Here is a 72,089-nt window from a genome sequence, read left to right on the forward strand (position 1 = left end):
ATTGCAAGTAAAACTATTGTTTTACAAATTTTTACTGTTTAGGCATCTGAAATTCTGTATCTCCTTGCATGTTTTTGTGAGTGAGTGCATACATTTGAATACATACAGACCTAATACTTTATAGAAGAGGTGTATGATCCACATAATTAATTGCTTGTGCCTTTCTAGAGTTAACTATTCATAAATTACCTTGAACTACTGAGCTTGATAATATAAAACATTTTATGATTTTATAATGGATTTGCAATATAAGTGAATTTTCTATGGTTTCTGGCAACAGCTTGGGAAGATTCTGCCTAAAGTAATTTCGCCCTTCCTTTCTTGTGATGAAACTGATCAAAATATATCACCTTCCCTGGGCTGCTGTTCAGAATCCATTTTGAGCTTTGAGTAATCTGATAAAAGTTAATAGTTCTTTTTAAAGTTCAGCCATGTTTATTTCCATGAGAGAGAAAAAAGAGGATAAGAAGTAAAATAACACAATAGTTGAAAATTATGTCCTCAATTAAACATAAAGAGTGAAAAGTATAATAAAATCAGTACCATTATTAAAACTACTATTTTTTTTATGTGTATGTCTCAGATTTAAAATGTTTATTTTAAATAAATAGTGTGCAATCTAATGCTTTAACATGTTGCATTGATTTTGGCTTTGATAATAACCACTAGTTATTAAAAATGTGTCTTGTGTCTCTGCCTCAAAAGCTCATTGCATTTCTAGTTTAATTCTAACTAAGAAATTGTTTTGTGTAAGTTTAGTTGAAGGATCAGCAAAAAAAAAAAAAAAGTTATTGCAGTGTGTGAAATTTTAAGTCAGAAAATATGTATATTATATTCCAGCAATAGCAATGCTTACATTTATGGGTAAAGATAAATCAAAATAGATATAATACTGGATATTCAATTAAAGTAAATAATTCATGTCTAAAATTAAAATTTTTATTCTTAGAAAACTTTTGTGTTTGACATCTTGCTTTTATCTGGTAAATTATCTGAGTGATAGGATAATAAAATTGGTGAAAACATAGATAAATGAATAAATAGAATAGGTGATACCCAAGGCTTCTTTCTGATATGCCCCATAAATTTCTCCAGTGCATCTTAGGGTCTGCTTCCCAGAGAACTCAGCCAAACGTAGTATGACAGAGGGTCTGGGATTTAGGAGCTGGGTTACCCTTCAGCTATCTGGCAAAATGGACCCTATCATTGGTGATAGGTGAAGTTCTGAAGTACCTGGCAGCATGTTATGGGCTGAACTGTGTTCCCCACAAATTCACATGTGAACATTCTGACCCCCCACCCCAGTATCTCAGAATGTTAATTTATTTGGAAATAGGGTCTTTAAAGAGATAACTAAGTTTAATTGTCATTAGGATAGGACCCTAATCCAGTATAACCGGAGTTCTTATAAAAAAGGAGATTAGAACATGGACACATACAGAAGAAGACCATGTGAAGACAGAAAAGAAGGTGGCAACCCATAAGTCAAGAAGAGAGGCCTCAGAAGAATCCAACAATGTCCACACCTTGATCTTGGGCTTTTAGCCTCCAGAATTGTGATAAAATTAATTTATATTGTTTAAGCCAACCAGTATGGGTACTTTGTTATGGCAGCTTAGAAAACTAATACACAGGGCAACTGTTAAAATATTTATCAGTGGTGAACTGGGATAGGATAATGGTGGAAGTAGAAACACTAACATTTGTAATATCTTGGAAGTAGCAATTAATAGAACTGTTATCTTCTGCTGCTAAAAAGATCAGAGCTCAGAGAAAATTAAATTCCCAGCCCTGGCAAGTCTTCTTTTCCAAGGCTGGGGCCCTGGTTGGGAAGAAACTAAATATTGAGACTTGTGATAGGGACATCTGAGTCAAGCCATTGGAAAAAAAAAAATGTGACAACCACCACTTCTGTGTTTGCAGAAATGGCCAACTTATCTTTGTAAAAACCACAGCTACTCCCTTGCTTAAAGATGACGAATTAGCCTCTAGCTTTCAATACACCACATGCCCTCAGGAACTCTCCCTATCTCCTATCTGGCCATTGGACAAATAAATCAGTTACATTAGTTAGCTAAGACATGTTGGGCCTGCTAAGGTATAAAGGGATTATACTGTAAAGGAGCTGCATGACATGCCAGACATGTACATGGGTTAATACAAATTGAACTAGATCTTTATAGTGCTGAACCAAAGACTGCCAGTCATAAAGTTGGCTGAGGGAGAGTTTATTGATAAGGGAAGTTTCCCCGTAATATAGGATCTAATAACCTGGCAAGGGCACTATGCAATGATAATATGTTGTTAAGACTTTTTTTTTTTTTTTTTTTTTAAGGAAACAATGGCCCATACAAAGTGAAACAAATTCTAGAATTGTTGTAGAAGGTGATTGTGGCAGAGGTAAAAATAAACTCAGAAATGTTCATGATAGGGTAGATATCCTCCTTAAGGTGAGAAATCTCAGCTGACTATGTTTTCCAGGGGCTACTCTGTTTTCCCAAACGAGGAGGAGCACATTAGAGAGAGGAGCACCAAATTCATTGAGAAATTCAGTGAGGACTTTCTCTACAGTTCAGGACTGATTGTAAAAGATATTGCTATAGAATTGACTACACAATGAAATGGGAATGACAGATCCCTAAATGGAGGCCAGGCAGTGGCACTTAAATATCAGAAGCTTGGTGACTACAATTATCATACTGGGTTGTAAGGTCAGAGTAGCAGCAAAAGGAGACTTACATACAGTGAAATGGCTTACAGAACATGGTATTCCTGAGGCCGAATAGTTGAGACAGTTTTTATATCTGGAATTCATTGATTTAAAAAGTACTGGGTTCCCATGAATTAGGATCCTATAATACCATGGAAAGTGAATCGGATAATTCCTGTAGTTCTTCCCTATCAGGACCCAAGAGGCATTGACACACTGTGGAGTGGGAATACATAGACATTTTGAGGACTTATAAATGAAAGGACTATGTTGAAATTGATTCCTAGGGATTAGAAATATCATTATTACATTTTTGCTAGAATGGTATGTATTGGACCCAGGTCATTAACAGAGACTTGACCCAAGTCTGACTGACACTTTTTCTGTTCACCGGGACTCATGTTCATTTCTCTGGATGACAGAACTACCATATTGGTCATTACCTTGTGACTGTAGGAGTGACTGTGGTGGGAAAGGAAAGGTGGAAGCCTCCCAAACTGCTCCCATGCACACCATGGCTAAAACAGTAAATTTTTAAAAATTGCATTTTGGGAAGCATGACTGCTACTTCTAAAGACACCAAGAATGTATGAGTGATGGTTGCCATCATATACCTATTTAATTTAACTGCCTGATCTCTATTAAAAAACATATGGATCCTATAGATGATGGTTAACTTGCAACAATTCCCCTGGTTAGGGATAAGTTTGAAGAAAGTTAGGTGCAAATGTCCAGGTGTCTTTTCTCAGTAGTGGCACTTTGGGCACACTTAATTTCCCCAGTAAAGATGTGACATTGTAAAGTATTCAATCGGGGAAGTGCTCCTCAGCCTTGGAGTCCAAAGTTTTTATTGGGGGATCGGTCACACAGGCATATGACACCTGCGTGACTTACCTCAGTTACTAAAGCTCCAGATCACCATAAATCGCATGGTTATAAACCATATAGACAACTGGTACAGCGTGCTCAAGGCCTCTGGAATGCAAAACAGTCTTATGAGACAGAACATTCCAGGAGCTCAGTTTGCAGGAGCCAGCCATGGGTCAGTCATAAAAATAGGCCTTTCTGGGAATGTGCCCTTTCCCACACAAACATTCTCAAGCTTAAAAAGGGCATAATGACCAGGGGCTCAAATAACTCAAGATGAAGATTTAGGTCAGTCCTCCTGGTAAAGCTCTTGAACCAGCAGTGGTGCTAGCAAGGATAAGGGAAATATAAGATGCACAGTAAAGGATGGAGAGAATGGCTATCTCATGTGATACAAGTCCAGCTGCAGTGGCAGGGATTGCACTTCATCCCATTCACCTTCTTATACGTTTTCCCAGGAAAAGAAACCTACCTGAGTATTCACAGAGGTTTCCCCAAACAGAATGAACTTACTGTTTACAGCATTTGATTTCAGTGATGCAAGGGGTGGACTGTGGGGACCTGGATGTATGCCTAGATTCCTCTTAGGACAACGGTGCTCACCACAGCAACCACGACGGCTTGCTCTCAGAGGGTTGCAGCTGATCTCCAAGAATTTCTATCTGTAGAAGGGAGCTTACCTTTCCACTGTTATTTGTTCCCCCAGGGGCAGCCCACATTCAATGACTAGTAGATTTAAGTTTGCAAAAGCTTGACCCCTTGCCACAGTTTGGGGCAATTCAGAAGGGCCATCTTATTTACAGAGCTCTTGATGAAATCTACTGAGGCAAGTTTATTGCAGTTCAACTTCCCTCAAATTCTGCTTCTCTCACTCACTTTCTGTTTTTCTTTCTGTGTGTTTGTTTTGTTTTGTTTTGAGAGAAGTCTCCTATAACAACTGTATACAAATTTATCTGTTTTCCAAAGAACGGAGAGCCTAAGACACCTACAGTTAGATAATTAGATACACTATGCATTTCAGATTAGGGTATTGAGACATATCAAAATAAGCAAAGTTCTCATATTTAGACTGAGAAGTGATTAGATTAGGGGAAAGAAAATGATGTTTAGAAGTTTGACCTGAAATCCATAAATTTTTATTTGTTTTTATAGGTACTACAGAAGACATAAAAGATAAAACACATTCGTGTCTCCAAACTTTTCCATAAATCTCTAAACGATTATTAATATTGATCATTACCAAAAGTGAATATCTAACTTGGCAGGCATGAAATTCACAAGCCACTATCTTTGTGTTCACAAACACTATCTTGGATAATTATTAATATTTATCTATGCTTCAAATCATAAAACCAAAAGAAAACTGAAGTGAAATCCTTTTGCCTCTAATATATTTACTGTTTTCAATGCATTTGCGAACCTAAATATCTCAGCATTTAAGAAAGAAAATGTATTTGATTACATAACTGTCATGTGTTTCCTCACAAGCTCTCTAGACTCTGCCCTGCTAGTCCTGGAGAATGTAAGGTGCTAGAGCCATGGGGAGTTCAGTCAGTTATTATGCTAATTTAGATCCTTTACCACAAAAAGGAAAAGGTTGACAGTAATTTTTAAAATATCAACTGAGAGTCCTCTGAAGGAAGAACCTACTGAGAAATGGTCTTTGCACAAGGGAGAAAAACTATCTTTTCAGTCTATAAATTAACAAGAGGAGGAAGGATTTTGTTACCACTCTTGTAGATTTGGCTACCACCATTATTAATCACCTGCCTGATGGCTCTGCAGATGGTGTGGTGGTGACCTGTGGGTGAAACCTCAAGAATCAAAGCTAGTGCTTGTTAATAAGTGACCAAATGGTGTTTTGTATTATGACTAATGTTTGAAAACTGCCCAGGAAAAGAGATGTGGGCCAGTGGAGAGAAGATAAAAACTGGGGCTGATTTTTTATAATGTTTGACTATTTACAGAATTGGAAACTGACTCACTATTCTATCAAGTAGTAATACAGACACGAAGAAGTCATTGAACTTAATTTTTCAAAGTGATAGGAAAAGAGAGCAGAAGAGAAAGACTTGTAAGTCAGGTAAGCAATGTAAGTAAAGACACATAGTGAGAGTGAAAATGCCACAAGTTGAAGAAAATGGCTAAAACTGCTCAAAAAAGATACGTATTAGAAATAGATGCAATGGAACATAATGGTGACATCACCTTTTGCTCCTGGCAATTCATCTCTGGATCCATTCTATTTGGGGGATCCAGCACTCTTTACCTCCCACTACAGAGTCAGAGTGATTTTAATGGTCAAAGAGCAGGCTAAGCTGCATAGTAACAAGAACAGAATAAAGTGTCTAAAAAGCAAATTTTATTTTATTCTTATGTAAGGACACCTATGACACCCCATGAGCTGTGACCACTTACCTCCAACAGGAAGTCCAGGGCAAGTGGATTGGTCTTTAAGGACATAACCTTGAAGATGAGCCACAGCTTTTCCCATTTCATTGGCCCTTGCTAATTTCTAGCTGTAAGGAAAGCTGAGAAATGTAGTCTGCAGTTGGGTGGACTATGTATATTGAGTATTGAAGAGAAAAGGAGAGACTAAAGGACAATTAGTAATTTTTGCTACAAGGTCTTCTAATTATACTGCTAGATATAAGCTGACCAATGGTTAGCCAATAAGATCAGTTACACTGGTTGCTTTGGATTGGAAGGTTAATCATAGCTGACAGCAGTGTCTTCACCATATTCTGTTTAGGCATAACCTGGGCCGGTGCTTTCTTGCTTTGGTTCTTGCCATATTCTAAGCCTGGTTCCTTCTGGGTGACTTTCCAGAAGTTCAATAGCTCTCAGGACAGTATGCACAAAATTTTATAGTATCAATTGAAAAACAAGATTCTTTGGGAAAGCTTATGAGTAAGCTTCTCTTCAGTAAGAGAAGGCACTCCAAACCTCAGACTTCCATTATTCCCCTAAGAGGCACACAGGGCCAGGATTTTCTGGTGAATGTGGATTTTTATTATAGGGTAATACCACTCTCTTAGGGTAGAACTAAACAGACTATTTGTTAGAAGGCAGACTGGATTTGAGATGCTCACTCTTTATTTATTTTTTAATTTTTATTTTTAATTTTTTTTTTCAGTTCCCATTTCTTTTATTTTTTCTTTTTTAATTTATTGGGGTGACAATGTTTGTAAAATTACATAGATTTCAAGTGTACAAATCTGTAATACATCATCTATATATCACATTATGTATTCACACAGAGTCAGTTCTGCTTCCATCACCATATACCAGTCAAATATATGAGGTACCCACTTTATAGGGGAATTGTCTAGGAAAACAAGCAGCCCAGCTCTTGGAGTGTGAGATTATGGCAATTTTAATTCCTTGTGCCATGGAAAGCTCAGTTTTGCTGCACCTACTCCAATGTCACCAGTTGATTCATTGACCAGACAACTCCACATAAGCTCCCAGGATCTCATTGGATGATCTTGGTTCTCAGACCAAGCTTTCAATGTTTCCTACTGATTTTATGAATTGTGCACTCTTCTCCCAATAGTTCCTCTGCTTCTACATGGAATTGTTTTCTGTTGTGTACAACCACAATAATTGACTGATAGACTATAGGTAATTCAGATAAATGCGAAATGTAAAAAAACAATTGAATTATATATTTTGGGACTGGACTGTATGTCAAATAAAGTAGGGTTTTATTATTCCCATTTTACATATTAGATGTGGAGGCCCAGAGACATTCATTGACTAATTATTGGTAATTTTTCCCATAATAATTATTAAATGGAAGTGTTTGAATGCAAATTGCCATGTCTTTTAACAGCATCTGGTACACATATTCATTTGAAGCATTAGTTATTACAGTTGACTAATCTATGTTTAATATGGCATGTTACTGGTATGGGTATTACTATATATTTAAAATCCCTGACATCTTGGAAGAAGGTCTAAGATGGTGGAATAGATAAATGCTATGCCTGCTGCTCCCATAATCACATTAAAATTACAACTAAATTTTAGAACAATCAACCTCAATAATTAGTTGAAGAGAACCCCTATGACTGAGACTATAAAGAAAAGGCAACATCAAGATGGGTAGGAGGGGTGAGTACATGAAACAAGCTGACCCCAAACCCACAGTGGTGGCTGAGAACTGGGAGGTTCACCTTGGCAATGAAGGTCCCCCCTGAAGAGTGAGGGAGCCCAGCCCCACATGGGGCTCCCCAGCCTACGAATCCTGTGCCAGGAAGAAGAGTCCCTACAATATCTGACAGTGAAAATCAACAAGGATTCTGTCCATCTCAGTGAGACAGAAGGTGGCTGGCCACCCAGATGTCCACTTAAAGGGCCCACACACAGATTCACTCACTTACAAGCACTCACCCTGGGCTTCTGAGGGGGGTAAGCAACTAGAGAGGTATCAGAGACATACAGGGAAAGACTGAGCTGTGTGGCTTCAAGACAAGGGCTAGAGGGACAGCCACAATTATCGCTGTGTGGAGCCTGTCTCGTGGACATCTTTTCTGTGTTGAACCCTCCTCACAGGGACTAACCTGAGACTACATTTGTCTGGTAAAATTCATGTGTACGTCACCTTGGTGACTCCCTGGGACCCTGCCCCACACACCTAGTGTGGCATTGCGGGGACACTCTCAGCTACTAGGCAGCCAGCCCAGCCCCACAAGCTGTGGGAGGCTTCTACAACAATGGTTGGCCTGCAGCAGCCTAGGGAACTTTTGGTGAAGAATAGTCAGTCCCAGCATGCTCTGTAGACTTTCTTGGGAAGTGCTAAGGGTTCTGCAGGCCTGAGGTGAGTGGTGGCTGGTAGCAGTATTCTCAGGGCATTTGCAAAGTGGCCGTAGGGTCAGTACTGGTGAAAGAACTGAATATATATTAACTTTGTGAAAACCACTGGACACAACCTATGATGCCCTGGGACCCTGCCCCACCTAGCTGTGTGGCATTGAAAAGGGTAATTTCTGCTCCTGAGTGATAAGACCCACCTAACTAGCCACAGACACCTTTTACAGCAGTGGACAGCCTGCAGCAACCTGGGAAAATTCCGGTGGCCAGCAATCAGCCACAGCTTATGCAGCAGGCGTTCTTGGGCAGCTCTTGGGGATCTGTGCACCTGAGGCAAGCAGTGGCTGTCTGCAGTGTTCTCTGGACACTTTGTGGAGTGGACACAGACTCAGCACTAGCTGCGTTGCTAGGGGCACTGTCAGCACCAGGTCAACCAGCTTGGCCCAGGCACCTAAGGAGAGTCCTTCAGTGGCTGAGCCTCATGGGCAGATAGCAGATGGCAACATGCCTACAGAGGCCCTGAGACTTTTGCTAAGCTGCACTAGGCCCATTCCTAGCAGCCAGATTCAGTTCATAACGAGAACAACCCTACATGCCTCCACATCCAGCACAGGCAGCATATATCTGTGTTGCTCTTACCAGGTAGCCTGGGGAGGGTCACAGGCAAGGATGAAATTGGCCTATATAGGAGCTCATCCCAAGAGACACCAGAAATAACATACCCAGAAGCCAGTCTCAGAAAACACCAGCCCCACAAAAGGCACACCCAAAGGGGGATCTCAAGAGTCACAATGAACCACTGGGGAAAATCCCTCACTGAGGGGTCAGCCTCCAGATAGCAGTTCATATATTGTGGACATAGCCAATCCTCATAGCCAGTCAGCCTGAAAGTCAATCCCACTCACTCTCATGCCAAAAGCATTCAAGGCCCACTACATCAGGAGTATACACATAACACAGACAAGGGACACTCCTGGAACACACTCACAGATGATTAGGGAGACTGTGCCACTGGACCACATAGGACACCATCAACATAAGCCCACCTGGAAAAGACTGAGAGACATAGGAAATCCACCTAATACATAGAAATAAACACAAAAAGGTAGCAAAAGTGAGGAAACAAAGAAATATGTCCCAAATAAAAGAACAAGTAAAAACTTCATAAAAATAATTAAATGAAATGGAGGCAACCAACCTACCAGAGACTGAGTTTAAAATACTGGTTATAAGAATGCTTAAGGAACTTAGAATAAAGAGGTAGTTAGTATAAAAAAGGATATAAAAACCATTTGTAAAAAAAGCCAGATATAAAGACTACAATAACTGAAATGAAGAATACACTAGAAAGAATCAACAGCAGATTAGATGTAGCAGAGGATTGAATCAGCAATTTAGAAAACAGGAAATACCCAATTGTAAGAACAAAAAGAAAAAAGAATTTTAAAGAATGAAGATAGCTTAAGCAACGTATGGGACAACACCAAGAACAAGAAAATTCACATCATAGGACTGCCAGAAGGAGAAGAGAGGGAGCAAGAGATTGAGAACCTATTTGAAAATAATGACTGCCAATTTTTCTAACCTGGCCAAAGAAATAGACACACAAGGCCAGGAAGTACAGATGGTTCCATACAAGATGAATTCAAATAGGCTCCCATCAAGACACACTATAATTAAAATGGCAAAGATTAAAGACAAAGAGAGAATCCTAATAGCAGAAGACAAAGACAGCTAGTTACTTACAAGAAAGTTCCCATAAGACTACCGGTTGATCTCTTAACAGAAACTTTGAAGGCTAAGAAGGAATGTTAGAAAATATTCAAAGTGATTAAAAACAAAGGTCTACAACAAAGACTACTCTACCCAGCAAGGCTATCATTTAAATTGAAGGAGATAAAGAGCTTCCCAGACCAGAGAAAGTTGAAGAATTCATTACAACTAAGCCAGTATTACAAGAAATATTACAGAGATTTCTTTAAGAAGAAAGGGGAAAACAAACAGACAAACAAAAGGTCAAAAATATGAATAATAAAATGGCAATAACTATGTACCTATCAATAATCACTTCAAATGTAAATCGATTAAATGCTCCAATCAAATGACATAGCATGGATGAATGGATAAAGGAAACATAACCCAAGCATAGGCTATCTATAAGAGACTCACCTCAGACTGAAAGACACACATAGATGGGAAGTAAAGAAATGGAAAAATATTGTTCACGTAAATGGAAACAAGTACAAAGCTGGGGTAGCAATCGTTATACCAGACAAAAATTGTCTTTAAAGCAAAGACTATAATGAGACAAACAAGCACGATGCATATTAATAAAGGGATCAATCCAACAAGAGACCATAACTTTAGTAAACATCTACACACCCAAACATACAAGCAACTAAATACATAAAACAAATATTGACTGATATAAGGGGAGAAATCAACAATAACACAATTATAGTAGGGAATTTTAACACCCTATTGACACCAATGGACAGATCTTCCAGACAGAAAATCAGCATGGAAACAGCAGCCTGAAATGACACATGACCAGATGGATTTAATTGATATTTTTAGAGCATTTCACCCCAAAGCAGGAGAATATACATTCTTCTCAAGAGCACAAGGAATATTTTACAAAATAGACCACGCAATAGCCCACAGAACAAGTCTCAATAAATTTAAGAAGACTGAAATCATATCAATGTCTTTTCTGACCACAGTGCTATGAAACTAGAAATCAATTACAATAAGAAAATTGTAAAACACACAAACACACAGGAATAACTGTTACTAAATAATGGATGGGTCAATAATGAGATCAAAGAGGGTATCAAAAGATACCTTGAGACAAACAAAAATGGAAATACAGCGACCATTGGGTCTATGGAATGCAGTGAAAGTAATCCTAAAAGGAAAATTCATTGCAATGCCTACCTAAATGCCTACCTAAAGAAACAAGAAAAATCTCAAATCATCAGCCTATTTTTACACCTAGAGGAACTGGAAAAAGCACAGAAAAATAAGCCCAAGGTGAGTATAAGGAAGGAAATTATAAAGATCAGAGTGGAAATAAATGAAATAGAGACCAAAAAAAAAAACAATACAAAAGATCAATAAAACTGGTTTTTTGAAAAGATAAACAAAATTGACAAACCTTTAGCCAGACTCGTCAAGAAAAAAAGAGTACCCAAATTAACAAAATCAGAAATGAAAGAGAACTAACAATAGACACCACAGAAATAAAAAAAAAAAATTAAAAAAGATTAAGAAAATACTGTGAGCTACTATACGCCAACAAATTAGACAATATGGAAGAAATAAATAAAATTCTAGAAGCATATAATCTTCCAAACCCAAATCAATAAGAAACAGAAAATCTGAACAGACTGATTACTACCAATGGAATTGAATCAGTAATCAACAAGCTCCAAACAAGCAAAAGTCCTGAACCAGATGGCTTTAAAGGTGAATTTTACCAAACATTCAAAAAAGAATTATCACCTATTCTCCTCAAACTATTCCACAAAATTCAAGAGAAGGGAAGACTCCCAAGTTCATTCTATGAGGTCACGATTAACCTAATCCCAAAACAGACAGACATTACAAAAAAGAAAACTATTGGCCGATATCCCTGATAAACATAGATGAGAAAATTCTCAACAAAATAGTAGCAAACAGAATTCAGCAATATATTAAAAAAAATCATACACCATATCAAGTGAGGTTTATTCCTGGGATTCAGGGTTGGCTCAATATCCAAAATAAAATTAACATATTCACCACATAAGCAAAATGAAAAGTGAAAATCACAAATCATACCAATAGATGAAGTAAAAAGCATTTGGCAAATCCAACATACCTTTATGATAAAACATCTCAGCTAATTGGGAACAGAGGGAACACATCTCAACATAATAATGGCCATATATGAGGTCTCAAAAATTAAGGTAATGAACTTATCCTAAAAAAGTGCTACATACCTCATTGCTGAATATCATTATGGACACCTTTGAAGTACTCCTCATGGGAAGCTATGCACTGAGGCCTAGTCCACCCTTCAAAGAAATTCTGAAACTCTTTTTCTGGAATGGCCATCAGATCTGTCATGTTATTACCCTTGATGTCATGAATATCATCAAAATGTCTTCCTTCAATATTTCCTTTATCTTTTGGTAAAGAAAGAAGTCATTGGGGGCCAGATCAAGTGGGTAGGGAGGCTGTTCCAATACAGTTATTTGTTTACTGGTTAAAAACTCCCTCACAGACAGTGCCGTCTGAGCTGATGCATTGTCATGATGGAAGAGCCATGAATTGTTGGCGACAAGTTCAGGTCGTCTAATTTTTGCATGCAGTCTTTTCAGCACTTCCAAATAGTAAATTTGGTTAACTGTTTGTCTAGTTGGTACAAATTCATACATAATCCCTCTGGTATCAAAAAAGGTTAGCAACATTATTTTGACTCTTGATTTAGACTGACAGAACTTTTTTGGTCATGAAGAATCAGCTGATTTCCATTTTACACTTTGATGCCTTGTTTCAGGGTCCTATTGATACATCCATGTTCATCACCAGTGATAATCTGGCCCAAAATGTCATCTTGCCTCTCCAAAAGGTCTTGGCAAACTTCAATTCTCCTTTGCTTCTGTTCATTGGTAAGCTTCTTCAGGGCCATTTTCACACACACCTTTCTCATGCCAAGATTTTCAGTTAAGATTTTCCTAACTGTTAATGTTTAAGATTTAATGTTTAAGATTTTCCTAACTGTTAATCTATCAATGTTTACTTGGTCTGCTATGCTTCTCACAGTCAGCTGAAAATTTTGACACACAATTTGATGAATTTTTACAATGTGCCCGTCAGTTCTGCTCATTACTGGCTGCCTTGACCTCTCTTCATCAGTGACGCATTCTCTCCCTGCAGAAAAATGTTTAATCCATTTGTACACTGCCATTTTCTTCATGGCATAATCGCCGTAAACTTGGACTAACATGTCTCTGATTTCACTTCCACTCTTGCCAAGTTTAACAAGTAATTTAATATTTGTTCATTGCTCTAATTCAATCTCATACATTCTTGCCATGGGATACAAAAATAAGCAACATCAATAGTGAACGCCACTCAGCAAGACACCACCACATATGGACACAAACACAGATGTGAGACACTAATATACTAAGGTCATGAAACTCTACTGAGCTCTTTGGATAGTGCTGCCAATGTAAGTACACAGTGGCAAGTTTGTGATCTTAACTGTCATACCTGGTATGATAAAGCTACTTCTAACATCGAACTTAATGGGGAAAAACTAAAAAAAATTCCCTTAAGATCAGGGACAAAACAATGACATACACTGTAATGCCTTTTATTCAACATTCAACATAGTACTGGAACTCCTAGACACAGCAATTGAACAATAAACAAACAAACAAACAAATTAATTAATAAGGCACCTAAATTGGAAAGAAAGCACTACAATTGTCCTTATTCGTAGATGACATCATACTATATGGAGAACCCCAAAGATTCCACCAAAAAAACTATTAGAACTGATAAATTAATTCAGTAAAGTAGCAGAATACAAAATCAATATCCAGAAATTGGTTGTATTTTATATCAGAAAGAGAAACTAAGGACAATCCTGGTTAAAATTGCATCAAAAAATAATAAAACACCTAGGAATAAATTTTTTTTAAATTTATTGGGGTGACAATTGTTAGTAAAATTACATAGATTTCAGGTGTACAATTCTGTATTACATCATCTATAAATCCCATTGTGTGTTCACCACCCAGAGTCAGTTCTCCTTCCATCACCATATATTTGATCCCCCTTACCCTCATCTCCTGGCTGCCCATCCCCCTTACTCTCTGGTAACTACTAAACTATTGTCTGTGTCTATGAGTTTTTGTTTCTCATTTGTTTGTCTTGTTCTTTTGTTGTTTTTGGTTTATATGCCACATATCAGTGATATCATATGGTACTCTGCTTTTATTGTCTGACTTATTTCGCTTAGCATTATACTCTCGAGATCCATCCATGTTATCACAAATGTTCCTATATCATTTTTTCTTACCGCTGAATAGTATTCCATTGTGTATATATACCACAACTTCTTTACCCATTCATCTATCGAAGGACATTTTGGTTGTTTCCATGTCTTGGCCAACGTAAACAAAGCTGCAATGAACATTGGAGTACACGTGCCTTTATGTATAAATGTTTTCAGATTTTTTGTGTAGATACCCAGGAGAGGGATTGCTGGGTCATATGGTAATTCTATTCGTGATTTTTTCAGGAACCTCCACACTGGCTTCCATAATGGCTGCACCAGTCTGCATTCCCACCAACAGTGTATGAGGGTTCCTTTTTCTCCACAGACTCTCCAACACTTGTTACTATTTGTCTTGTTGATAATAGCCATTCTGACTGGGATGAGATGATATCTTATTATGGTTTTTATTTGTATTTCTCTGATGATTAGTGATGTTGAGCATTTTTTCATATGTCTATTTGCCATTTCTATGTCGTCTTTGGAGAAATGTCTCCTCAGGTCCTCTGCCCATTTTTCAATTGAGTTGTTTGTTTGTTGTTGAGTTTCATGAGTTCCTTGTATATTTTGGATATTAGCCCCTAATCAGAGGCACTGTTTGCAAAAATCTTCTCCCATTCAGTCGGTTGTCTCTTTATTTTGTCGATGGTTTCTTTTGCTGTGCAGAAGCTTTTAAGTTTCATGTAATCCAGTTCGCTTATTTCAGCTTTTACTTCCCTTGCCTTTGGAGTCAAATACATAAAAAGCTCTTTGAACCTAAGGTCCATAAGTTTAGTACCTATGTTTTCTTCTATGCAGTTTATTGTGTCAGGTCTTATGCTTAAGTCTTTCATCTATTTTGAAATAATTTTGGTACACAGTGACAGACAACAGTCCAGTTTCATTATTTTGCATATGGCTATCCAATTCTCCCAACACCATTTATTGAAGAGGCTGTCTTTTCTTCATTGTATGTTTTTTGCTTCTTTGTCAAAAATTATCTGTCCATATTTATGTGGTTTTATTTCTGGGTTCTCAATTCTATTCCATTGGTCTATGTGTCTGTTTTTCTTCCAATACCATGCTGTTTTGATTATTGTAGCCCTGTAGTACAAGCTAAAGTCAGGGAGTGTGATACCTCCAGTATTCTTCTTTTTTCTTAAGATTGCTTTGGCTTTTCTTTTTTTTTTTTTTTTTTTGTCTTTTGTGGTTCCAAAGTAATCTGATGATTTTTTGTTCCATATCTTTATAAAATGCCATTGGGATTTTGATGGGAATTGCACTCAATCTGTATATTGCTTTGGGTGATATGGCCATTTTAACTATGCTGATTTTTCCAATCCATGAGCAAGGAATGTCTTTCCATTTCTTTGTGTCTTCTTCAATTTCTTTTAAAAATGTCAATTTCCGCCCTTTCACTTTGAGTCTATGCTTGTCCTTATAGCTGAGATGTGTCTCTTGGAGACAGCATATGGTTGGGTTTAGTTTTTTGATCCAATCTGCTACACTGTACCTTTTTATTAGTAAGTTCAGTCCATTTACATTTAGGGTGATTATTGATATGTGAGGATTTCTTGTCATTCTATCTTTAGTTTTCTGGTAATGCTGTGTCTCCATTGTTTCTTTGCTTTTTTGTTGTCTATTATTTCTGTGTGGTGGTATTTTATGATGTTTCCCTCTGTTTCTTCTTTTATTACAGTATATATTTCAGTTCTGGATTTTTTTTTTGAGTGGTTATCCTTAAGTTTATTTAAAAGAAAGTTTGATATTTAGAGTATTCCATTTTTTACAGCATGTTTACTTTCTCCATTTCCATATTCCAGTTCAGGCCTTTACTCTCCCCCTTTTTGTATTTTGGTTGCCACAAATTGTCCCTATTGACGGTGGTCGAATAGCTTCCTGCAATATTTCTTATAGTGCAAGTCGATTATTTGAAAATTACCTCAGCTTCTGTATGTCTGGAAAGGTCTTTATTCCTCCTTCATATCTAAAATATATCTTAGCTGGATATTTTATTCTTGGCTCATAAGTTCTCTCATTCAATAGTTTGAATACTTGGTCCCACTCCTTCCTGGCTTATAGAGTTTCTGCTGAAAAATCTGATGATAGTCTAATGGGCTTTCCTTTGTAGGTTACAGTCTTCTTTTTCCTGGCTGCCTTGAGGATTCTTCCTTTGTTGTTGATTTTAGACAGCTTCATTACAATGTGTCTTGTAGAAGGCTTGTTAGCAGTGAGGTAATTAGGTGTTCTCTTTGGTACTTGGATTTGAGGATCCAGTTCTGTCCACAAGTTTTGGAAGTTCTCTTCGACTGTTTGTTTGAATATATTCTCTGTTTCCTTCTCTTTCTTCTCCTTCTGGTATGCCCATTATTCTTATATTGTTCTTTCTGATGGAGTCAGAGAGTTCTTGTAGAGTACTTTCATTTGTTTTAAGTCACAAGTCTCTTTCTTCTTCCATCAGTGTCATTTCCAGGTTTCTATCTTCGATGTCACTGATTCTTTCCTCCATCTGGTCAACTCTGCTACCTAAGCTGGCTACTTCATTCTTAATTTCTTCTATTGAGTTCTTAATCTCCAGAAATTCTATTTGTTTCTTTTTAAAATTTTAATCTCTTTTGTAAAACGCTCATATTGTTCTTTGATTGTGTTTGTGAGTTCATTAAACTGTTTTTTCTGTGTTTTCTTGCATCTCATTGAGTTTTTTTTAGATCTGCAATCTTGAAATTTCTGTCATTTAAGTCACATATTTCCATATCTTTAAGTTCCTTTTCTGGAGACTTTTCACTTTCTTTCTGAGCTGTCTTGTTCCCTTGGTTATTCTTGGTTATTCTTGTTGCCTTGGCAATTACTGATTTATTATTTCTCTTCCTAGACATCTACAGGAGTGGGTCTGCAACAGGTTAATAGGAAGAGATCTTTCTTTTGTTTTCCAGTACTATTTGGTGGAATGTTTTATTTTCTCTCTGACTGCAGTCTTTTTCTTTTTTTCTCTCACATGGTAGTGCTATGTTTTCTCTGCACTATTCCAGCTTCTCACACAATGGGGGTATACCCTGGGATAGGGGCTTCTCCTCTGTTAATAGTTCACCTGGGTCACAGGGCGCAGTGTCTGTGTGGGTATATGGAGAACTTTTAAAGTTCCAAAGCTCTTCCTGCACCAGATTGAGAGTCCCTATGTTTCAGCAGTACTGTTTACTCCAGCAGGGATCTGCCCAGATAGGTGGGGCCAGGGGCGGGGTGAGTTTTGAGAGGTGGCCCAGAACAATGGCGGCGACCACCTCCACAGCCGGTCCTGCTTCCACAGTTCCCTCCCTTTTGCCAGAACTAGTTGGGCTCCGAATCTGTGTTTGTCGTTGACAGTTTTCAGAACAGCAAATATTCTGTTCTTTTGATCTGACACTGCTACTGTTCCGCTTATAGCACCGGACAGGTGGTGGCAGGGTGAGCTCTGGGAGGGTAAGGAGGGGGCTGCTAGTCTCAGTGCCTAAGGCTTCTGTTCTCTTCTCAGCAGTGAGGGCTTACACCACTGTTTTCTGCCTTCTTTCCTCAGTCTTTTCCCCAAGGTCTCTGCTGTGAGCGTTGGCTTCAGCCGTGTTATATGCTCTCCTTTCAACCCTATGTGCCATCAATGGATTCCTAGAAGTTCGAGTTCTTCCCTCTCCCTCAGCTGCGCTAGTCCCGGGATGCATCAATCTTGGAGCACTGAGCTAGGTCTGCGTCCTGCTCCCACGCGGCTCCGTCTCTGCACTTCTCTCTTCTCCCTTCCCTCCTCCCCTGCTCATGTTAATCTCCTTTAGGTGAATTCAGTAGTGAGCCACTTCTTTTGCCTGTCTGCCGTGCAGGGAGACCTTTGTGGAGTTATAGTTGTTTGATTAGGAATGTACATTCTGAGTACAGTACAGAATAATAAAGCAAATTCTATACTTATATAAACCCAGCACAAGTGCAGAATGGGCTTGTTAAAGAATTTAGAGTTGAATACTATGCTAATAAAAATAAGAATACTTATTCAAAGAGTAAAGTAAAATAAATAAAAGAATAAAAATGCAATATTTTGTTCTAGAAGGGTGAAGAGATTAAGGTCTATACAAGAAGTAAAATGCGGTTGTATATACACCATAAGATGATTAAAAACATGTTGAAATGCATGACTAATTCCAATAAATGTTAATGGACTAAACCCATATTTTTAGAAAGTGAATTTGCGTGTAAAATTTGGAAAACAATACAGCTAAAGGATGCATATAAGTGATTTCTAAAATAAAATAGTATAGTGAGTTGAAAATAAAGAGATGCAAAATGATATACCTTGTAATTACTTTCAAAAAAGCTGGTGCAGCAATATTTATATTACACCAACTAGAGCAAAAATAATGCATTAGTGCTGATAAATTAAGATAAAAGCAGAGACTATAGAGAAGATATTACAATCGTGGTTTGTGTGCACACAGTTTCAAAATATAGGAAACAAAAATTGATATAATTAGATGATGCAATCACACTAGAGACTGGTAGATCAAGCAATAACATTTGTAAGTATATAGATTATTTGTTTAACAAAATTAAGTGACACAATCTAATGAACATATATAAAATAATGAGTGTAAGCAGTAAATGAGAATATTTATTATTCTCAAATATACAGAAAATCAATGTGGAAGATGCGACAGCTGTCTGTCCCAGGAGCTGGACCTGGGCCAGAATGAAGGTTGCTTTCTGTAAATCTCCCTTAGAGAATGTCTGATCGTAATTGATGTTTATTTTGACATAAATCAGCCCTACTCACTTGCCTCCTGCTACGTGCTGGTTGTTGTCCTGACCTGGTCAAGCATGTAAAATAACTTGCGTACCTGCTAGTATTCACCTATCACTGTCCGTAACTATTTCCACCCCCTTTACCTTGCATAATTCTCTGGTGCCCGCCAAGCGATGTGGAGATTTATTTCAGCTTGTAGCCAAGACATACCTCCTATGTAAGTTTCCCTTAATAAAATTTATAAATTAATAGACTGGAATGACCAGCCTATTTTTTACTAAGGTAGATCTTGAGTCTTGGGGCTTTTCTGTGGGTCTGCATGTACTAACAGGCATTTCCAAAAACTATTCAAAGAATTAATAAAAATCAATCATTCACTCTTGACAATACAGTGCAGTGAACTTATAAATCATCAGTGAAAAGATAGTTTTAAAAAATTATACATTTGAAAAAAGAAAAGTATCTTTAAATAATTCAAATGTTCAAGAAATGTCATAATGGCAGTTATAAATTATTTTGAAATAAATAAGATTAAGAATAATCCTAAAGTAAGTAAAAGGAAGAAGAATAAAATCAAGACAGAAAATAATGAAATTTACCACCCAGAGTCAGTTCTCCTTCCATCACCATATATTTGATCCTGTTTACCCTCATCTACCCTCCACCCCCTTACCTTCTGGTAACCGCTAAACTATTGTCTGTGTCTATGAGGTTTTTCTTTTTCCTTTATTTAACTGACTCTGGGTGGTGAACACACAATGTGATATATAGATGATGCATTACAGAATTGTACATCTGAAACTTATGTAACCTTATTTAATCATTGTCACCTCAATAAACTTTAATTAAAAAATAAAAATAATAATAATGAAATTTAAAACCAAGAAACAAAAGAAAGAACCAAATAGTTCTTTGAAAGAACTAATTTAATAAAGTTCTTTACGTTAACAAGAAACCTCCAGCAAAACTAATCAAGAAAAAATGAGAAAAAGCAAAAGTAAATAATACTAGCAACATACAGGAGCCATAACTAGGTGGAGATTCATAATGGCATATTAAAATAAATGGTTTAAATAAATTTTAACCTAGCTGACATGAGTAATTTTATTGTAATGTTACATTATCAAAGCTGATTTAAGCTGGTAAAACTAATAGTTAACCAAATAAAGAACAAATGAGAGAACTCTCTCAATGTAACGAGGAACCACATTGGATCTATAGGTAAACCAAGTCTATGAAATGATAGAATAACTTATATGAGGAATAATACTAAAATTAGAATAGAAAATTAACTTTTATGTCAATAAATAATATAGTGTGATAAAGTCACATAATTTCCACTTATACCCATGACTTCCATGTATTGTATCATTCTCACTGGAATTTCTAATTCATTGTTCTTCAGTGTTTCATGTTCTTCATTGTTCTCTGTGACCCTGTGACTCTGTCTTGCTTCAGTGTGTTTGTGGGTATGTCCAATCCCCCCAGCTGTCCTGAAGCATGTCTGTAGTGTCTGCTATGGAGTCCAGCATGGTGCTTTTTCCCAGAATGCATGATGTATTCAATGCTGAGAGGATATGTGGCTATTACCTCCTTCCCTGTAGAAAGTAACAGTCATAAGGTGTGACCTTACAGACGACAAGTGCAAAACAACATCTGGGCCAAGTCTGTCCCTGGTGTGTGCAGCCCCACTTCGCATGCTGTCATGGTCAAGGGCAGAGAGCTTACCCGAAGTGCCTCTGGCTGGCTGTGTGCCCAATTCACCTCTGTTCACCCACAGCTCAGGTTTCAGACTTCTAAATATAAGGTGTGCTCAAGAGTCCTAGGCCACACTCACAATCACTGCACAGTGTCTCCTGGCCTGCTGGGGAAACACAGTCTGTCCTGGATCACCACAAATTGGTTGTTTCAATCTGTGCATTTTCTGAGAAAATTTTTGAATCACCTTTATTTAAAAAAAAAAAAAAACTTGGAGAAAACAATTAGGTGAGTGACTATATCATGGCTGTGTTAATATTTTTTCTCCGACCCTTAGGTTTATTTCAGATGAAATAAGTTGTGTACATTGTTGGTAGTAGTTTACATAATTTTTTTCCTTGCTTTTTTAAATCAATATACTCATTGATTGCATTTTTGTTTATTGAAGTATATTTGATTATAATTTTATGTAAACTTTCCAATTCTTTTTATCAGATATTTATTATATGGTATTAATTTATCTTGCTTTGTAAAAATTATTTATATGGGAAAAAAGGGAAACTCCATGTTGTTAATATCAACCTCTCTTTTCCAGTCACTGTTTCTCAGACTGCTCTTTACAGTCTCTCTGGTGGTCTCTCACAGGGAAAGCAATGGCATCGGTACCTTCTATTGGTTGCCTTTTGGCCAAAAATCAGTATTATCGAAGTAAGTTGTATCATCACTAAAGGATATCCCTAGAGGATTATTTGAGGTGATGTCTATAGGATATTAGTAACCTATGTATCATGACCTGGTCAGAACTTAAGGGAGAAGACCGACAACCACTTGTGATCATGAAGGAAATAGGAATAGAACTTATTTGAGACCTCTCTGAATCAATATTATCAAGGAAGTCTCGTTTCTTTGTTTAAGTATGTTATGTTATATGGATGAAACCATTAACACTTATAAATGATTTAAAATCAGCTTATATTTTATAATTATGTTTTAATTTCAATAACTTTAATTTAACAAGATACTTTAACTACTGACAATTTTGTAATACATTATCTATATGTCACATTGTGTGTTCACCACCCAGAGTCAATTCTCTTTCCATCACCATATATTAGACCCTGTTTACCCTCTTCTAGAGCCCTCCTCCCTCCTTACCCTCTGGTAACCCCTAAACTACTGTCTATGTCTACGAGTTTTTATTTCTTCATTTGTTTGTCTTGTTTTTTGTTTGTTTTTAGTGTTATGAATCATACACCTGAAATCTATGTAACTTTACTAACAATTGTCAGCCCAATAAACTTTAACTAAAAAATAAACTGACAATTTTACATAAATAAAATAATATTTATTCCTTAGAAAATCAGGAACAGCATGACTATGCTTCAGGGATTTTCTAATTTCCATTTGCTGCTATAAATAATACGTCAGCATTTATCTCTCCAGTTTTATTTTTATCTATCCATCTGTAAGTATTCATAGCTCAATAGAAAATTGTAGCTTCTTAAAGAAAATTCAGAAATTTCATTAAATAAAAGTTAAAACCAAATTATCACTTATTGAAAATATGCCAGCAACATGTAAAAAGCTCTTATTTCAAGGTTTGTTTGTAGCATAAGAAATATATATTGGAAATATGTATTGATTTATTCATTTTACAACAAAGTTAAACTATGCTTATTTACTTAGTGTTATTATATCCACAGAAGTTATTTTTATATTCTGATCTTTTAAAAGATGTACAGGTTTCCAATACAAGTATGATAAGACAAACTGTTATTTAAAAATAATTCCTTTATTTCTAAATTTGATAGCTTTTTAGGTTATGTAAATATATACACATACTATAACGTGGTACAATAATATTTATTTTTAATTTTTTATTTCGTGAGATTTTTAATTTGGCAAAATATATAACATTTTAAATTCTATACCTATATCTATGATATCTATGCAGAGACAGAGAGAGGAAGGAGGAATAGGAGGAGGTAGAGAGAGAAAAAGAGAATGTCTACCATGAAAAAGAATATACCATATTAATAAAAAACGCAATATACCTTATTCTGAAAAAAGTTTTATTTGATTATTAATTTATTCAATTCATAAATTCACGAGCCAGAAGTAAATAATTTCAAACTATGTGACTTGAGAGTTTAGAGATAAATAAATAATATGTGTATGCTTGCTTATTATTTATTTATTTTTTATTTATTTTTCCCCCTGTAGAAGCCAGTATTTCTTCAGTTAGCTCTCTAACTGGTTCTGACTCTGTTAATTTCATAGATGAGGACAAATCCCTGCAAGGTATTTGGTTTATGTCTTATATTATACCATCCTCATTATTTTCTTTTGTTTTTAATATCTCAAATGCGTTTTATAAGAGAGTAATAAAAGTTTTATTTGATAGGGTTACCCGAAGTGGCAGAATCCACCTGGTGGATTAGATCCTTTTTTCATTCTGAATCTGTGCTTTCTAATGTAAGAAAAGATCTCTCTACTAGTGGGTAAGTTGCAGCTTTTTCTGATAATGATATTTCTTACCTAGTAAATGAAACAATGCATATCATAATTATTAAGTTAACCAATAAAGACAATAGTTTTTTCTTGAAGATGATGAAGGCTGTGATATAAAGAATATTTGTGGGATGGTGAGGGAGAAAACAGTAGCTCCCTCATTCTAGTTAACCATCAGTCAGATAGTGAGCACTCTCATTCTATCACTAAAGTGTGATTGAAAAGTCATATGACAATTTTTATCATTGTTTTGGGGGTATAGATTGGGAATCAGAGGCAAGGTTCTAAATGTGTTTTTATAATACTTTCAGGAGCAAATAACCATCTACTTGCTAAACAATCTGGTTTTGTCTCACTGATGTTTTTTTACAAGGAGTTATTTCATTTTTTAGATAATGACTAATACTAATAATAATGACCACCTACTAAATGGAATAAAAATAATAAACAATGGTGGCATTTATAGACTCTAGTGTTAAAACATAAGATTTTTAATAAATTTTCCACATATAATAAATTTAAAGTAGAATCAAATAAGACTAATTTTTGAAAAGATGTACTCTTTACTTTCTTTATCAAGTATATTGATTTGAATTATCTAGGTAAATGTTTCACTTATTTTCTACTTTATGACTATAAAGGCAACCTAACTTACAGATAAGCATTTCTCAGTTAATCATCTTTGTATTGCAATACAATGAGTGTTGTTGTAATAACTGTCTATTTGTTAATTAAATTTATTGGGGTGACATTGGTTAATAAAATTATGTAGGTTTCAAGTGTACAATTGTATAATACATTATCTATATATTGCATTGTGTGTGTACATATGTACAATGGAATATTACTCAGCTATAAGAAAGATGAAATAGTGCTATTTGTGACAACATGGATGGATCTTGAGTTTAATAACTGTCTATTTTATACAGCACTAATTGTTGAGTCTAACAATCAAAATGACTGCACCTGCTGAAGTGCTAAAATGTGAACTACACCTTTCAGCACTCAAGCTATTCCAGATGACTCTTCTCCATTTAAGAAGACAAAACCTGCCCGAGATCTTATTTATTAGACAAGATCAGAGAAGCCACCCATGAAAGTTCAGACATTTTCTTCAATACTAAGCCTATAGCTATAAATGGCATCCGCTTCATAGAGAATATTAGTAAAGCATGTTTTGAGAAACATGTGCTCTTAAATTAATGAGTCTTCAAATGTAGTAACCTTTTCATTATCCATATTATTTTCTAAAAAAAATTTCAAAATTGTTTTTTTTAATTTTCAAAAAACTTGTTAGACTTGTTTTATGTCAGTTATTTATTATGCCTTAAAACTGAAGCATTGATGCCTAACATAATGGTTTAAAGGCTGTTGGATTCAAACATGTGAAAGAGTTGAAAAATTTTTATTTTATATAAAGAATATTGGAAATAGCAAATATACCCATTATCTATTAAATACATTATTGCACATCTAATGAATTGGTTATTGTGTAGATTTTAAAATTCATGATTTTAAATAATATTTAGCAACACAGAAAATTATGATGATGCAAAGTTTAGTGAAAAAAGCAGGATAATCTATATATGTTGTGGTTTTAGTTAAAAGGAATATATGCATAAGACTATTATTTAGTAAAACTACTAAAAGGGAATACAACGTAATAGTAATGGTGGTTATTTCTGGAGATGGGATTATGAGTAATTTTCATTTTCTTCTTTACATTTTTTCTGTATCTTCTCAAATTTTTTGATGCAACCAATTTTGTGTATAATTAGAGAATACTTAAATGTATTAAAAAAGAGCACTGGAAAAAAAAATTTCTGAACGTGAATATTTCCTACATTTGGTAAAATATTTCTACTTTCCTCAATATTGGGTAGAAAATACTTAATGAGTTTCAATTTTAAAGTTTTTATATACTGCTTGCAAATATTTTTCAATACAAGATGTTATGCTTAGAAATTAGAAATACTGAACTCACGCAGAGGTAGATATCACTACAGTGTTTTGTGGCTGGCATTGCATTAAATATCCTGTAGAGCACACATGATTATTTATTAGTAAAACTATCTTCTTATCCAACCACATAACCATGAAAAAAATATCAAGACTGATTATTCTCAGTGATGGACACTACTGACCATTTACTACTCTTTCCAAATGGCACATGCATTCCTTTAATTTTGTGGCCCTCTATCACTTTGCTGTCAATGAAGGGACTCAAATATCACTTTGGCTCAATAGCATATAATTGTTTACATATTCCTTATCTGGTGGTTGCTTGCATTTATAATTTTTATATTATTTGTAGAGGCCAATTAAATTTTTGGACTATAAATCTCACTTGGCTTTAGTCTAAAATTAAATTACATTGATTAAAGATTGATATTTTTCTAAACAGAGAAAAATGTGGTAAAACAAAATGGTAAATTTTAAGATATTTAATATTTACTTTAAGGTTATTAACAAATTCCTTTTCACATAAATCCTTGGTCTATGTGTAAGCAGGTTGCTTGTTTATGTTATTTGATGAATTTTCCAAAAGTGTCAAAATTCTTGCTAGTTTAGAATAGTGCTACTGTTGCTGAAAGTTATTGTTTAAAGTAGTTGGATTTTACGTAAGATTTTAAATCAAACATGTCATGAATAATACATAACTAAGCATTTTTAAGTGGTTAATATGCATGCACAACTATGTATGTGAGGATAGATAGATAGGCAGATAGATAGGCAGATAGAGAGATGGATATCCTAAAAATAATATAAGAAATCTTCCTGAAAAGTAATATTAATGTGAACTTTTATAAAATGATTTAAAAATTGAAAGTATTCCTGTGTGTTAGCTCAGAGTTTCTACAGAATTAAGACGCTAAAAATAAATAAAAAGAACAAAATGTCTTCTAGGTATATTCTAGTTAGTTGCTTCTAATGTAATTTTCCTACAGTTCAGATACTTTAGGACTGTCTTTAAAAAGTACATCACATAGGTCTTAACATAACTGTTATTTTAGTTAAAACATTTCTTGCCCAGCTCTGCCGCCTATTGCGTAGATAGTGAATAGTATAGGCTAAATATGTTAGAGAGGTATCAGAACTCTTACTTGAAATCTGCTATGATCATTCTAATCTGATATAAAATATTATTTGATTTAGCTATGATGTCTGCATTAAATGTAACAAGGTTTTGACAATTTTTGCTGAGGTTCTGTGAAATTATAAGTTGAGATTCTACTAATTTTACTGAGATATTATTTTGATAGAAGGTTCTGAGATATTGATCTTGTATCCTTTATAGATAAAACCAGCAACAGCCAATTCATTGGTTTTCACTAGAGTAAAATTCTTCTAGCTGAAATTTAAGGTTTCATACATTATTTAGAAGTTAGGGCGTAGGAAACAAAATTGCAGAATTCTATTTGGCTATTAAGGAGATGGAAACCAATTGCTGAAGTTGAATTGAGTAGAGCTAAATTTCTAATCCATAGAAATTCAAGAAAAATAAAGAATCATAATTTATCCAACCTCCCAATAACATCCTATAGCTGAATAAGTCAAAACCCGGCTCATTATCTAATACCTCACAATATCTCCTTGTAGTTTCTCTCTCTCAGAGAATGGCTGCTACACCATTCATCAGCTCAAACAGGTATCAAGCTATCCTTTATATCTTTTATAGCTAATCAAATACCAAGTCCTTTCAATTTTATTTTTTATATTTCTTAAATCTACCTACTACTTATTTCCTTTCCCACCAGCTCTACCCGAATCCCAACTTTCACCATTTCTCTCCTGAGGGATACTGCTACTACATCCATACACCCCTTTTTAGATCTCATCATTTGAATGTCCCTTTCAGATTAGTCACAATCATCTGTACAAAGCACAAATCTGTTAATACTCTCCTGTGAACACACAAATACACAAACACACAATATTCAAAAATTCTATTTTGCTCAGGATAGTTACAACTCTCAAATCCCCACATATTCTACTCAATGCAGATCTCTATAATTTGTTCTTGTATCTCATCTACCTTCCCCAGTCCTGTGTGCCAGCTACGTACATCAGCCTTCTTTCACTCCCTTCTATACATCATCTTCCCTCTTGCCACAGGGTCTTTCAACAGGCTGTTCACTCAACTTAGACTCTTCACTTAACATCTACTCATGTTTTAAATCTTGGCTCAAAAGTCTCTTTTTCAGAGAAAACTTTGATCTACTTAACTAAATTAGATTTTTTATTATAGGCTCTCATATTCCATGTTTCTCTCCTTCCTAGCATTTATCAGTTATAATTTTACATTTGTTTGTCTAGTTATTTGATTTCTCCAGGACACTATAAACTACATGAGGGCAAGTGTCATGTCTGCTTTGCTCAACATTTTACACCTAGATTCTGAGACATCAACAGGTATTTGTCAATGAATGATAGTGGTTTTTTAGCTAGAATTGACCACTCTCCCCAAAAGTGTTACATTCTAGTAAAGAAGATTAAACACTAAATTAGTCAAGAAAATATTTTTCAAACAGTGATATGTGCTGTAAAGCAAATAAAACAAAGTATTTTGTTGGAGCGATTGAGATAGGACAGGTTGAGGGAAGTCTGTTTAATTGAAGTAGTTAGGAAAGGACTCATTGAGAAGATGGCATAAAGTCTGAGTCATGAAAGGGAAAGCAGTCAATTTTGTGAAAAGTACTCTAGGCAGAAAAAATAGCCAGTGCAATTTACCATGCTTTACGTAAGCATATCCAGTCTCCTGTTATACTGTTATCAAGACAGCAGCTTTGAAAGAATTTGGCATTTTCCAGTGGAGGTCAAATTGTCTACAGTGTTTGGTTTGTTTCCAACTAAACCCAGGATGAGAAATGGTGAGGCTTGGGGTTATGCACCCTCTACTGAAAATCCCTCAGAGTGACCTATAAATTGTCCAAAATCACACTGTATAATAGCATGCATGTAAAGTCACCCATCATCTCTTAAGGTTCTCATGAATGCCTTGAGTCCTGTGGGGCACAGCTTCACAATCATCTTCAGTACCTGAAATAATTTTCTAAACTAACAAGGTAAGTAAGTTTCACCTTATCATGTTATTCCTATCTCTCATACAAAATGGATAAACAAATGTCTATTGTTTTAAAGATTCTTTTCTAATTTCTTTCCAAAAATTTGTCTTGGAACTATTTCATATCAAGGAACAAGAAAAGTAGAGTACTACACAGTTACTCTTCTTCCTCAATAGCTTATAGAAAGAATCTATTTCAGTTTTGGTGTCTGAAAAAGTTTCTCTTATTACAGTATAATTATTTGGCTTCCAAAAGGTTGAGGGGGTGAAAACATGTAATCTGTTTCTAATATGGTACCTCAAACAACTTTTATTAAAGCTTTAAATACATTTTAATTAAAATCTTTATAACCACATATGTATTTCATTTATTCAGAAAAAATGATTTGCATTTTCATTATAGTTTTATCTAAATAAATGGGATATAAAAGTTTTGCTTCATTTTTAATTAGATATATTGAAATTTATTTGCCTCCAGGTTGTAAACCCAAAATATGTTAAACATTGTACTATAGTGATTATTTTATTAACAGCCAACTGGAATGCGAGCTTCATAGATATTTTACCCTTTTTTTATCCTAGCAGAGATTTTCAAATTAGTGAATGGTTACTGGAACTATTATTTGTATGTCAGGTAACTACAAAGGTTAGGATTTTGAAATTGCTTTGCAAGGAAGAGTGACAAACACTTTACTTTCAAATAAACTACTCTTGAAAATATTTGTGCAATCTTAAAAAGTACATTAATGAGCTATCCATATTTAAATCTCAAGCTAAATTTCACTATGAAAAGTAAAGACAGATAAACTCCACAAAGTAACCTGATCATACTACTTTGTTCTTTGTCGTCATAGATGGATTTTACATATTCATTTATTTTCTGTTGCAGTTGATGCTGCTTAATATTTTCGAAGGTGAGCATATTGTTCTCTTTATTTTGCAGAAAATATCCTTCTAACTTCATCATATTTGGTTACCGCTCATCACAGTCCTTGTGGTAGAAGCACATTTGAGTCTGATGGTGAATATGAGAGCTGAATTTGGTCCTGAATTCTGGACACCACAGGAGTAAGATCTCAAATTGAAAGCAGATTTCATTCAAAGCAGCAGTGTGGTACTGGAAAAAGAATTCGGGAATCTGCAGAAGTGAATTAATTTACTTAAATATATTCTAAGAATTTAACCAATATGTAACTAGCCACTTAATTTCAATTCAATCAACAAGTATTTTCCTTTTGAAAACCACCTTTTAATACTATTCCATAGTTTCTCCTTCCAAAATTTCAGAAAACACTGAATTTCAATATGTTAAATATTTTTCCAGCTAATCATTCCATTTATAGTGTTTAGGTGAAACACTTTGCGTTTCTTCAAACGGCAGTAACAACTTCTCTAATGTTTTGTCTTTGGATACCCCTGGTCCTTCACAGAATGTGAAAGGATTCACAAGACTCAAAAGAAATAGAAGTTAGAAAGTTTATTTAAGAGAAACACCAGCAGAGCTGCTGGGGGTACACTCTGAAGCAGATTGCTGCAGACAACTGCACCTAACTTCAGGTTAACTTTTTCTTATATAGCAAAGGGTAGGTAAATTTTCTTACAGCAAGAGATATCACATCCAAACTCAGGACATTTGACGTGTAGACTGAGGTAATTTGATTGACATATGTTGATTATATAATTAGTTTCTTTCTGTGTATGTTCTTACCCAGAATATATACAGAAAAACCCACAGGGTAGCCAAGCCATAATGTCCATTCTATTTTAATTATATTATTATATAAAGAGGCTGGAGTTCAAATAATGGGCAGGCTTCAGCAGTTTGCACAGGCATTAAAACTAGATCACTCCAGTTAGGGTCTTATCTCCTCTTTCTAACGATGTTTGGACACCTAATTTATCTATAGGGGATTCCCTGGGGAGGGGATGCAGGCCTGGGCAGTCCCCCTTTGGGCTCACTTTTATTAACTCTTTTTCTGTCTCATTACTAAATAATTAAAATGACACATACTGGAGAGAAAGGATAAGTGTATTACAACAGTATAACGACTCAGAAAGAGCCTTGTTTATTACCTAAAAAGATAGCAATTTATTTTAGCAAAGCTACAGGTCTGTGATTCTCAAAATTTGGTGTGCCTAAGAATCATGTGGGAGTTTGATAAAATGGAAATAGCAAGGCTCCATCTCCAGAAATCCTAAATCAATGGTCCTGAGCTAAGGCCTAAGAATCTCATTCTCTATTAAGTGCCCCTGGTGAATTGTATCTGATATGGAGAGTAATGCTTTATTTGATTGGCAACCTGCAACCATTCTCTCTGCAATTACCAATCTCAGGAAACAAGCTACTATGTTTAGCTGTGGTTGTTTTTAATTTTTCAAAAATAGCAGCACATAAATTAAATTATTGTAGTTTAGTGAGTTAGTGAGAGTGGAGATGTGTGCTGACTTTGCTAGGCATATCCCAATGGCAATATTTGTTTTATTCATTCAGTGATTTATAGGTTATCTGCCATGTGCCAGGTATTTAGCTGGACTCCAGTATCACATATTCTCACGTCATATAAGGGGAGAGTTTTCTTCCTGTGACTCTAGGGCAGGCTGATAACCACACTTGTTCTGCAAAGAAAGACGTGAGAGAATTGAAGTGTACTAAATGCCTGCTCTACAATTTGCAGATTGTGGAATGGTAGAAGGGAAGAATAACTAATATACTAAAGTTAAAAATAACCACTGAGGCTTTAAACTTTAAGAGAGAGTAACAATAGAAATATTTAAACTAGCTTTAAGGAAGGAAAAAGGAAATATTAATATTTATTTGTGAGTTTTACCATTGTGAGTAGTTTCATACAACGTATTTGGTTGGTGCAAAAGTAACTGCAGTTTAAAAGGTTAAAAATAATTGCAAAAACCCCAATTACTTTTGCACCAACTGAATATTTTACATTTTAAGAATAATCTCTTAAAAATAATTCAATCTGTTTTATTAAGATTCTTTTGGAAGAATCTTGCATTCTTCCAAAAACTGTAATATCTAAAACACACCAAACTCACCCAAGGATTTCTAAAAATGCAATAAAATTTAGCAGCAGTTACAGGAAATTGATATATAAAGGCCTTACTTTTTATGTTGGAAAGTGATTATACAAAGTTTTCACATTTATAATAATTGCCCTTATTTTCTTTGTTATTTCATTTGCTCTAATTGTTTCCATGTACTGTATTAAAATATTTGCTGTGCTCATAGGGTGTGTTAAATCTTAATTTAAATAACATTTTTTAAATTATAGGAAACAGTTTAAAAACATTGTGGAATTTGAAAACACTTCATCAATACTAAAAATTACTCGTACATAGGTGATAGGTTCTATTAGTAGAATCAATTAAAAGTCTGTGCTCACCTGGAGGCTTAGGACTGTTTGTATGAGGTCAGGAAGAGAAGAATGTGTGTGTATGTGGAGAAGTAAAGTGACCCAATATATGATATTAGATTGCAGTTTCCTCTTAACTAGCATGCATGATGAAGGATGAGTCATTCTTAAGCAAGTGTACTTCTATAATCTTATATTAAGTGTATAACACTCTTCTAGCTACCTGAGGTACAACAAGAGATGAAATAAAATTCTTGCCTGTCAGGAGTTTCTAACAATCAGAAACTTGGTCATGCATTTTGTGGAAGAATAATTTATTTAGAATAAGTACTATGTGCATATAGTATACATTTCAAATAAAACAGAGAATAATTTGAAAGGTATATCTCTCCCTTCCCTTTACCCCCAAATCCAGTTTCCATTTTGTGAAGAAATGATTGTTAACCATATTCACAATATTTTAGAGATTTTACAAAAATTGCAAAGATATACAGATACAGATATAAACGCAAATATGGGCATTTTTCAATGTAGCATGCCCACCAATCTGTGTTTTGTATTTTTTATTGAAAATAGTTAAGAACTTTCTACATCAGTCTTAGTAGAGATACCTCATTCTTATAATGGCTCCTTATTTTAAAAAATAATTTCCTATAAATGCATGTTTAATTTTCTCCCCTAATTTTTTACTATTACCGAAACGTTATCTCATACATTTCATTTCATACATGTACAATAATGAGACTGTAGGATACATACTTAGAAGTAAAATTCCTTAGTCAAAAGGTTAATTTTAGATTTTCATAAGCAGTCCCTAAATTCACTCTATAAATGTTGTACCAATATATACTCCCTGCAGTAATACATGGAAGGGCTTGTCACAATATCATTGACTATATTCTCTATGCTGTACATACCCCTGACTAGTCTAGTACCCACCTAGCAATACACATAGTTATTACCATATTATTGACTATATTCCTTATGCTTTACTTTACACTTCCATGACTATTTTTAATTACCAATTTGTATTTCTTAATCCTTTCACCTTTTTCTCTCTGTCCCCCAACACTGCTACAAACAACCACACCGATAAATCTAGTACCCACCTGACACCATAAATAGTTATAATATTACTGACTATATTCCCTATGCTATATCCCGCATTCTCATAACTACTTTGTAACAACCATTTTTTTTTTCTTTTGTGTGTGTGTGTGTGTGTGTGTGTGTGTGTGTGTGGTTCCATCCAATTTGTACTTCTTAATCCCTTCACATTTTTCATCTACCCTCAAACCCCTCTGATCTGGCAACCATAAAATATTCTCTGTATCTATTAGTTTATTTCTGTTTTATTTGTTTACTTTGTTGTTTAGATTCCACAAACAAGTGAATTCACATTGTATCTGTCTTTCTCTGTCTGACATACTTTACTCAGCACAATACCGTCAGGTCTACCCGTACCACCACAGATAGCAAGAACCCCATTCCCTTCCATGGCTGAGCAATATTCCTCTTCCATATCCATTTATCTATTGGTTGGATATCTAATGGTTCTTTATCCATTTATCTATTTATCCAGGTTGCTGCCACATCTTGGTCATTGTAAACAATAAGGCAATGAACACATGGATGCAGACATCCCCTGGAAGTAGTGTTTTGGGTTTCTTTGGATAAACACCCAGAAGTGGGATTACTGGGTCTTTTTTTTTTTTTTTCTCCTGTTAGAGCCTTTGTTTTAAAGTGTATTTTGCCTGGTGTAAGTATTGTTACCCACTTATTTTTTTTTTCAATTTTCATGAAATATCCTTTTCTATCCATTTACTTTCAGTCTTTGTGTGTCTTTCGATCTGAAGTGAGTCTTTCGCAGGCAGCATATGCAAGGGTCTTGTTTTCTTCTCACTTCAGCCACCCTATGTCTTTTGATTGGAGCACGTAATATAATCCATTTACATTTAAACTAATTGTTCATACATAAGTATTTTTTGCCATTTATTATTTATATTTTGATCTTTCTTTTTCTTCAAGTAGTCCCTCTAATATTTCTTGTAATACTGGTGTGATGGTGATAAACTCCTTTAGCTTTTTCTTGTCTGGGAAGATCTTTATCTGTCCTTCAATTCTAAACAATAGCTTTGCTGAGTAGAGTAATCTTGGTGGAAGTTCCTTGCTTTTCATAACTTTAAATATTTGGTGCCAATCCCTTCTGACCTTCAATGTTTCTCTTGAGAAATCAGTTTACAGTCTTTGGGAACTCCCTTGAAAGTAACCAACTGCCTTTTTCTTGTTGCTTTTAAAAAATCTTTCTTTGTTTTTAACCTTTGGCATTTTAATTATAATTGGTTTGGTTTGGGCCTCTTCGGATCCATATAGTTTGGGACTCTGTCCTCCTTGGCTAGTATGTCTATTTCCTTCAACAGGTTAGAGAAATTTTCCATCATTATTTCTTGAATTATGTTTTCAATCTCTTGCTCTCTCTCCCTTCTTCTTCTGGTAAGCCCATGATGTGAATATTGTTAGGTTTGATGTTGTCCCAGAGGTCTCTTAAAGTACATTTTTTTTCTTTTTTTTTTTCTTTTTGATGTTCCTATTGGTTGTTTTCTGCTACCTTGTCTTCCAAATTGCTGATTCCATCCTCTGCTTCATCTAGTCTGCTGGTGATTCCTTTTAGTGTGTTCTTTATTTCAATTATTGTATTATTCACTGTGACTTGCTGTTTTTTATGGTTTCTACTCCTTTTTTATGTTTGCTATCTCTTTGTTGACATTCTCACTAAGTCCCTTCAGCAACCTTATAACTATTGTTTTCAACTTTGTATCTGGTAGGTTGTTTGCCTCCATTTCATTTAGTTCTTTTTCTGGAGTTTTGTTGGGTTCTCTCACAAACTTGTTGTGGGACATGTTTATCTATTGATTTTGACTGCCTCCCAGTATTTGTTTCTATGTATTAGGTAAGATTACTAAGTTTCTCAGTCTTACTAGAGTGGCCATATGTAGTAATTTTCCTGTTGGACCAAGTGGCACAGTCTCCCTTGGCAACTGAGCCAGGTGCTTCAAGTGTGTCCCTTGTGTAGGTTTTGTGTGCCCTCCTGTTGAGTCTTGGTGACTGCTTTCACATCAATGGAGTGATTGACTCTTGGGATGAATGGTTGTGAAAACTGGCTGTGACTACAGTGAAGAAACTGTTGTACAGGGATCTGGTGCCTGCCCCTCTGCCCTTTGGGTGTGTCATCCTTGGAGGCAGCTGTTTGATGCTCTGGCTCAGTCCAAAGCTGGCTACTAGGTGTGCCAGTCCAGGGCCTCTGGGAGAGGCCCTGCCACAGATCAAATTTAGCAGCAGCCTGTGCCCTGCCCAGGGGCGCCTGGTGTGAGCCACAAAACAATCCACAGATGGCCACTACCTGCACTGGGCTTGGAGGTACCTCAAAAGGCCAAACCATACACTGAGGCTGGCTGCCACTAGTGCTGGCAGTCACTAGACTGTTTAGCATAAAGCCTGATGTTGCTTTTTTTTGGTTTTGTGAATCTTTGAGAGATTTTAGGAAATCCACAGCATGTGCCTTTTGTATGGAAAAGCCACTGGAAAAGGCTAGAGTGGGCCTGCAAGTGGGTGGGGCAGGGTTTTAGGGAATCACCATGGTGGGACAAAGTTACAGTGTTAGCTAGGTTGATGGAGACTCAGATATGACAGCCACCTGCATTTGCATGCTGGAAGTGAGGGTTCAACAAAGAAACAGTGGATTCTACCAGCACTTGGGTCTGGGTGAAAACTGCCCTTTTAGCCCTCATCCTGCAGCCAGACAACTCAGTTCCTCCCCATATGCCCCTGGCATCTTTCAAGCTGCTGTCCCAGCATTGGAGCTCAGAGAGAGTGAGACTGTCAGAGAATAAGTCAATGCACAGGTGCTTTAAGAGGAACACCTGGGACTGCAGTCACCCTCTGTGTCATTCAGACACAATCTATGTTTGTTTTAACAGCCAGAAGTTATAGGGACTCCTGTCCCCAGCACTGAAACCCAGGGCTGGGGAGCTGGGGATGGGGGTGGGACCCCTCTCTCTTCTGCAGGGTACCATCGCAGCCAAGATATCCCTTCTGATTTTTAATGGTCACACACAGGTGTGGGACCAGCCTGTTTTGCCCCTCTTACCAGTCTTGAGATGACTACTCTGTATGTCCTTAGTTGTAGGAGTTCAGCTTAGCTATATTTTAAGTGATTCTCATTGATGGTTGTTGTATAGTTTAGTTGTAATTTTGATTTGGTCATGAGACGATGCCAGCACAGAACTTACCTACTCCTCCATCTGACTGGAGATTCCTGTTAATGGAGTTTTGTCATGAAGACTTTTTTTTAATCTCAGTGATTCTCTATCCACTTATTTCAACACTGAGCTTTAGATTTAAAAATTGTTTAAAATTAAGGTTTGTTGGGGTGATGATGTTGTTGGGGTACAGTTACAGGTGTACAATTCTGTAATACATGATTTATAATCACATTGTGTGTTCACCACCCAGAGTTAGTTCTCCTCCTATCACCATATATTTGATCCTTTTTACCTTCATCTACCACCTTCCTCCCTCCTTACCTTCTGGTAACCACTGATATGTGAGATATATAACTGAAAGCATCAAAGGAACAAGACAAAGAAACAAATACTCATAGACGTAGACAATAATAATTTTATATAGTAAAATGTAACAATATTTTTTGTTTATTCTGGATTTTGTTTTATAGTTAGAAATCTGTCCCCACCTATAATATTTTTGATACCTTCCCCTTATTCCTAATACTTTTGTAGTTTCATTAATGGAATATTATTTTATTCTATCTGCACTTTATTTTGACAAGAGATGTGATGAATTAGGTCAATATTTTTTATTCATGATAGCGACTCAGTTGTTTCAACATAACTTGATGAATAATATGTCTTTTCTCCAATGATTTGAAATGGAAGAACTATATTTTTTCATCAATGTATCTGTAGCTATTTCTGGACAAAAGTTTTTGTTTTCTTGATGTGTCTGGCTATTCACATAAGATTAGTCATTAATTATCATAATATATCATTTCTACTAATATTTGGAGGGGCTTGCTTTCCTCATTAATTTTTTGTTTGTTTGTTTAACTTTTTATTCTGAAATATTTATAGATTCACAGAATGTTACAAAGATTTATGTAACCACACCCACAATCAAGGATGCAGAACTAGTCCATGATCAAGAAGGTCTTCTTCCTGTTTCCTCTGTGTAGTCATATTCAAACCCAGTCTTCTCTATCATCCTTAACCCTTTAATCTCTTTTCATCTTTATAATTTTGTAATTTTGAGAATTATATATAAATGGAATCATACATTGTAAAAATTATGTAAACTCTTAGGATTGCATTATTTTTTCACTCAGCATACTTTCATTGAGATTCTTCCAAGTTATTGTATGTGTCAGTAATTCATTCCTTTATGTTGCTGAATAGTATTTCATAGTGCAAATGCACCACAGTTCATTTCAGCTTTCACTCATCAAAGGTCATCTTTCCAGGAAAGGTTAGTGTAAGTAAATCTACTATGAACATTGGATTACACATTTTTGTGTGAACATAACTTTTTATATCACTAGAATACATGGGAACATAAGTTTTCAAGTGCTCTAATGCAATTGCTAGGCCGTGCGAGGTCTGCCAATTACGTTCGCGAACTTACCACTGTGCGGTTACATTGGCAGCACTGTACTAACAGCTTGGTAAGGTTTCAGAACCTTGGTATATCAGTGTCTCATAGCTGTGTTCATGTCGGTGATGTATTGCTGAGTGGAATTCATTCTTCTTATTGTGTGTTTTTGTGTGCCATCATAAAAATGTTTAACTTTAATTAGAGCAATGAACAAACACTAAATTTCCTGTTAAACTTGGCAAAAGTGGAAATAAAATCAGGGACATGTTAGTCCAAGTTTATGAAGAAAATGCATGAAGAAAACAGCATGGATTAAACATTTTTCTGAAGGGAGAGAATGTGTCACTGATGAAGAGAAGTCAAGGTGGCCAGTAATGAGCAGAACTGATGGAAATGTTACAAAAAATCATCAAATTGAGCATCAAAATTGTTGGTTGACTATGAGAAGCATATCAGACCAGTAAACATCAATAGAGGAACAAACAAATCTTAACTTGGCATCAGATCTTGGCAAAATCTTGGCATGAGAAAGGTGCGTGCAAAAATGGTCCCAAAGGAGTTCACCAACAATAAAAAGCAAAAAAGAGTAGAAGTTTGCCAAGGCCTTTTGGAGAGGCAAGGTGATGTTTTGGGCCATGTTATCACTGCTGATGAAACATGGGTGTACCAATACGACCATGAAACAAAGGGCTAAAGTGCAAAACGTAAGTCAGCCAATTCTCCACAACCAAAAAATTGCCGTCAGTCCAAATCAAGAGTCAGAATGATGTTGCTAACCTTTTTTGACATCACTGGGATTATTAATTATGAATTTGCACTAACTGGATGAACAGTTAACCAAGTTTACTATTTGAAAGTGCTGAAAAGGCTGCATGAAAAAGTTAGACGACCTGAACTTTGCATCAACAATTCATGGCTCTTGCATAAAGACAATGCAGCAGCTCAGATGGCACTGTCTGTGAAGGAGTTTTTAGTCAGTAAACAAATAACTATATTGCAACACCCTCCCTACTCTCTTGACTTGGTCCCCAGTGACTTCTTTCTTTACCCAAAGATAAAGGAAATATTGAAAGGAGACGTTTTGATGACATTCAGGACATCAAGGGTAATACGATGAGAGCTCTGATGGCCATTTCAGAAAAAGAGTTCCAAAATTGTTTAGAAGGGTGGACTAGGCACTGGCATTGGTGCATAACGTCCCAAGGAGAGTACTTCAAAGGTGACCATAGTGATATTCAACAATGAGGTATGTAGCACTTTTACTAGGAGGAGTTCATGAACTTATTTGCCAGTCCTTATCTGGTGGTTGCATGTGTAATTTTATAAGAAATTGACAAACTGTTTTCCAGTTTGGCTGTACAATTTTATATTTCCACCAGCAATGTATGAGCGATTCAGTTTTCCCACATCCTTCCAAGGATATGATATTGTCACTTTTTTTGTTATTTTTGTTATTTTGATAAGTGTGTAGTGATATCTAATTTTTCCTTTAACTGTCAAGCATAACTTCAGGAGAAGAAAAGTTTATTGCACCTACATTCTTCTTTCTTCCTGATTTTAATGACTGAAATTTTAGATTTTTGCTATAGTCCAACAGGTCCTTGAGATTCTACCCATTTTTTTTCCAGTTTTCTTTCTTGTTTATGAATGGTAATTTTTATTTTTTTAATCTTTAAATTCACTGATGCTTTCCTTTGCCCTCTTTATCCTACTGTTCTTTTTAATTATTTATTTTTTTCAGTTACTGTTGACATTCAATATTATTTTGTATTAGTTTCAAGTATACGGCATAATGGTTAGATGTTAATATACTTTATGCAATGATTCCCTCGATTAACTTAGTACACACTGGGTGCTATATATAGTTGTTGTGACATTATCGACTATAATCTCTATGCTGTACTTTACATCCCCATGACTATTTTGTAACTACCAACTTGTATTCTTAGTCCCTTTATCTTTTTCACCTAACTCCCCAACCCTGCTCCACCTGTCAACCATATTTTTTTCATCAATGTATCTACCTATTCCTGGGCATTATTTATGGCTTTCTTTACATGTCTGGCTATTCACATAAGATCAATCATTAATTATCATAATTATATAATTTCTAGTAATATTTGGAGGGGCAAATTTTCCCTCATTAATATTTTGTTTGTTTAACTTATTATTCTGCAATATTTATAGATTCACAGAAAGTTACAAAGATTGTTCCCTTCAGTTTGTTCCCTGAATCTATGAGTCTGTTTCTGTTTTCTCTGTCAAGTAATAGATTGCACTATTTACCCAGTAAAATGAGTCCTTCTGTCACTATGTAACTCAGAGTGAGTTCCCCAACTGGAAATTAGTTTTTCCAATAAAATGTTTCCAACCTACCAGTAAGGCTGTTTCTATCCTGAAAGGTCATGCCTCAGTTCAATGAGAGAACATACAAATCATAACTAACATATATTTGTATCCTTGAGATGGTGGCATGTGGATAAAATCCAATTGTCATATCTCAAATGGATGTAAAGTGAGTGGAAAATGTCCCTGGGATCTATGGAGTGGTTTCCCAGGGTATTTTGGACAGATAAAACTTCTGTTACAAACTTTATTAAGTACAGTCAGATGACATTTCCAGTAATATTGTATAGACCATTAAATTGTCTTTTCAGGACCCCAATGTGTTAGTTTATGTACATATTGAAGTACAGGTAGTTGAGCTCCTATAGACAAGATCAGTTTCTTACTAGGCCCATACCATATTTGTTTGTCTGAGTCGAAGGTTTTCCCTTTTTACTGCCATGTCTTTTCTTCTTCCTCTGTAGCTGTCCTTTAAAACTATAAAAGAGAGTCTTTTATTGATTTAATAGGTAGCAAGGAACATTCTTAGATCCAGGCAATATAATTTTTTAAATTATAGTTAACATTCAATATTATCTTGTATTAGTTTCCAGTGGCTAGACATCTAGCACAGTGGCTAGACAATTATCTATACAATTTATGAAGTGATTTCTCCAATTAATCCGGTACTTGTCTGACACTGTATGTAGTTATTCCAATATTATTGACTATATTCCCTATGTTATATTTTTATATCCCCATGACTATTTTATAACTACCAATTTGTACTTTTTAAGCCCTTCACTGTTTTCACTCAGCCCCCGATCCCCATCCCATCAAGCAACCATCAGTTTGTTCTCTGTATCTATGAGTCTGTTTCTGTTTTGTTTATTTTGTTCTTTAGAGACAAATAACATGTGATCTCACTTATATGTGTCATTTTATTGTTTAGTACTGCCTGTTTAGATGTAACATCAGCTAAATTATTCACTTTTGCTTCCATCATAGCAGTTTTAGAATGTTGTAGAGTTTTGATAATTGCCACTTGTCTTGGTTGCTATATGTCATCTAATAATTCTGCAACCTGTTTTTCATTATTGATGAGTAATTTCCATGACATTTCAAAGTTTCTAGCTACACCAAAGTCTTAGTGACAATCAGTGTAAATAATGGCAACTCAATCTTTGGCTAAGTGACAAGATCAAGTTCAGCTAGTTGGGCAAAACTTTTTTCAGGTAAATAAGAGCTTCCAGTTACATCCACCACAGAAGTTATTGTATATCCAGCTCAATAATGTCTTTATTCATCTTATTTATTTAATAATACTTATTTTAATTTATTTTTAATTGCATTTGACTTACAATATTATATTTGTTTCCAGTGTACATAGTTATTATATAGTTATCACAATGTTATTGATTAAATTCCCTATGCTATAATTTATATCCCTGTGGCTAGTATTATAATAACTGGAAATTTGTACTTCTTAATCCTTTTCACTTTTTCACAAAACTCTGCAGAACCCCTACCATTGCCAACCACCAATTTGTTCTGTTTCTGTGAATTTGTTTCTGTTTTTCTTATTCATTAAGTTTTTTTTAAGATTCCATACATAAGTGAAATCATATGATATTTGTTTTTCTCTGACTGACTTATTTAATTTAACATAAAATCCTCTAGGTCTATCAATGTTTTCACAAAGGGTAAGATTTCATTTTTTATGGCTGAGTAGTATTCCATTGTATTTATGTACCACTTCTTCTCTATCCCCTTATCTGTTGATGAACACTTGGATTGCTCCATTTCGTAGCAATAGTAAATAATGCTACAATGAACACAGGGATGCATATGTCTTTTTGAATTAGTGTTTTAAATTTCTTCAGACAAATACCCAGAAATGCAATTGGTGGAGCATAAAGTAGTTTTATTTAATTTTTTGAGCAATCCTCTATACTATTTTCCAAAGTGGCTGCACTAATTACAATCCTATCAATATCACATAATAGTTTATTTTATTTGGTATCCTTGCCAATATTTGTCGTTTTTAATTTATTGATGATAGCCATTTTGACAAGTTTGAGGTCATATCTCATTGTGGTTTTTATTTGCACTTCTCTGATGATTAGTGCCATTGAGCACCTTTTCATAAGTCTGTTGTCCACCTGTATGTCCTCTTTGGAGAAATGCCTATTCAGGTCCTCTGACAATTTTCTAACCAGATTTTTTTTTTTTTTGGTGTTAAGTTGCATGTGTTCATTATATATTTTGGATATTAGATCTTATCAGATGTATCATTAATGAATATTTTCTCCCATTCAGGAAGTTGTCTTTTTGTTCTACTGATGGTTTCCTTCACTGTGTAAAAACTTTTTAGTTTGATTTAGTCCTATTTATTTAATCCATTTTGATCCGTTGCTCAAAAAGACATATCATGCCCTCAAAAAAAAATTGCTAAGAGTGATATCAAAGAGTTTACTGCCTATGTTTTCTTCCAGGAGTTTTGTGTTTTGAAGACAATCCATATTTGAGTTTACTCTGATATATGGTGTAAGCAGTGATTTAGGTTTTTCTGTTTTTGTTTTTGTTTTGCATGTATCTGTCCAGTATTCCCAACACCATTTACTGGAAAAACTGTCTTTACCCTGTTGTAAATTCTTGCCTTCTTTGTTGTAGATTAGTTGAACTTAAGAATGGGTTTACTTCTGGGGTCTCTATTTTGTTCCATTGAGATATATATATGTATGTATGTATATATATATATATATATATATATATATATATATATATATATATATATGTGTGTGTGTGTGTGTGTGTGTGTGTGTGTGTGTGTGTGTTTATGTCATTATCAAGCTGCTTTTATTATTATAATCTTGTAGTGTAGTTTAATATCAGGTAGTATGATACCTCCAACTTTATTCTTCTTTCTCAAAATTGCTTTGGCTATTCAGGGTCTTTTGTGGTTCCATATAAATTTTAGGATTATTTCTTTTATTTCTGTGAAAAATGCTACTTGCATTTTTAAAATCACATCTAAAGAGCTTACAAGTGACCAAGAAGGTTTTTGTTTGTTTTGTTTTAAGCTTCAGGTGTACAAAACAATGTAATAGACGTTTATACCCCTCACAAAATGATAACCCCCCCTTCCCCAATCTACTACCCCTCTGACGTTGTATATAGCTTTTACAATTCCACTGACTCTATTCCCTATGCTGTACTCAATATCCTGTGAATATATATATATATATATATATATGTATGTATGTATGTATGTATATATATGTATGTATGTATGTATATACATATGTATACACATACATATATATGTATATATTCTATTACAGTTGACTGCTATTTGCATTTTGATAGCGATTGTATTGAATTTATAGACTGTTTTGGGTAGTATGGGCATTTTAATTATGTTAATTCCTCCCATTCATGAGAATGGTATAAACTTCCTCTTATTTGTATCCTCTTCAATGTCTTACAGGGTCTGACAATTAAGTTCATGAACTCATCCTAGAAAAAGTGCTACATACCTCACTGCTGAATATCACTATGGTCACCTTCGAAGTACGCCCCTTGGGAAACTATGTACCAATGCCAGCGCCTAGTGCACCCTTCAAAGCAGTTTTGGAACTCTTTTTCTGTAATGGCCATCAGAGCTGTTTTTGTATTATCTTTGATGTCCTGAATGTCATCAAATGTCTTCATTTCAATATTTCCTTTACCTTTGGGTAAAGCAATAAGTCATTTGGGGCCAGGTCAGGTGAGTAGAAAGGGTGTTCCAATACAGTTATTTGTTTACTGGCTAAAATCGTTCTCACACACAGTGCCATGTGAGCTGGTGCATTGTCATGATGCAAGAGCCGTGAATTGTTGTTGAAAAGTTCAGGTGGTTTTCGTCTCTTTCATACAGCCTTTTCAGCACTTTCAAATAGTAAACTTGGTTAACTGTTTGTCCAGTTGGTACAAATTCATAGTGAATAATCTGTCTGATATCAAAAAAGATTAGCAACATTGTTGAAACCAGTTCACAAACTTAATTGTCAGGTTTCGTATAATTTTCTGAGCACAGGTCTATTTCCTCATTGATTAATGTTATCCTTAGGTATTTTATTCTTTTCGATACAATTGTAAATAAAGTTTTTCTTAATTTCTATTTCTGATAGTTCATTATTCGTGTTTAAAAATACAACCAGGGGCAGCCCGGTGGCTCAGGTGGTTTGAGCTCCATGCTCCGAACACTGAAGGCTGCCGATTCGATTCCCACATGGGTCAGTGGGCTCTCAACCATAAGGTTGCCACATCTCCCGCAAGAGATGGTAAGCTGTGCCCCCTGCAACTAACAACAGCAATTGGACCTGGAGCTGAGCTGTACCCTCCACAACTAAGATTGAAAGAACAACAACTTGACTTGGAAAAAGTCCTGGAAGTACACAGTATTCCTCAATAGAGTCCTGTACCCCGTCCCCAAGAAAATCTTTAAAAACAATTAAAAAATAAAAAATAAAAATGCAACAAATTTCTTTGTATCCCACAAAGTATCACACTACTTTATGGAATTCATTTATTAGTTCTAACAGTTTTTTGGTGGAGTCTTTCAGATGCTTTCTGTATAGTATCATGTTATATGCTAATAATTACAGTTGTACTTCTTAGCATTATGTATAGATCCATTTTGTTTCTTTTTCTTGTCTGATTAGTGTGGCTAGGACCTCCAGTACTGTATTGAATAAAAGTGATAAAAGTGGACATCCTTATGTTGTTTGTGATCTTAAAGAAAAAGCTTTCAGCTTTTTCAAAATAACCCTGCCCAAGAAACAGGGCCCGTTAGAGTAGCAGAGCCCGGTAATTGCATAAAACTTAAACTTTTATAGCCAGAGGTTCCACTTCTGTCTCTAACAATAGGTTTATAATTTACCTCCTACTACTAATAGTCCCCATCCTTTTAGCCGTCACATTTCTAACCCTCATTGAGCGAAAAGTACTAGGCTACATACAATTCCGCAAAGGACCAAACGTTGTAGGCCCATATGGAATCCTCCAGCCAATCGCTGACACCATCAAACTGTTCACCAAAGAACCCCTACGTCCCCTAACATCCTCAATCTCCATATTCATCATTGCACCAGTCCTGGCCCTTACCTTAGCCCTAACAATATGAACCCCTCTACCTATACCACACCCACTAATCAACCTCAACCTAGGAGTCCTATTTATACTAGCCATATCAAGCCTAGCTGTATACTCTATTCTATGATCAGGCTGAGCCTCAAACCCCAAATATGCCCTAATTGGAACCCTACGAGCTGTAGCGCCAACCATTTCCTACGAAGTAACCCTTGCAATTATCCTGCTATCCATATTACTACTAAGCGGGTCCTTCTCACTATCAACCCTAATTACCACACAAGAACACACATGATTAATTTTCCCATCATGATCCCTAGCCATAATATGATTTATCTCCACCCTAGCAGAAACTAACCGAGCTCCATTTGACCTGACAGAAGGCAAGTCCGAACTTGTTTCCGGATTCAATGCAGAATATGCCGGAGGTCCATTCACCCTCTTTTTCCTAGCAGAGTACGCCAACATTATTATAGTAAATATCTTCACAACCACCTTTACCCTAGGAGCACTCCATAATCCACTCATACCAGAACTATATAGCGCCAACTTTATATTTAAATCCTTACTCCTCACAACCTCTTTCCTATGGATCAACTAATACATCTCCTATGAAAAAATTTCCTACCCTTAACCCTAGTCCTATGTATATGACATGTAGCAATAACCGTAATCACAGCCGGTATTCCCCCACAAACATAAGAAACATGTCTGACAAAACAGTTATTTTGATAGAGTAAATCATAGGGATTCAAGCCCCCTTGTTTCTAGAATTACAGGAATTGAACCTGCTCCTAAGACTTCAAAAATCTCCGTGCTACCGTATTACACCACACTCTACAGTAAGGTCAGTTAAGTCAGCTATCGGGCCCATACCCCGAAAATGTTGGTTCACATCCTTCCCGTACTAATAAACCCACTCATCTTCACTACAGTCTCATTTACCATCATCCTAGGAACCCTTATCGTGACAATAAGCTCACACTGACTGCTCGTATGAATTGGCTTCGAAATAAATATACTAGCCATCATCCCCATAATAATAAAACGATCTAACCCTTGATCCACAGAAGCCTCCACCAAATACTTCCTCACACAAGCAACCGCATCCATGCTTCTCATGCTAGCCATCATTATTATCCTCCTTCACTCCGTCACAAACATCCTGAGCCCAACAGCCTCAACTATCATAACCCTGGCCCTTACCATAAAACTAGGCCTATCACCATTCCACTTCTGAGTCCCCAAAGTAACACAAGGCATCCCTCTATCATCAGGCCTCATCCTTCTCACATGACAAAAACTAGCTCCCCTATCAATTCTTTACCAAATTTCACACTCAATCAACTTGAATATTTTACTCACCATATCCATCCTATCCATCCTAATTGGAGGCTGAGGAGGACTCAACCAAACCCAACTATGAAAGATCCTGGCGTACTCCTCAATTGCCCACATGGGCTGAATAACAGCTATCATAACCTGTAACCCCACCATAGCACTACTCAATTTAATCCTATACATCCTAATAACAACCACAACCTTCATACTATTCATAACTAACTCGTCAACCACCACACTATCCCTATCACACCTATGAAACAAAATACCTGTATTAGCAGCATCCATCTTAACAATTATACTGTCACTAGGAGGCCTCCTCCCACTGACAGGATTCTTGTCCAAATGAATAATCATCAAAGAACTGACAAAAAACGACAGCATTATTCTCCCAACTCTAATAACCATTACCACACTACTCAGCCTGTATTTCTACATACGACTAACATACACCACATCCCTAACAATATTCCCATCCACTAACAACATAAAAATCAAATGACAATTCGAAAGCACAAAATGAATAACCTACCTGCCCCCAATGATCATTCTATCCACCCTAACACTTCCCCTAGCTCTGATACTGTCAGCACTAAACTAGGAATTTAGGTTAAAAACAGACCAAGGGCCTTCAAAGCAAATGAACATACATTTAATTCCTGTTAACAAGGACTGCAAGACTTTTATCTTACATCAACTGAATGCAAATCAACCACTTTAATTAAGCTAAGCCCTAGTAATTGTTGTTGTTGTTTTAGAGGTTACTCGTGGAGGATAAGCACGGTCAGGCTTAGGGCTAGTGTTAGGAGAAAGAGAGGAAGTACAGTTTGATTTGGCCCTTTTGGCTTGATACTAGGGTGGAGGTTTTTTTTTTCAGCAGAGAGATTGACTTGGGGAGGGCATTTTCTATCCAGGTTAAATCTAGTAACAGGGAGGCTGTTTTCTGGCTTAGGTGTAAATTTATTAGGGGCATGGAGTGATGTATTACGGTTGGGAAATAGCCTAGTAGTTTGAAGAATTTGAATGGGGTTGAGGGGTGTTTGAATTTTAGGTTTTGTGTTGCTGAGCTTAGGTCTAGGGCAATGGTAAAGTCTAGGATGGTTATGGCTAGGGCAGTTATTTTTAGGTATCAGAGTATGGTTATTTGGGGTACGGTCGGGGGTGAGAGAGAGGAGGATAGTGTTGGTAATGAAGAAACCAGCAAAGATGCTTCCGATTAGGAGGCATTTGATGGAGTTCATTAGGTGGGGGTTGTTTTCGTTGATCAGAATGAGTGTGAGAAATCGAGGTTGGCCTAGAAGTGCGAAGAAAATAATTCGGGTGCTGTAGACAGCTGTCAGGGAGGTGGCGACTAGGGTGATTAGAAGGGCTCAGGCATTGGTGTATGATATGTTGGCTGATTCAATGATTAGGTCTTTAGAGTAAAATCCTATTAGGAAGGGCATTCCCGTAAGTGCCAGGCTGCCTACAGTCAGGGCAGTGGTGGTGAAGGGGAGGGTGTTATATAAGCCTCCCATTTTTCGAATGTCTTGTTGGTCCCCTAGGCTGTGGATAATGGAGCCGGAGCAAAGGAACAGTATGGCTTTGAAGAATGTGTGTGTGTGCAAATGTGGAGAAATGCTAGGTGGGGCTGGTTAATGCCAATTGTTACTATTATCAGGCCTAGTTGGCTGGAGGTTGAGAAAGCTACGATTTTTTTAATGTCGTTTTGGGTGAGGGCACAGATTGCTGTGAAGACGGTGGTGATAGCTCCTAGGCATAGTACTATGGATTGGATGGTTTTGTTCTTTTCGATTAGGGGGTGGAATCGGATGATCAAAAATACTCCCGCTACACCTATTGTGCTAGAGTGGAGTAGGGCTGAGACAGGGGTCAGGCCTTCTATAGCTGATCGCAGTCAGGGGTGGAGGCCAAATTGAGCTGATTTTCCTGTTGCAGCGAGGACAAGCCCGGTTAGGGGGAGGTTGGTATTGTTTAGGTTGAGTGAGAAGATTTGTTGAAGGTCTCATGTGTTAGTGTTGAAAAGGAATCAGGCCATAGCCACTAGAAAACCAATGTCTCTGTGGGGACAAAGCCCCAAAAAACAGTTTCCAGGCTCTCGGCCTCACATAGAAAGGTGCTGGCTCGGGTAGTAAATGGCCATCAACTGTGATCAGATGGCCAGCATCTGTGGCTAGTTGGCCGTCAGCTGTAACCCGTAAGCCATTGGCCACTAATATAACTGCCGTGGCTATGCTAGCAAAAGAGAAATGGGGGCTAGCGAGAAGATGGTGGCTGGCAAGCTTGGACTGCTGTTAGGATGGCGGGTTGCAGATTATGTAGATCCTGCTTCCTGTGTCTCCAGCCCAGCCGCCAGCAAGAATCTATTGGTTTGACTCCTCTATCTATGGCTCCGTGGGTGTTCCTTTTTGGCCTCACCATGTCCTGCATTCTTATGTGGGGAGCAGGACCAGAGACCCCGCTGGATGCCCCTCACGAAAAATGGCGCAGCGAGCAGGGTCCCCTGCATGACAGTCTCTGATTCGGTTATAGGAGATAGCTTGTAGGGCTGCAGTGTTGGCGTCTGCTTGTCCATACCACCACCCGATAAGGAGAAATGATATGATACCCACGCCCTCTCACCCAATGAAGAGATGGAAGAGGTTGTTGGCGGTTACTAGAATGAATATTGTACTGAGGAATATGAGGAGGTATTTGAAGAACCGGTCGATGTAGGGGTCTAGGTATATATACCATAGGGAGAACTCTATAATTGATCATGTGACGAATATTGCTACTGGCATAAAAATTATGGAAAAATAGTCTAGTTTGAAGCTTATTGAGAATTTCAGGGTTTGGATGGATAGTCAGTGTCAGGTTATTAGTACTTTCTGTCCTGATTGAATGAAAATCGTTGTTGGAATGAGGCTGACTAGGAAGGCCCAGACGATGGTTGTTTTTACATAATGTGGGTAGGTGCTGGTTTTGTGGAGGTTGAGGGTGGCCGTGATAATTGGGGTGGTTAAAATTAACAGGGAGATTAAGATTGAGGGGGTGAATAGGTTTATTACTTTTATTTGGAGTTGCACCAATTTTTTGACTCCTAAGGCCAACGGATAACTGCCATCCTTTAAAAGTGTAAGAAAGGCAGGCTGTTAGGCATGGGGGCATGAGTTAGCAGTTCTTGCGTACTTTCTCAGTAAACAAGTTTTATATTCTATTATTAGACTCACAATCTAATGTTTTAGCTTAAACTATATTTACAGTACAGGGTTCCTAGAATAATTTTAGGGTTAATAGATAGGAGAAGTAGGGGTGTGAGGTGTATGGCTATCAGGGTGTTTTCTCGTGTAAAGGAGGGGGTGAGGTTGCTGATGTGATATGTGTGTTTGCCTCGTTGGGTTGTAATTAGTATATATAGGGAGTATAGGGCTGTGATGACAATATTAGTTCCTATGACAATAATGGATATAGAGGATCATGAGAACGTCGATATTACTACAAATAGCTCTCCAATTAGGTTAATTGTTGATGGCGAGGGCTAGGTTAGTGAGACTTGCTAGTAATCATTAAGCTGCCATTAGGAGTAAGATGGTTTGTAGGCCGCAGGCTAAGCTTATGGTACGGCTGTGGATGCGCTCATAGTTTGAGTTTGCTAGGTAGAATAGTATTGAGGATGTAAGGCCGTGGGCGATTATTAGGGCGGTTGCTCCTATATAGCTTCAGGGCGTTTGGATGAGGATAGCCACGATTCCTAGAGCCATATGACTGACAGACGAGTATGCAATGAGTGATTTTAGGTCTGTTTGGCGTAGGCAGATGGAGCTGGTTATGATTATTCCTCATAGGGACAACATTAGGAATGGGTACGCCATGAAGTCTGTAATAGGGTTTAGTAGTGCTGTGATCCGTAGCATGCCGTAGCCCCCCAGTTTTAGGAGGATGGCTGCTAGGACTATGGATCCGGCGATTGGTGCCTCTACATGCGCCTTTGGTAATAAATGGTAAAAAGGCTTTCAGCTTTTTTCAGCTTTCAGCTTTTTACCACTGAGTGTGAAGTTAACTGTGTATTTGTCATATGTAGCCTTTATTCTGTCGCAGTTCCTTGTATCTCCACTTTTGAGAGTTTTTATCATAATTTGATGTTGGATTCTTTCAAATGCTTTTTCAGCATCTATTGATATGATCAAATGATTTTTATTTTTCATATTGTTTACATGTAAATCGCATTAACTGTTTTGTGGATATTGCACCAAACTTGCATCCTGGGAATATATCCCACTTAATCATGGCAAATAGTCTTTTTAATGTATTGGTGAACTAGGTTTGCTAATATTTTCTTGAGGATTTTTCAGTGTGTGTTCATCAGGGATACTGGCCTCTAATTATCTTTATTAGCAGTGTCTTGACTAGTTTTCATATCAGGGTGATGTTAACTTTGTAAAATGAGTTAGGAAGCCTATACTCCTCATCAATTTTTTGGAATAGTTTGAGAAGGATAAGTATTAATTATTTTTTAAATATATGGTAAAATTCTCCTATAAAGCCATCTGATCCAGGACTTTTGTTTGTGTGGAGTGTTTTGATTACTGATTTAATTTCATTAGTGGTTTTCATTGTGTTCAGATTTTTTTGTTTCTCCCTGATTAAGCCTTGGATGGTTGTGTTTCTGTATATTTATCTATTTCTTCCAGCTTGCCCTATGTGTTGTCATATAATTGTTTGTAGTATTTTCTTATAATCGTTAGTATTTCTATGGTGTTTTTTTGTCACTTCTCTTCTTTCATTTCTGATTTTATTTATTTGGGTCCTCTCTCTTTTTTTCTTGATGACTCTGTTTAACAGTTTATCAATTTTCTTTACCTTTTCAAGGAAGCTTTTCTTGGTTTCATTGATGTTTTGTTTTGTTTTTCTAAACTCTAATTCATTTATTTTCAACCTGGCTTTTATTGTGTCCTTCTACTCACTTTGGGCTTTGTTCACTGTTCTTATTCTGGTTTCTTTATGTGTAGGATTTTATTGTTATTTTGAGATTTTTCTTATTTTTTCAGGTAGACTTGAAATGCTATGAATTTCTATCTTAGAACTGCTTTCGCTGTTCTCTTTAGATTTGGGGTCATTTTGTTATTGTGTTTTCATTTTCATTTGTCTTGTTATTCTTTTGATTTCTTTCTTGATTCATTGTTAGCCCACTGATTGCTTATTAGCATGTGATTTAGTCTCCACATGTTTGTATGTTTTTCATGTTTATTCTTGTAATTAATTTCTCATTTCATACCATTGTGATAGGAGAAAATGCTTGATACAATTTCAATCTTATTAAATTTATTGAGCCTTGTTTTGTTATCTTACATGTGGTCTATTCTGGAAAATATTCCCTGTGCACTTGAAAGAAATCTTTGGGAATTCTATTCTATGAACATGGCCTTCATTCTATTGATATGTTCTAAAAATATCAATTAAGTTCATCTAATCTAATTTGTCATTTTAGGCCACATGTACCTTGGTGTCTTTCTGTCTGGATGATCATATAGGGTGTTAAAGTCTCCTGTTATAGTTATCTTACTGTCAAATTTTCCGTTTATATCTATCAGTTTTTGTTTTATTAATTTACATGTTTCAATGTCAGGTGTGTAAATGTTTACAAAAGTTATATTCTCTTGTTGGGTTGATCTCTTTATTCTAATGAAACACCTTTCTTTATCTCTTGTACAGACTTTGTTTGAAAATCCAGTTTTTCTAATATAAGTATTGCTACTGCAGTTTTATTTTCATTTACATTTGCATAAAATATTGTTTTTCATTCCTTTAATCTCAGCCTTTGAGTGTCTTTCAATCTGAAATGGGTCTCATGTAGGCAGCATATGTAAGGGTCTTTTTTTTTTTTTTAATCTATTTAGCCACCCCTTGGCTTTTGATTGGGACATTTAATCCACTTATAATTAAATTGATTATTGACAAGCATATACATTCTATTAAATTTTTTGTAGTTCTTCTGATATTTTCTTATTCTTTCTCTCTCATCTTTTGTATGCTGATGATTTTCTATAGTGTTATGTTTGGATTTCTTCCTTCCTTTTTATTTTTAGTATATGTCTTATAGATTGTTGGTTTGTGGGTACCCTGTACTTCATATATGCCAAGTTATGTTTATAGCAGTGTTGGTTTTTTTTTAAATCACTTAAGTTTGAACACATTTTAAAATCACTACAATTTTTACATATTGCCTCCACATTTGTTTTTGTCATTATTTGTTACTTACTGTGTGTTTATGTGTGTTTGTGTGCATCCTTTAGTTTATTGTTGTAATTACACATGATCTTCCTACTTTTGCCTTTTAACATTTCTACATTTCATTTCTGGAGCTTACAGAGTCTGTGTGTGGGATCGTTAAGCAGTCCACTTCAGTCTCCAGCAGCTTCCAGTTCTTCTCAGGTGCTGGTTTTCATAGCCAGATGTTATGAGGACCTCTCTTCCCTGCACTGGTGCCCTGGGCTTGGGGACCCTGGTTTTGAGATGTGACACCTTGCTCCTCAGGGGGGGCATCCATAGCTGAGATATTGCTCCTGATTCTTAATCACCACACCATGTGTGTGGGACCTGCCCATTTTGAATATCCACTCCTCCTACCAGTCTCATCAATACACACACACACACACACACACACACACACACACACACACACGTAAATAATTCACATATTAGATTAGAGTGGAATCTGGGGGAAATTCAACACCATTTAAATCAGCCTTCAGTATCTGAGAGAAATTTGTGGGGTTCTCTGTATAGCCCTAAAGCCTTATGTTATGTTCCAAGTGAATTGGTGATCTTCCCATGTGGAAGCAACAAAATAATTACAGTCCTTTTTTATGGGAATGCTGAAAAAGTCAGTACATAAATACATTACCAGAAAAATATTGGCAGTCCATAGGAATGGCAAAAAGTAGAGTACGAGTTCTGACAATTACATTCCATGACTCATACTAGAAAAGTGCTACATACCTCATTCCTGAATATCACAATAGTCACCTTTGAAGTACTCCCCTTCAGAAACTATGTACCAATGCCAGTGCCTAGCCCACCCTTCTGAACAATTTTGGAACTCTTACTGGAATGGCCATCAGAGCTCTTATCATATTACCCTTGATATCCTGAATGCCATCAAAATGTGTTTCTTTCAATATTTTCAATATTTCCTTTATCTTTGGGTAAAGAAAGAAGTAACCAGGGGCCAGATCAGGTGAGTAGGGAGAGTGTTCCAATACAGTTATTTGTTTACTGGCTAAAAACTGCCTCACAGACCGTGATGTGTGAGGTGTTGCATTGTCGTGATGAATTGGTGAAAAGTTCAGGATGTTTTTGTCTAACTTGTTCATGCAGCCTTTTCAGCATTTCCAAATAGTAAACTTGGTTAACTGTTTGTCTAGTGGGTACAAATTCATAATGAATAATCCCTCTGATATCAAAAAAGTTTAGCAACATCCTTCTGACTCTTAATTTGGACTGACAGAAATTTTTGGTCATGGCTGATTTCCATTTTACACTTTGACGCCTTGTTTCAGGGTCATATTGGTACACCCATGTTTCATCACCAGTGATAACCTGGCCTAAAACATCATCTTGCCTCTCCAAAAAGTCTTGCAAACTTCTACTCTCCTTTGCATGTGTTCATTGGTTCATCTCCTTTGCTCAGCTCACTCTGAGCTCCTGAAAGACCATTTTCACACACACCTTTCTCATGCCAAGATTTTCAGTTAAGATTTTCCTAACTGTTTCTCTATCAATGTTTACTTGGTCTGCTATGCTTTTCACAGTCAGCCAATGATTATGGCACATAATGTGATGAATTTTTGTAATGTTTTCATCAGTTCTGCTCGTTACTGGCCACCCTGACCTCTCTTTATCAGTGACTCGTTCTCTCCCTTCAGAAAAATGTTTAATCCATTTGTACACTGCCATTTTTTTCATGACATTATCCAGCAAACTTGGACTAACATGTCCCTGACTTCACTTCCACTCTTTCCAAGTTTAACAAGAAATTTAATGTTTGTTCATTGCTCTAATTCAAGCTCAAATATTCTCGTGACAGCATAGAAAACATGCACGGTGGCTAGTTTGCAAACTTAATTATCAGACCTTGTGAACCAAACTATATCAGTAATTCCATTATATTAATGGAGTTAGCACTCCATGTACTCTAAGTACCCAGGCTGGAAAACAAAGCAAAAAAATAAACAACCACACACACACACACACACACACACACACACACACACTCCAAAATATGTGGCTTATAAGTAAAACACAATAAATATAAGGATACAAAATATTGAAAATAAAAATTATATATATATGTGTGTATATATATATATATATATATATATATATATATATACATAACCTGCAAACATTAATCAAAAGAAAACTGTGCAGCTATGGTAGACTTTAATGCAAAAAACATTACTAGCAATAAAAAAGTAATGCTCATAATAACACTTTCAATTAATATATTATGTCCCACAATAACATATCTCCAAATATATATAACCAAAAATGACATAATGAGGAGGAATGGACACATTATATTAGGAAACCTTAATGTATAGTTGTGAATAGCTGAAAAATGAAGCATATTAAAAATCAGTAAGAATAAGGAAGATCTGAACTATGCAATTAATGAATTTGATTTACTCTAAATACATTGGACACTTTACCCAGAGACAACAGAATTCAATGTTTTCTCAAGTACACATAGAGCATTAAACAAAATGAATTAAATGCTAGCTCATCATCGCAAGTACCAAATTATTTCAAAGCATGGTCAGTTAGTGAAAATAAATTAGAAATTAATAACAAACATGATAAGTAGAAAATACCAATTACTTGAAAATTAACCAAATCATTCTCAACATGTTTTGGTCAAAGTAGACCTCACAGTAGACATTAGAAGTGAGTTATAATAATAATAATACATGTCAAAAATGGGTGATACAGCTAAAGAATTATTTAACGTGAAATTCATCAACTTATATTAGTTTACATATGTTAAATAAAATGAACTGCAGTAAACATCTAACAATCTATAAGGTAAAAAGTACTCTCACAATCAATAAAGTATAAAATGAACTGCAAGTAAAAAATTTTTTAAAAGTTACAAATTTTAAAAAGTCAGTAGAGGACAATACCAAACATGCAGGAATTAATGAAATAATATCATCATCATCATCAAAATAATCAACAAAGGAAAAGTTAGTTCTTTGAAAAGATTAATAAAACGATAAGCTTATCAACAATAAGCAATATTAAAAAAGAATAGTAACTATTTGTTCTATGTATGCAAGAGTACCTTGTTTCCCTGATAATAAGACCTAACTACAAAATAAGCCCTAGCTTGATATTTCAGGATGACCTCCCCTGAGCATAAGCCCTAATGTGTCTTTTGGAGCAAAAGTTAATATAAGATCCAGTCTTATTTTCGAGGAAACCTTGTAGTTTAATTTAAAAGGATCAATCAATGCAATTTAGTAAATTAGTACTACAAAAAGAAAATTTGTACAATTATGTGAATAGATAATTTAAAAGCACTTGTTAATATTTAAGACTCATGTAACATAAAAGTCTTGGTAAACAATAAATAAAAGATTAGTTTATTAATCATAAATTAATCTTAATCTTAATAATAAAGATTAGTTATTAAGAACTCTATAAAAATACTATAGTAGCTTTTATACACTGCTGATGGGAAGGTTAAATGATACAGCCACTTTGAGAAACAGTTTGGCAGTTTCTCAAAAAGTTAAGCATAGATATGATGCACACTCTACTCCTTGATATGTACAGAATGAAATAGAAATTATAGGTCTATACAAAAACTTGTATGAAAATATTCATAGCAACATTATTCATCATAGCAAAAAAGTGTGAATAATACAAATGTTCATCAAACATTGAATAGATTAAAAATTTAATCAAATATTATTCAGGCATAAAAGAGAAATAAAGTACTGATTTGTACTATAACATGGATTAAAGTTTAAAACATGCTCAGTAAAAGAGCCATATAGAGAACACCAAATATAATGATTCCATTAATTCTGAATAAGCAAATCTATAGAGAGAGTTAGTGGTTGAGATGAGCTGGAAGAGTAAGAATAGGAAGTGACTGCTAATGAATATGATTTATTCAGAGGGGCATGATAAAAATGTTCTGTTGTTAGAGAGTGGTAACACAACTTTGTAAATATAATAAAAATTACTCGATTATATTTATGGATTCACAATTAGGCTAATAATCCATTTTTAGTTTTTTTTCTGAACTATGTAAAATTAGTGTTCAGATTAAATGTTTCCATATGGATATTCAGTTATTCCAGGACAATTTGTTGAAAAAACTATCCTTTCTTCATTAAATTGCCTTTGATCAGTTGACTATATTTGTGTGGTTCTATTTCTGGTTTATTTATGCTGTTCCATTGATTGATTTTTACTGATTTATTTTTTGCCAATACCACACTCTATTGATAACTGTAACTTTATAGTAAGTCTTAAAGCTGGGTAATGTCAATTATCCAACTTTGTTCTATAATGTGTCGACTATTCTAATTCTTTTGCCTTTCCACTTTAAATTGTAGAATCAACCTGTCAATATCCACAAAATAATTTTCTGGGAATTTGTTTGAGATTACATTGAACCAAGATCAATTTGGAAAGAAATGACATCTTAACAATATTAAGTCTTCTTATTCATAAGCATTAAACATCTCTCCATTTATTATATGTTTGATTTCTCTCATTAGAGTTTTGTAGTTTACCTCATATAGAGGTGCTAAGGTAAGGTAAATAGATTGTAATTTTGAATTCAAATTCTAATTACTTATTACTACAATGTAGGTGAGCAATTTACCTTAGCATGTTGACTTTGTATCCTGCAAACTTGCTGTAATTGTTTTTTTTTTTCTGCAAAGAAATGCAGTTGCTTTTTTTCCCATCCCAATCTCTTCTTCCTTCTTTGTTTTTAATTGAGAATTTAATATGGTTCCATTTCTTTTTCTTAACATAAATAGCTCGTTTTGTTTTTTGTAGGTGCTGTAAAGTTTGCAACATATACTTCATTCTTATAATAATCTAAGTTCAGTTTCAAATAACACTATACTAATTCATGAAAGTACAGGTATCTTAAACCAGAGTATTTCCATTCCTCTCTCCCATCCCTGGTATCACTGTTGTTGTTCATTTTATGTATCCATAAGCTGTAAACATTTAATACATAGTTTTATAATATTTTTACAATAAAATATCATCTGTTCAATCAGGTATAAGTAAAATAAAAGATTTTATTTCACCTTCATTATTTCTTTTACACTCTTTTTTCTTTTTACGGAGGTGCAGTAGATTGTAATGTTTAAAAAGTTGTGCTGTGAGATCAGACTTGGTTTAAATCCCAATTCTACTATGCATTAACTGTTCAACCTGGGGCAGGTTACTCAGGGATAACAATATCTCTGCCTCATATGGATTTTGGGAGGATTGGATGAGATAATGCAGTGCAACACAAAGGAAAATGTGCAATAAATGTTAACTATTTTAATTAGATGTCCCTCTTTTTTTAATTAAAGTTTATTTGGTGAAAATTGTTAGTAAAGTTAGTAAAGTTACATAGACTTCAGGTGTACAATTCTGTAATACATCATCTATATAACACGTTGTGTGATCACCATACAGAGTCAGTTCTCATCCCATCAACATATATTGCATACTCTTTACCCTCATTTACCACTCCCCTCTCCACTTACCCTCCGATAACAACTAAACTATTGACTGTGTCTACGAGTTTTTGTTTCTTCATTTGTTTGTCTTTTGTTTTCAGTTTTATATACCACATATCAGTGAAATCAGATGGTTCTCGACTTTCTCTATCTGACTTATTTCGCTCAGCATAATAATCTCAAAATCCATCCATGTTGACACAGGTGATACTACTGTATCTTTTCTTAGGACAGAATAGTATTCCACTGTGTATATATACCACAACTTCTTTATCAAATCATCTATAGAAGGATATTTTGGTTGTTTCCATGTCTTGGCCACTGTAAATGAAGCTGCAATGAACATTGGTGCACATACATCTTTACGGATAAATGTTTTTAGATTTTTTTGGGCAGAGGCACAAGAGAGGGATTGCTGGGTCATATGGTAATTTTATTCTTAATGTTTTTAGGACCTTCCATAGCAGCTGCACCTATCTTCATTCCCACCAACAGTGTATGAGGGTTCCTATTTCTCCACAACCTCTCCAACACTTGTTATTATTTGTCTTGTTCTTTTTATTATTATTATATGTCTTGTTGATGAAAGACATTCTAACTTGCGTGAAGCGATATATCATTGTGGGTTTGATTTGCATTTTTCTACTGATTAATGATATTGAACATTTATTCATATGTCTATTGGGCATTTGTATGTGCTCTTTGGAGAAATGTCTCCAGGTTTTCTGCCCATTTTTTAATTGGATTGTTTGTTTTTGTTGTTGTTGTTGAGTTATATGAGTTCCTTATATATTTTGGATATATAAGGAAGCATTATTTGCAAAAATCTTCACCGATTTGTTTTGTTGCCTCTTTAATTTGTGGATGGTTTCTTTTTCTGTGCAGAAGATTTCAGTTTGATAAAGTTCCATTCATTTATTTTAGCTTTTGCTTCCCTTGACTTTGGGATCAAATTCATAAAATGTTCTTTGAACCCAAGGTTCATAAGTTTAGTACATATGTTTTCTTTTATGCCCTTTATCATTTCAGGTTTTATGCTTAGGTCTTTGATCCATTTTGAGTTAATTTTGGTACATGGTGACAGATAGCAGTCTAGTTTCATTCTTTTGCATGTGGCTTTCCAATTCTTCCAGCATCATTTATTGAAGAGGCTCTCTTTTCTCCATTGTATGTTTTTGGCTTCTTTGTCAAAAATTATCTGTCTATATTTATGTGGTTTGATTTTTGGGTTCTCTATTCTATTCCATTATTCAGTGTATCTGTTTTTCTGCAAATATCATACTGTTTTGATTATTGTTGCCCTATAGTACAAGCTGAAGTCAAGGAGTGTGATACGTCCAGCATTGTTCTTTTTTCTCAGGATTGCTTTGGTCTTTTCTGGTTCGAAACAAATCTGATGATTTTTTTTTTCTATTTCTTTAAAAAATGCCATTGGGATTTTGATGGGGATTGCATTCAACCTGTGTATTGTTTTGGGTAATAGGGCCATTTTAACTATATTGATCCTTCCAATCCATAAACACAGAATGTCTTTCCATTTCTTTGTGTCTTCTTCAATTTAATTAAAATGACTTATAGTATATAAATCTTTCACTTCCTTTGTTAAGTTTATTATTAGGTATTTTATTCTTTTTGCTGCAATTGTAAAAGGACTTTTTTTTTATTTTTCTGAGATTTCATCATTAGTATGTAGGAATGCAGTGGACTTTTGTACATTGACTTTGTAGCAGGCAAGTTTACTGTATTTGTTTATTGTGCCTAATAGCTTTTTGGTGGAGTCTTTAGGGTTTTATGTATAGAGCATAATGTCTTCGGCAAAAATCTGACAATTTAACCTCTACATTCCCAATTTGGATGTCTTTTATTTCTTTCTCTTGTCTTATTGGTCTGGCTAAGACTTCCAATACTATGTGGAAGAGCAGAGGTGAAAGGGGCAGCCCTGTCGTGTTCCTGAACATAGAGCAAAGGACTTCAGTTTTTTACTGTTAAACATGGTAGTAGCTGATGGTTTGTCATCTATAGCCTTGATTATGTTAGTATACTTGTCTTCTGTTTGTATTTTATTAAGTTTTTTAATCATAAATGGATGTTGCATCCTGTCAAATGCTTTTCTGCATCCATTGATATAATCATATGACTTTTGACCTTTATTTTGTTTATGTGGTGTATTACATTGATGGATTTGCATGTGTTGAACCATCTTTGTGCCCCTGGGATGAACACCACTTTGTGCCCCTGGGATGAAGTACCACTTTTTCTGGTGCTTTCCCCAGAAAAGGATATTTCTCAGTTTTGGTTTCTCTTCTTGTCTCCATCTACTCTAGAATTTTTTTGCTGATGCATAATCTTTCTAGATTTTCTCTACTTACTTCATAAACCCAAAGTGCACATGGCCAATGGTCATTTCCTCAGTGTTGATTCCACATGAACTTTCAACTTAAGTGATAACCAGTTAATACTATGGTTGATATTTTTATAAGCAACAAGTTATAATCATCTCTTAATATTAATATGTTTCTTGTGTATTGATAAATATTGAATGTCTACACTTTGTGGTGATGGGATAAATAGATAATAACCTTGAATTGTATACTAAATACCATGAAAAAAATTTATTGAATTGATACCTTGTTTTCAGGTTTTCTAAATATATAACACTTTTTCCTATATAATTTAACGATTTGGATTTTAATTTCCCCTAATTTGACCAAAATGACTAAATTGAGTTAAATAGCTTACTACTTAAAAATAAGTAAAGAGGTGATGTAATAGGAATGGCGGCAGCAGGGCACACTTTCTGAATTCTCCTCTGGATCTTATTATAAACGGGACATATAACCCATCAAATAACTCTTTGCTCATCATACAGAACAGCTAAGAGACTCCTAAGAGACTCATGAAGAACTACTTGTAGGTGCCCAAATTGGGCGAGGAGGGGAAGAAGGAAGGGAGTGAGCGGAGTGGAAATGCTCTGTCCCATGGTGGAATCACAGCAGACGACAGTAACACGCAGCTCTAAAGTCATTGGGGTCCCCAGGGTGGAACAGAGAATACAATAGCCAGGAGGTGGGCTCTTTCCCTGCGTCCCACAGCTGATCACTCCGGCCAGGGTGGCAGCTTGGTGGGCCCTAGGGGAGACAAAGAACATAGACTCCATACCTGGGTCCCTCCCCCAGCTCCTCCAATCTTACCCCTGCCCTTCCAGAGACTTAAACTGGCCCCTGACCTGAGAAGTAGTATCAGATTTCAAAGGGGCCGTAGTGCTCAGGCTCTGGGAAGACTGACAGGCAGCTCTGACCCAGAGAAGAGGCTGGGAAGAGTGTGATTTTGGCTGGGCTAGGAGAGAAAAGACTCCTTCACCCCCAGTCACCACCCTTTCTGGCCTGCGGGAAGAGTGTGAAGCGGCTGGGCTGGGAGAGAGAAGACCCTTCCATCCCCAGCCCCCACCCTTTCTGGCCTGCCTAGGGCGGGGCAACAGCAACTGCAGAGGCACTCTCAGAGATCAGCAGTAAGTGTCAGACGCAGCTCCCGGCTTTCAGCAGCTCAGAAATCTCTTGCCCGCCACCCCTCCCCCCGAAACATACACAAGGAAGAAGTGCCCGAATACTGAGGAGTACTAGACACAGGACTGGTATTGCTACTCTTAGTGTGCATATGTGCAGGCAAGGGCAAACACTGCACTGACTTTGTAAAAGCTATCATCCAGACTTCCCAGCCTCACACATTTAAATCTACAGTCCCAAAGTCACCCTGGGCACCAGGTGACCGGTTCTGCCTGCACAATAGGCAGTGGACTCTCTGGTACAGCAGAGGACAACCTGGAGATTACTTGGTGGGCTTTAAGCCAAGACTGGCACTGCTTTTTGTTTTGCTTTGTTTTGTTTTGTCTTTATATCTTTGATATCTTTGCCTGTGTTGAGTGGGGGTTATCGGGTGTTTTTTCATGTGAATGTATTTGATTTTTTTCTTTGTTGTTGTTGTTGTTGTGCTTGGTGATTTGCTTTGTTCTGAAATTGCCCTACCAGGGCCCAGTTTAAGAGGCACAAGATTCAACATATCCAGAGTTCAACTCAAAGTCAAACAAGAATACTACTGTGTTTTACCTACAAGTCACACACTTGTAGGGAATTCTCTGCAGGCACAAGAGCCAGTAGAGGCCAAACCACATTTAAGTGGTCAATCCTTATGCAGCAAAACACCCTGTGGTGGGCAGAGCCAAGTCTCACAACTGTCAGCCTAGGAGTTAACCCTACCTAGTCACAAGCAAAAAGCAATTAAAGATCTTCTTTAACAGGACAATATATTCTTTAACAGGACTCCCACAACACAAGAGTCACCTTTGAAGCACACGCAGAGGAGAAGGACGAAGTAGTGCAAGTCAAATATAAAGGACACATACTACATAAGATAACCCAGCAAGAATTAAGAACCCTAGGGGATCTATCTAAAACATCGAAGCAAACACAGAGAGTCAGCCAGAATGGGGAAACAAAGAAACATGTCCCAAATAAAAGAACATAAGAAACCTCCACAACTGGAGCCAAATGCGGTAGAGGTAGCCAACCTATCAGAGACAGAGTTCAGAACACTGGTGATAAGAATGTTTAAGGAGCTTAGAGAAGACAGAAAGAAGAATGTAGAAATCATAAAGAACAACCAGTTAGAACTAACAAACACAATTACCGAAATTAAGAACTCACTTGAAAGAATTACCAGCAGGTTAGATGAAGCAAAGGATCGAATCAGGGACTTAGAAGACAAGTTAGCAGAGATCACTCAAACTGAACAACAGAAAGAAAAAAGAATAAAAAACAATGAGGATGGTTTAAGAGAACTCTGGGATAACATCAAGCGCAACAACATGTGCATCATAGAAATACCAGAAGGTGAAGAGAGGAAGTAAGGGATTGAGAACATATTTGAAGTAATAATGTCCGGAAAATTACCTAATGAAGGAAACAAACATACAAGCCCAGGAAGTGTAGAGAGTTCCAACCAGGATAAACTCAAACAGGTCCACACCAAGACACATTATAGTTAAAATGGCAAAGCTTAAAGACAAAGAGAGAATCTTAAAAGCAGCAAGAGGAAGACAGAGGGTTACATACAAGGGAACTCCCATAAAATTATCAAATGACTTTTCTACAGAAACATTGAAGGCCAGGAGGGAGTGGCAGGAGATACTCAAAGTTATGGAAAACAAAGGCCTACAACCTAGATTGCTTTATACAGCAAGGCTATCATTTAAAGTTAATGGAGACATAAAGAGCTTCCCAGAAAATAATAAGCTAAAGAAATTTATTAGCACCAAGCCAGCATTGCAAAAAATACTAAAAGGACTTCTGTAAATAGAAGAAAGATGAAAGCAATCTAACTACAAATTTAAAATGGCAATAACCATGAACCCATCAATAATCACTTTAAATGTAAACGGATTAAACGCTCCAATCAGCAGACACAGGGTTGCTGAGTGGATAAGAAAATAAGACACTTGTATATGCTGTATACAAGAGACTCACCTCAGATCAAAAGAGACACACAGGCTGAAAGTGAAGGGCTGGAGTAAGATATTTCATGCAAATGGAAATGAGAAAAAAGCTGGAGTTGCAATACTTATATCTGACAAAATAGACTCTAAAATGAAGAATATGCTAAAAGATAAAGATGGGCATTATATAATAATAAAGGGATTGCTCCGACAAGAGGACAAAACCCTAGTAAATATCTATGCACCCAAAATAGGAGCACGTAATATATAAAACAGTTACTGACTGACAAAAAGACAGAGATCAACAGTAACACTATCATAGTAGGGGACTACAACACACCTCTGACAACAAGGGACAGGTCTTTCCAGACAGAAAATCAGTATGGAAACAACAGCCTTAAATGATAAACTTGGATTTAATTGATATTTTCAGCGCATTTCACCTCAATGCTGCAAAATACACGTTTTTTTTTCAAGCGCACATGGAACATTTTCCAAGATAAACCATATGTTAGGTCACAAAACAAGTCTTGATAAATTTTAAAAAATTGAAATCATACCAATTGTCTTTTCTGATCACAGTGTTATGAAATTAGAAATGAACTACAGGAAAACATCTCGAAGACACACCAATTCATGGAGGCTGAATAGCTTATTACTAAATACTGAATGGGTCAAGCAGGAGATCAAGGAAAAAAATCAAAATATATCTCGAGACAAACGAAAATGAAAACACGACAACCCAAACTCTATGGGATGCCGTGAAAGCAGTCCTAAGAGGGAAAGTCCTAAGAGGAGATAATAAAGATCAGAGCAGAAATAAATCAAATAGAAACCAGAAAAATAATACAAAAGATCAATGAATCCCAGAGTTGGGTCTTAGAGAAGATAAAAAAAATTGACAAACCTTTAGCCAGACTCATTAAAAAAGGGAGAGAGAGGACCCAAATTAATAATATCAGAAATGAAAGAGGAGAAGTGACAACAGACACTGCAGAAATACAAAAACATTTTAAGAAATTACTATGAGCAACTATATGCCAACAAATTTGACAATCTGGAAGAAATGGACAATTTTCTAGAGGTTTACAACATTCCAAGGCTAACTCAAGAAGAAACAGAGAACCTGAATAGACTGATTACCATCAGGGAAATTGAATCAATAATCAACAATCTCCCAACAAACAAAAGCCCTGGACCAGATGGCTTTACAGGTGAATTTTACAAAACGTTCAAAAAAGAATTATCACCTATTCTCCTCAAGCTCTTCCAAAAAATTCAGAAGGAGGGAAGAGTCCCAAACACTTTTTACGAAGCCACTATCACCCTGATCCTAAAATCAGTCAAAGACACCACAAAAAAAGAAAACTACAGGCCGATATCTCTAATGAATATAGATGCAAAAATCCTCAACAAAATATTAGCAAACAGAATTCAGCAATACATTAAAAAGATCATACACCATGATCAATTGGGATTCATCCCTGGTATGCAAGGGTGGTTCAACATCTGCAAATCAATTAATGTGATACACCACATTAACAAAATGAAAAATAAAAATCACATGATCATATGAATAGATGCAGAAAAAGCATTTGATAAAATCCAGCAGCTATTTATGATAAAAACCCTTAAGAAAGTGGGATTATAGGGATCATTTCTCAACATAATAATGGCCATATATGACAAACTCACAGCTAACCTCATACTCAATGGGGAAAAGCTAAAACAATTCCCCCTAAAATCAGAAACAAGGCAAGGTTGCCCACTATCTCCACTTCTATTCAACATAGTACTGTTCTATGTAAGTCCTGTTCTATGTAAGTATGTAAGTATTCATAGTATTGAACTATAAGTTCTAGCCACAGCAATTAGACAAGAAAAAGAAATAAAAGGCATCCAAATTGGTAAGGAGGAAGTAAAATTATCATTATATGCAGATGATAAGACACTATATAGAAAGAACCCTAAAGACTCCACCAAGATATTATTAGAACTGATAGATGAATTTAGTAAAGTAGGAGGACACAAAATTATTATTCAGAAATCAGTTGCATTTGTATATACCAATAATAAAACATCAGAAGGAGACATTTAAAAAAAAATCCCATTTACAATTACTCCAAAGACTATAAAATACCTGGGAATAAATTTAACCAAAGAAGTAAAAGATCTATACTCAGAAAATTGTAAGACTCTGAAGAAAGAAATGAAAGAAGATATAAATAGATGGAAACACATATCATGTTCATAGATGGGAAGAATCAATATAGTTAAAATGTCCATACTGCCTAAGGCAATATACATATTCAACGCAATTCCTATCAAACTACCAACGACGTTTTTCACAGAAATAGAACATATAATCCTTAAATTTATATGGGACCATGAAAGACCCCGGATAGCCTCAGCAATCTTGAGAAATAAGAACAAAGTGGAAGGTATAACAATACCTGACTTCAAATTATACTACAAGGCTACAGTAATCAAACAGCTTGGTACTGGCATTGTGGGGAGCCATAATTTCTTGTTTCTCTGGAAACTTGCGGCCTGGCTTAGTTCATGATTAACTTGTTTCAAGTCCTAAGACATTGTTCTGCTTGTCCCTCCAGGGGGCTTGCAGGCTACTGTGGAATGAAGTGGGAGTGGCTGGTTTTCCCGGATACAGATAACTGATGGCTATCAGGATGATTGGTAGACTTTGTCTTGTTAATTACTTTGGGGAGTTTTGTAGTGATTTTGTAGTTTCTTTGTAAAAGTTGAAAATTTACTTTCTGTGAGGTAATGCACACATGTGATTGTTAAACTGCATGTACCCATAGGGTATATATTGGTAAAGATAATTAAACAAAGGGCTCCAGCATCACTGGAGACCGGCCGCATCATCATTTGTGTGTGCCTCTTTCTTTCATTTCCACTCCCCCTCCCAGGTACCGTTTGACTCGTGGCGGCTGGCCCGCCACATGGCATAAAAACAGACACATAGATCAATGGAACAGAATAGAGAGTCCAGAAATAAATCTATGCCTATATGGCCATTTAATCTACGACAATGGAAGTAAGAATGTACGATGGAGTAAAGACAGTCTATTCAATAAATGGTGCTGGGAAACCTGGACAGACACATGTAAAAAAATAAAGCTGGACCACCTCCTTACACCATATACAAAAATAAATTCAAAATGGCTTAAAGACTTAAATGTAAGATCTGAAACCATAAAATACCTAAAAGAAAATATAGGAAGACACTTCACAGGTATTACTCAGAGTAAGATTTTTACTGATATATCCCCTTGCGCGAGGGAAGTAAGAGAAAAAATAAACACGTGGGATTACATCAAACTAAAAAGTTTTTTCACAGAAAAGGAAACTATCAATAAAACAAAAAGGGATCCTACTGAATGGGAAAATATATTTGCCAATGATATATCTGATAAGGGGTTAATATCAGAAATCTATAAAAAAAAACTCACTCAACTGAACTCCAAAAAAACAAACAACCCAATTGAAAAATGGGCAGAGGACATGAAGAGATATTTTTCTAAAAAGGACATACAGATGGCAAACATAAATATGAAGAAATTCTCAAGCTCACTAACCATCAGAGAAATGCAAATAAAAACCACAATTGGATACCACGTCACCCCAGTCAAAATGGCTATCATTAATAAATCAACAAACAAGTTCTGGCGCAGATGTGGAGAAAAGGGAACGCTTGTGCACTGTTGGTGCACAATCCCACTGTTGGTGGGATTCCAGATTGGTGCAGCCACTATGGAAAACAGCATGGAGGTATCTCAAAAATCTGGGTATGGAACTACCCTATGATCCAGTAATTCCACTCCTAGGTATCTATCCGGAGAAATCCAAAACTCCAATTCAAAAATCTTTATGCACTCCTATGTTTATTGCAGCACTATACACAATAGCCAAGACATGGAAACAACCGAATTGCCCAGCCGTAGATGACTGGATTAAGAAGCTGTGGTACATTTATACAATGGAGTATTACACAGCCATAAAGAAAGAAATCTTACCATTTGCAATAACATGAATGGACCTAGAGAACATTATGTTAAGTGAAATAAGTCAGACAGAGAAAGACAGGTACCATATGGTCTCACTTGTATGAGGAATCTGAAGAAGAGAATAAGTGAATGAACTAATCAGAAACAGTTTTGTAGACAAAGAGGAAAAACTGAGGGTTGTTAGATGGGGGGGTTGGGAAAAAGGGGGAAGGTGAGGGGATTAGAAAACAGTTGGTAACCACAAGATGGCCACGGGGTTTTGAAAATTAATTTGGGGAACATAATCAATAATGTTGTAAAGATTTTGTAGCATTTTCGATGGACACGTGTCTCATTTGGGAGACCACCTCAGGGAAGATGTAGATGCCTTATCACTGCAATGTACACCTGAAGCTGAACAATAATGAATGTCAACTATAATTTTATATATATATATATATATATATATATATATATATATATATATGTATATATGTATATATGTATACATATGTATGTATATACTTACAAGAGGCAGAGTACAGCATTGGGAGTGGAGACAGTGGAAATGTGATGGCTCGGTACGATGTCAGAAAGATAATGCATGGGGGAGGGGGGTCCACAGTGTGAGGGATAAGTATTACTTTGTCTTGTGCACCTGAAACTAATAAATATATATATAATAAGTAAAGACTTACTACTCTGATTATTTTGCCTTTTTTAAGTGCTGGAAAGTTGTTTCTAATTTGTACTTATTTCTCTTTATCCTCTTTTTCCCTCTGTTTAAAATTGAAAAGAACTAATTCTTGACATAAGTAAAGTGAGATTTGCATAATTCTTAAACTACCTGTTATTTAATACTTAGCAGTCTAGTAAATATAACAAATACCTGTTCATAAAATGTATTGTTCTATAAGTTGTTTAATAGTTTTAAAATAGTCTAAATTTCTCCACTTTCTACCTTGACTGAAAATTATTTTGTCACCTTCATATTAGCATATTTTGTCTCATTTCTGTGATTTTCTAGGCTGTGTCTCATGAAACTGAAGCATGCTGAAAATTCTGTACATTTTTTTTTAAAGGTATCTATCAGTTATATTACAAGTAATAAAGAATTTTTGTATTTAAAGTGACTTTTATACAGCTGCCTGTTGAATGAACATATACAGAGAATACTGAAACAATGTATACACATTTTAAGAAAGGAAAAACTGTATTAATTGTAATACTCAATATATACTGATAACAAAAGATGAATAAAAGTCACATTTGATTTCTGGAATTACAAAAGGTGCTCAAAGTGGTTACCATCAGCATCCAGACACTTCTGATTATGGAGAACTACAGCTTGAGCATGGATAACATCTCCTAAAATGTGTGTACATTTTTTTCATACCCCTGGTGTTTGTGTGAATGTATATATATATATATATATATATATATATATATATATATATATATACACACACACACACATACATATTGTGTGTTTGTGTGTCATATATATACATATATATATATATATATATATATATATATATATATATATGTACACATATATATGTATACATATATATATATTCTACACACCCACGAAGTCTGAAAGATCGCCAACTTGTTGCAATGATGTTGCTAACATTTTTGAAATCAGAAGGATTATTCATTATGAATTTGTACCAACTGGACAAACAGTTAACCAAGTTTACTATTTGGAAGTGCTGAAAACACTGCATGAAAAAGATGACGTGAACTTTTTACCAATTCATGGCTCTTGATCAAACAATGCACCAGCTCATATGGCACTGTGTGTGAGGGAGTTTTTAGCCCCTAAACAAGTCACTGCATTGGAACACACTCCCTAGTCACCTGATCTGTTTCCCAATGGCTTCTTTCTTTTCTGAAGATAAAGGAAATATTGAAGGGAGACATTTTGATGACATTCAGTATATCAAAGGTAACACGACGATAGCTGTGATGGCTATTCTGGAAAAACAGTTCCAAAATTGCTTTGAAGGTGGACTAGGTGCTCACATTGGTGTATAGCTTCACAAGGGACTACTTTGAAGGTGACCACAGTGAGACTCAGCAATGAGGCATAAAGCACTCTTTCTAGGATGAGTTCACGAACTTAGTTGTCCAACCTCATTTGATCAGTGCAAATGCTTCTTATGAATTTTTGCAGAATTAACATGCAAATTACATACCTAATATATGTATCTATATATAAAACTTCTTTAGTATAACATCTCTATACATTATTTTAATATTTGTTATCAAGAACAGTATATACACAATAATATGTATAATATTAAAGTTTGTACAAGAATCTAATTCTATGATTTATAGGTGATCAGTTGTTTCTATAATAAGACCAGGAATAATTTTGTTTAATTTTTTAGCTTAATATATTAGCTAATATATTAACATAGACATATGAATTCTTCTATGTTGAAAAGAAACAAAAACCTAATACTTAAAATATAAACACAAAGAAATAGTTGCTGAATTCCAGGTGAACATGGAATGCCATTGGAAGGCAAGTAAGAGGTCTGACAAATAAGTTTGTGAACTCATCCAAAAAAAGTACTACATATCTCATTGCTGAATATCACTATGGTCACATTCAAAGTACTTACCTTGAGAAGCTATGAAAGTATTACACTTGATGTCCTGAATGTCATCAAAATATCTTCCTTTCAATATTTCCTTTATCTTCAGATAAAGAAAGACGTCGTTGGGGGTCAGATCAGGTCAGTGGGAAGAGTGTTCCAATACAGTTATTTGTTTACAGGCTAAAAATTCCCTCACTGACAGTGCCATGTGAGCTGGTGCATTGTCGTGATGCAAGAGACATGAATTGTTGGCACAAAGCTCAAGTCATCTAACTTTTTCACACAGCCTGTTCAGCACTTTCAAGTAGTAAACTTGGTTTCCTGTTTGTCCAGCTGGTGCAAATTCATAATGAATAATCCCTCTGATTTCAAAAAAGGTGAGCAAAATCTTTGCAACAAAATTTGTGAATTAATCGTCCAACCTCCTGTGAAAATATATTTTGACACTGCCTTAATTGAAAAATTGATTTCTTATATAGCCAAATGGAAAAGAAAAAGAGAAAAGAACGGTTGTTCTGAGTCATCCTTATCCTCTAATTTTTATCATTTACCTCTACTATTTTTATTTCTCAGATGTTTTCACATGAATTTATTACTGACCAAATATTGCATAGTGTCAGAGAACACCTTTGATTTTAATGTTTAAAAGACAAAAAGTATTTACCCCGTAAATACTTGCCAGAGTTAATGTTGAAATAATGTTAGTGGATAGATTCTAGATTAAAATATCATAAAGAAAGAACACAAAGAGTATGTACTTTGAGTTAAGTAAACATCATAGTACCAATTTATTAGATACACCTGAAAAATCATGTATAAACATGTTAAGATTTATAGTTAATTATGAGAATAATAGTAAAATTAGCTAAAATATATCAAATTTCACTGTTTTATACCATAAGCATACACAGACATTTATAAATATGTGGTTTAATCAAGAAGTCTTCTTTGTTAAATAGTGGTTATAGAGAAGTCACAATAATTAGAACTTTTGATGGAAAACATAACTCTTATTATTTATTTTTTTAAATGGCATGCATTATGGTGGTATAATATTGTCTCTCTTCTAATTAAGGCTGAATTAAACATTGTTTCTTTCAGATAACCATTTCATATAACACATTCCAAATTTTCATGCCAAAGAAAATCCAATACATACTCAGAATGTATTCATTTCCTTCCATTTCTGCTGCCATCCCACTTGTCTAAGCCTTCATTATCTAGTATTGCAAAAATCTTCTAACAGGTCTGTGAATTTCCACCATGACTTTCTTATATAAAAATTTTAAAATATAGTTGTCTTTTAAAATGTTCAAAAGGTTGCATCATCTCACTACTTAAAACCCTCTATGGCTTCCCATTGTTCATAGAGGAAAATATGAATTCCTACACCCTATCATTCAAACCCTCATTATTGGTCCTTTCTTGCTTAATTGTCATTCAATTGTCATCATCCCAAATAATTATTTGCTCTTCCTTGTTGGTAACTTTTCTGTATAAAGAATAAAAATATGATCAACAAGTAATTTTTTGTTGCCCAAATATAAACTATAGCTACAGAAATAAATTGGAGGGACTAAAGATATATAGATAGAGACAATATTATATAAGAAAGCTCAGCATCCACATTGTAACCAAATGTACCTTTTAAGCAAGGAAAAGTGATACTAATTTTCCTCCTAATAAAGCTATTGACAGGAAACATAGAAACATTGACTGAAGATTATAAAAAGTATTAATGCATTCAATGTGTTTCATTGAAGAATAATATTTAATATTCTTTATTAGAGTTACATATCTTTATATCTAACAAACTTATTGAAATAACATTTTTTTCAAATGGCTGTTTTGGAAGCCTGTGTAATGAACTGACAGACTTTTTTAGGACAAGTTTAGCAAATTTCAATGGTCTTAACAGCAATTGTACTTCTATTTCTAAATGAAGTTGGCAAAT

General features: G+C 35.6%; 1 protein-coding gene across 2 annotated transcripts; it reads left to right on the forward strand.

The window, feature by feature from the left end:
* The first annotated feature begins 20,985 nt into the window (after positions 1–20,985).
* On the forward strand, positions 20,986–26,709 carry PPDPFL (pancreatic progenitor cell differentiation and proliferation factor like). 2 transcript variants are annotated; one of them, XM_081071009.1, is made up of 5 exons: positions 20,986–21,165; positions 21,473–21,585; positions 23,101–23,178; positions 23,282–23,378; positions 24,318–26,709. In XM_081071009.1, the coding sequence occupies exons 2-5, from the start codon at positions 21,531–21,533 to the stop codon at positions 24,328–24,330; spliced, it is 243 nt and encodes an 80-aa protein (XP_080927135.1). In that variant the 5' UTR covers positions 20,986–21,165; positions 21,473–21,530; the 3' UTR covers positions 24,331–26,709. The 2 variants fall into 2 exon arrangements, with proteins under 2 accessions (XP_080927135.1, XP_080927136.1); XM_081071010.1 differs by having other exon boundaries at positions 21,009–21,165; positions 21,523–21,585; positions 24,318–26,580.
* Positions 26,710–72,089: the final 45,380 nt, after the last annotated feature.

The sequence above is a fragment of the Rhinolophus hipposideros genome, assembly GCF_964194185.1.
Source record: "Rhinolophus hipposideros genome assembly, chromosome: 13".
Classification (NCBI taxonomy): Eukaryota; Metazoa; Chordata; class Mammalia; order Chiroptera; family Rhinolophidae; genus Rhinolophus; species Rhinolophus hipposideros.

What these genes read in the sequence shown, in the direction of transcription:
- PPDPFL (XM_081071009.1), top strand. Translation starts at nt 21,531, where the DNA reads ATGGCATCGGTACCTTCTATTGGTTGCCTTTTGGCCAAAAATCAGTAT. An exon ending in CAAAAATCAGTATTATCGAA is followed by an intron (nt 21,586 to 23,100) that starts GTAAGTTGTATC and finishes TTCCCCCTGTAG; the next exon opens with AAGCCAGTATTTCTTCAGTT. An exon ending in TGAGGACAAATCCCTGCAAG is followed by an intron (nt 23,179 to 23,281) that starts GTATTTGGTTTA and finishes TTTATTTGATAG; the next exon opens with GGTTACCCGAAGTGGCAGAA.